The sequence below is a fragment of the Diospyros lotus genome, chromosome 12 (genome assembly GCF_014633365.1).
Source record: "Diospyros lotus cultivar Yz01 chromosome 12, ASM1463336v1, whole genome shotgun sequence".
Classification (NCBI taxonomy): Eukaryota; Viridiplantae; Streptophyta; class Magnoliopsida; order Ericales; family Ebenaceae; genus Diospyros; species Diospyros lotus.
The window spans coordinates 16,670,388-16,742,476 of NC_068349.1; the positions used below are offsets into that span (position 1 = coordinate 16,670,388).

General features: G+C 38.5%; 3 protein-coding genes and 1 long non-coding RNA gene across 8 annotated transcripts in view; 1 reads left to right on the forward strand and 3 right to left on the reverse strand.

The window, feature by feature from the left end:
- Positions 1-13,279: 13,279 nt before the first annotated feature.
- Positions 13,280-44,640, reverse strand: LOC127814277 (uncharacterized). Of its 3 annotated transcripts, XM_052355691.1 has the most exons (7): positions 44,467-44,640; positions 23,803-23,943; positions 23,637-23,720; positions 14,679-14,993; positions 14,033-14,167; positions 13,849-13,944; positions 13,280-13,646 (listed from the first exon to the last, which is right to left on the reverse strand). In XM_052355691.1, exons 1-7 carry the CDS (start codon positions 44,545-44,547, stop codon positions 13,515-13,517), a joined length of 984 nt encoding a protein of 327 aa, XP_052211651.1. In that variant the 5' UTR covers positions 44,548-44,640; the 3' UTR covers positions 13,280-13,514. The 3 variants fall into 3 exon arrangements, with proteins under 3 accessions (XP_052211651.1, XP_052211650.1, XP_052211649.1); XM_052355690.1 differs by lacking the exons at positions 13,280-13,646; positions 13,849-13,944; positions 14,033-14,167; ... (1 more) ...; positions 23,637-23,720; positions 23,803-23,943 and adding exons at positions 25,725-26,366; positions 26,463-26,581; positions 26,662-27,465; positions 27,580-28,544; positions 28,699-31,870 and having other exon boundaries at positions 44,467-44,612; XM_052355689.1 differs by lacking the exons at positions 13,280-13,646; positions 13,849-13,944; positions 14,033-14,167; ... (1 more) ...; positions 23,637-23,720; positions 23,803-23,943 and adding exons at positions 25,725-26,366; positions 26,463-26,581; positions 26,662-27,465; positions 27,580-31,870 and having other exon boundaries at positions 44,467-44,612.
- Positions 44,641-45,245: 605 nt separating this feature from the next.
- Positions 45,246-59,794, forward strand: LOC127787216 (uncharacterized). The gene is made up of 5 exons (XM_052315145.1): positions 45,246-45,410; positions 46,722-46,991; positions 58,222-58,353; positions 58,515-58,631; positions 59,043-59,794. The coding sequence occupies exons 2-5, from the start codon at positions 46,722-46,724 to the stop codon at positions 59,388-59,390; spliced, it is 867 nt and encodes a 288-aa protein (XP_052171105.1). The 5' UTR covers positions 45,246-45,410; the 3' UTR covers positions 59,391-59,794.
- LOC127787217 (uncharacterized) lies at positions 47,682-56,220 on the reverse strand. The gene is made up of 3 exons (XR_008020123.1): positions 56,062-56,220; positions 55,688-55,740; positions 47,682-47,823 (listed from the first exon to the last, which is right to left on the reverse strand). It is a non-coding gene; the product is annotated as an uncharacterized LOC127787217 (long non-coding RNA).
- An 8,358-nt stretch (positions 59,795-68,152) lies between the features above and the next one.
- Positions 68,153-72,089, reverse strand: part of LOC127787275 (probable DEAD-box ATP-dependent RNA helicase 48) — a 10,077-nt gene continuing 6,140 nt past the window's right edge. The window contains exons 8-11 of one of the 3 annotated variants that reach the window (XR_008020134.1): positions 71,862-72,077; positions 71,132-71,314; positions 70,632-70,978; positions 68,153-68,658 (exon numbers count right to left, since the gene is read on the reverse strand). Coding sequence is in view for 1 of the 3 variants with exons in the window: in XM_052315239.1 (XP_052171199.1) it covers positions 70,748-70,978; positions 71,132-71,314; positions 71,862-72,077 (630 nt within the window). In the remaining 2 variants the exon portion in view is untranslated. Of the gene's footprint in view, positions 68,659-70,185; positions 70,979-71,131; positions 71,315-71,861; positions 72,078-72,089 lie in introns of those variants that run through there. The other 2 variants (XR_008020133.1, XM_052315239.1) reach the window with 2 other exon arrangements.

The following is a 72,089-nucleotide window of genomic DNA, read 5'->3' on the forward strand; positions in this document are numbered from 1 at the left end:
ATTTTTTCTCCTACCAATTTTCATGGCACAACAATTACCCCCCACTATTCTGATTTGTCTTTAGACAAAATTGAAGAGTAAAATATCAGTCAAGGAGTCGGGTCTTACACCTAGACTCAATCAAGGGCTCCAGAATACCCGAAGATCTTACGCAGGCCGAGGTCTTAGGTACCAAATCATCTTTGGGAAACCAAGCCCTCAAGGATAGGTTCCACTACGGGATCCCTATATGGAGTGTAGCACCGAACTCAATCAAGAGATCCCGGTGAGCCTGCAGGCATAGGCTTTAGTGCACCTGGTGATCTTGGGACGGATCATAGCACACTGGCTATTGGGTCCTTCACGTTCGTCTTTCGGGGCTAGTCTTCCTTAGGGAATCTGGGTTTGGCCAGTGGTCTAGCATGGGATTCCTACCAGATATCCGAATTGGTCGGGAGACCTAGGCGCCTGATCAACCAAGGAGTTAGGTCTAGCTTGGGAACGTAGTACTGGACTCCATCAAGAGATCCCAATGAGCCAGAAGGCATAGGCTTCGGTGCACCCGGTGATCTAGAAACGAATCATAGCACACTGACTATTGGGTCCTCCACGTCCGTCTTTCAGGGATGGTCTTCCTCAGGGAATCTGGGTTTGGCCAGTGGTCCGGCGAGGGATTCTTACTAGATATTCGAGTTTGCCAGGAGACCTAAGCTCCAGATCGACCAAGGAGTTGGGTCTAGCCAAAAAGGCATAGTGCCTAACTCAAATAAGGGATCTGGGTGAGTTTGCGGGCATAGGCATCGGATCTTCTGGTGATCCTGGGCCAGCTCGTGGTCATCGGCACCAGATTGCAACTAGGTGACTTAACTCTGATAAGCAAAATCATGGCAGAACCATCACGTGGTTGTTTCATCTCTCTTTATGCCTTCCTTGGGCCAGTCTACCTTAGGGGATCTGGGTTTGGCTAGTGGTCCAATGCAGGATTCCTACTAGACATCCGATTTTACCGGGAGACCTAGGCGTTAGATCAACCAAGGAGTTGGGTCTAGCCAAAAAAGGCATAGCACCAAACTCAAACGAGGGATCTGGATGAGTCTACAGGCATAGGCATAAGATGTTCTGGTGATCCTGGGCCAGTTCGTGGTTATCGACACCAGATTGCCACTAGGCCACTTAACCTTCGGGAACGAGCTCATGTTAGAGCTGTCATGTGATCGCTTCACCTCTTTTTTGCCTTTTTAGGGCCAGTCTACCTTAGGGAATCTGGGTTTAGCCAATGGTCCGATGCGAGATTCCTACCACACATCCGAGTTTATCGGGAGACCTACGCGCCAGATCAATCAAGGAGTTAGGTCTAACCGAAAAGGCATAGCATCAAACTCAAAAAGGATCTGGGTAAGTCTGTGGGCATAGGCGTCAGATGTTCTGGTGATCCCGGGCCAACTCGTGGTCATCGGCACCAGATTGCCACTAGGCGACTTGACCTTCGAGAATAGGCTGTGCTTGAGCCACTGTACCAGCATCATATTCTATGACACATACAAATAATATGGGCCTATGTAGATTTTACGTGGTTTGACTTATAGTTTTCCCTACGTCATGGGAATACAGGGGGTACATTCTTTTATTTATTGGGGGATTTTCTTACAATGGAAAATTAAAGACAATCCTGACCCCCAACCAGATCGAGTAATGCTTCTGGTGACAAGCTCGGCTCTGCGTCTCGCACTTTGTCCCCTTTCCTGGGGTTAATGATTGGTAAAGCTAGAAGTACCTCTTGAGGTGCACGGTGTTCCAAGTTTTTCCTCTTGCCTCGCCTTGTAGAGTCTGCAGTATGCACATGTTATGGCCCAACATCTTTTGAATTCTGTAAAGTCCTTTGAGATTCGGGCTGGGCTTCCCTTCCTCTTCTATTATCTTCCCCTGCGTCCAAAATTTTCATTTGGACGATAAACTATTCTACTCGGTCAAATAATTCAGTCATGGAATCTGGCTCGGAGAAGACTAGGGATCTTCTAAGCGAGGTTGTGCAATTCCGTTAAGCAGGGCTGACGCCTTCAATTCGACTAGGAGATCCCTTACTTCCTGCATTGCGGCTCTAAATCACTCGACATATTGCTTCAGGGATTCATTCGGCTTATGCTGCAAGCTCATTAGATATATAACACTTTTTTTCTTCGGGCGATAAACGAAAAATGCATTTAAGAATTCTTTCTTTAACTGTTCAAATGATCGTATATGTTCTGTTAATAATTCAGTGAACCACTACTAGGCCTGTCCTGCCAGGGAGAGCGGGAAAGCCTTGCACCTAGTGACCTCATTCCATCCATGTAATACGACCACTACGACAAAGTGTTGTAGGTGCTTCTCTGGGTCCTCCCTTCTCGAGTTTACCGAAAGTTGTGACAGTTAGAACTCCAGTTGCACTGGTTGCCTTTGGAGTTCCTCAAATAGAGGAAACCCCTTCTGGGGAGTTTCCCTTGGCCCCATCACTACCCATTTCTACTCTAGTACCTCTTTTATGAGGCATTTGATATCAGACGCTTTGAGTGTTTCTTGTTCTACTTCATTTTTGCAAGGAGATGGGTCATAAGGAACTCTTGAGTAGGTGTTTTCTGCTATCTCTTTATACATGGGAGCCTTTCTTTCCCTCATGTCATATTTCCTTCTCGAGTTTGTTATTTCTGGGACATGGTTATTCAGCCCTAGAGTTCCAATTCTTATCCCTTGTCGTGTGGTCCTTAGAGGGTTGTCTTGGGATCTCTGGTGTTCTCCCCCCTTATCAGCTTATCCCATGTGAGGAATGTAAACATCCAACATCAGTTCATGTAGCAAAGCAGTAATTCCCTGTAGTCTTTTCGTATTCTCATCATTGTTCATCCTAAGTTCATTATTCTGTTGTTTCAGCTCCTCAAAATCCTTCTGCAATTGTTCATAATCTGAGAGTAGGATTCTGGATGGAGCTATCCCTAAAGTCACCACAATGTTTCTATTCGGAGTTGAAGACTGCCTAAAGGAGTGTTATTCCTGACTAGCAGGCGCTACGTGTGGGAGTTGTTTTCGTCGCCCTGTCGTATGTCTCCTCAATCCAACCACGTGTACTTCTCCCTGCTATGAATGCTCCATGCCCCAGTTTGGCCGTCTGGTCGCCTTCAAGCATAGGAGAGTTCCCTGAACGCACTTCATTGTTAGGGTGATTTTCTACAAATTTTGGTACCGTAGGGTGCACTTAACTAGGCCTTCTTGTGGCTCTCGTCCTAGTACGAATGCCCCTTTGGGTAGGGCTAGGCGGGTTTGCCAAAATGGCTGATCTTGTCCCTCTCAGCATCTTGTGTTAAGATTGGCTTTTTGTTGTGTTTCCCACAGACGGTGCCAAATTATTGTTTCTAAAAATACAATTAAAATTTATGAAGTGGGGTCCACTCGAGCTCGGTGTCGGGTGAAGTTAGGTTGCCGTAAGAGAAGTTGCCTCAAGGGAGTTCGTTACTAGGATGCTTACCGCAAGCTCCTTTGCCATAAGGTCTTCGCCACAAGGCTTCGTCACAAGCTCTTTTGCCACAAGGTCTTCGCCACAAGGTCTTCACCACTAGCTCTTTCACCACAAGGCTTCGCTGCTAGCTCTTTCACCGCAAGGCTTCGTCGCTGCCTCTTTCGCCACAAGGCTTCGTCACTAGCTCTTTCACCACAAGGTTTTTGCCCTCGCCGCAAGGATTTTGCCACAAGCTTCTTCACCATAAGGGTTTGGTTTCGCCGCAAGGATTCGGCCCTATTGATGCTCAGAAAATGGGTTAGAAGGCTCGTGGGACTCTTCCCCTGCGAAGACCCTCCGATGCCCAATTCAGTGCCAAATTCAAACAACTATTCACCAAAACAATAAAAATGCAATCAATAGGTCGAGAATTTATCGAAATCAAAAAGTCCTCTTTAATATCCTGTAGCTAGGTATTTATAGGGCACGATTCTCAAGGATGGCTAGTGCCGTCAATATTGATTACTGAATGAGGTCAAATTTAACAAAGGGGGGGATTTCCACGAAGCCGCCGCGAGGTAGCTCGCGGCTAGCCTTACTGCGAGGCTGGCCCTCACAAACAGCACAGCCTCATTGCAGGCTGCCGCCAGGCTGGCCCTTGCTACCTGCTCGCGGCTAGCCTTACCGCAAGGCTGGCACTCTCGGCCAGCCCTGCCACGAGGCTTTCCCTCGCGGCTAAACTTTCCTTCATATATATTTTTATTTTAGAAAAAATTCCTCCTTTTTTCTCCAACCAATTTTCATGGCACAACAATCCTCAAAGGCCATGAAACATACTCTTGTCTCTTCTTTTTCGGATTGGGAAGATTCACTTGATTCACTTCCATCCCATGCATTGAAAGCATGCATTTTTGGATATTTTAAATGCTTCTTCTTCTTCTTATATTTCTTTTCCTACTCTTTCTTTGGATACTCATTTTTATAATGCCTAACTTCTTGACAATTATAGCAAATAGAAAGTAATTTCTTGCTATCCTTACCTTGCTTTTTCATTAAACTCTTTAAAGTCTTTTCTAGGGGAATTACATCTTTATCATTTTCACTAAAAGACTCATTTTCACTTTTAGTTAAAAAATTAGCTTTTAAAGCTATATTCTTCGTCTTTTTTATGGGTTCTTTCATTTGATTAAGAACTAACTCATGGGTTAAGAGATTCCCAATGAGCTCTTCCATTTTTAAAATGACAAGATCTTTGGCTTGAGTGATAGCGATAACCATAGGATGCCAATCTATACTAAGTGACATAAGTATTTTCTTTACTTGATCACTTTCGGGGATAACCTTGCCAAGCAATTTTAGAGAGTTAACCAATTTTTGAAACTTAGCATTCATATCACTAATGGTCTCATTGGCTAACAATTTGAACCTTTCATATTTGGGACATCAAAAGATTTATCCTAGTATCCTTAACTTGATCAGTCCCTTCATACATAACTTCTAATTTTTTCCATATTTCATGAGATGTGGAGCATGGAGAGATTTGTTCATACTCACTAGGCAATATAGAACAAAACAAGATATATTTGACTCTATGGTCCATTTCAAGATTATTTATATCATCTTCACTCCAACCTTTTTCCTCTTCCTTAGATAAGGTAAAACCATCCCTAACAAGTTTCCATAACATATAGCTAATTGAAAAGATATAGGATTCCATTCTCATTTTTCAATAGCCATAATTAGTTCCATCAAAGAATGGGGGACGAGAGCGAGAAGTTACCTTAACTATACCATGAGGTAGATGTGAAGCCATTTTATGATATTTTCCTAAGATTTGAGATTTGAAACACAAATATTTTAGGACCTGCTCTGATACCAATTATTTTCTAGAAAAATACCCAAGAGGGGGAGTGAATTGGGTTTTTAAAAATTAATTAATAATTTTTAACTCATTTAAAAACTCTTAAATTTGTAATTTTAATATGTGGTGATTGCAGTAGGATTAATAACAATAAAATCACACAATCACGAGAAACAAGAGAAATTTATAGAGGTTCAACTCTAAAGAACCTAATCCTCTCTCTCATGACTTAGCTTGAGATTCCACTAAAGAGAATCAACACTAGCTTTTAATTGGAGTTAGAACCAACATACAATCCCTTACCTAAGCAAGAACCACTAGCATACTACTAGCAAATATAATCCATTCACACAACAAGTGAGTAAAATAATTCCCTTACACAACAAGTGAGTAAAAATAACAAACTTACAATAAGAGGCAATTACAAACAAGTCACCAACGGTTGAGAATTCCACCAGTTAATACACTTTCAGCACTTCGAACCTTCTCACTTTTGTTTGAATGCTCTATCAAGTTTGTTCTCAACCTTGAGCCTCCATACTTACCCTATATATATATATATATATACATCTTCCAAACACACTAGTCATTAAAGAAAATGTTAATATGAAGTTTGAAATTCAAAAAATGTTTAGGCTTTCTCAAACAATAAGAAAACATGTGTCACCTTTAATTTAAAATAAATTTACTTTTTACATGAGTAAGAGAAAACATGTCTAAAAATAATTATCCTTTAATTTAAGATTTGAAAATTCAAATATGAACTTTTGAGACATAAATGATTAAAACAAGAAAACATATCTAAAAGCAATTCTTCTTTAATTCAAAATAAATTTACTTTTTACATGAGTAAGAGAAAACATGAATCAAAATAATTCTCCTTTAATTAAAAATAAATTTACTTTATACATGAGTAAGAAATGCATTTATCAAGATATGAAAATTTAAACATAAACTTTTGAGACATAAATGATCAAAACAAGAAAACATGTCTAAAGATAATCCACTTTTAATTCAAAATAAATTTACATTTTGTATAAATAAAAAATACTTTTATATCATAAAAATATTTTATTATCATCAAAATCATATTTACTTATGCTTGAGCTTAAAATCCCCCTTGAGGGATCCCAAAACGATTTTGAACTAGACTTAGGTTAACATCGATCGACAGGTGCATAAGCATCGATTGACAAATGAAAGCCATTCTCTAGAACACGCACACTGCCAGTCGACAGATACATAAGTACCGGTCAACAGATAAAGGTCATACCTTGAGCAAGCATTCTGTTAGTCGACAGCCCAATGGTAATATGTTGCTAGCTTGGCCAAAATTTGAGAAACGATCGACATGTCACTTTGACCAATCGACAAATGACCTTATAACCTTTGAAAAAAATTGCCTCATTTTGAAACCATTTTACTAATGGTTCATACCATCTTTTTAAATATAAGTCTTCATAACTATACGTATAAAGATTGATTTGATCATGATGGCTAGTTTTACAAGGATGTTTGTTTATATAGATGACAAATTGTTTTCGATAAAGGATTTGAAAAAAACCAAAAAACATTTTTCATCATCAAAACTAAAAACTCATATTTGAACATAGAACCAATCATGTGATTCATCATAAAAGAGAATAATTATGAATAATTACATATTTGAATTTTATGCAAGGTGGAGTTTGTGATAGTTGCGACCTAAAATTCAAATTTGATTGTGATTGGGATTTAATATTTACAATTAAAAATTTATCTTCATGCCTCATTTTCTGATCAAAATATAGATTTATATAAATCATTTTTTGTATATATTTTTAGATGAGTATTAGATCTATTAATAGGTACTCAATACCTTGAAATTGTACTAATATCATCATAATGTTATTTTTGCTCTATGCCCGCTGTTTATCCCAATTTGGTTTTTTTCACATAAAATTTGTGTGTTCTTTTGTGTGTTTGATAATTTGATCATAGTTTCTTTTCCATCCTAAATCTGTACATGCACACACATGCATGTGCACATAGTGAAAAAGAAGAAAAGAAAAAAAGAGTGGGAAAAATAAGGAAGACAATGTACTATATCCTCGCTTAGTAGGCATTCACTTATTTGGGAAAGGAAAAGAAGAATGAGAAAAGACAAAAATGAAAGAGATGATCTGCCATAAAAAAATAGTAGGCATTCAATTCCATAGGCAATATTGGGAAGAACATCATTTTCAAAAAAAAAAAAATCTTTTCTTCATTTTCCAATTTTCTTATTTTTCCTTTTTATGATTTTTTGTAAAAATAAAGAATTTAGTTTTTAGATGCAAAGTTGTTTTGTTAGTTTGATTTTGATGGTGTTATACAATTGTTATAACTAGGGTTGCAAATAACCTAAGCCATTTGGGCTCGGCTCGATATTCAACTAAAAAAAAAACTCGTTCAAGTTCGTTAGTTAAGATAAATGAGTCATACTTAAGCCTAATTTTGAAACTTAATTTGTAAATGAGTCGAGCTTGAACTCAGTAAATCTTGGCTCGTTGGCTCAATTAGACGCTTGTGAGCATGTCCAATTAGAAGTTTGCAATTAGATATAATAATATATATATATGTATAATATAAATATGTTATTTAACATACATACATATTATTAATACATACATATCATATCATCACTTTTCCCCTCTCTCTCCCTCCCCCCCCCCCCCAAGAAACTCATTTTCTTTGCTCTATCTCTCTCCCCAAGAAACCCTTTTCCTCTTATTCTCTTTCCTCTCTTTTTCCCTTTCCTTCCCATTGCTTTTCTTCTCTACCAATCTATTTTCTGGTCCTTCTTCCCTTCGCCGCCTTTCTTTCGTCACTGCCTCAACTCTCGCTGCTGCATCCTCTATCACGGCCTGCCTCCCGGAGTACCTGCTAGCATAGGCAATCCTTGAGAAGGTCACTAAGAAATGGAAACAAAGCATCCCAATAGCACATTTATCACAATTCACAATAAAAAAAATAACACCTGTCTCTTCATACAATAACATCTGATATGATATAAATCTTGGGCTTAACCACCCATACATTACAAAATCAAAGTGGCTTGAATTAGAATTACATCAACTATCTATTTCCCCATACCCTGCTCAAAAGAAGATAAAACACTCCCCAAGATCCTCTGTCTGTGGAGACTCTGTACACACTACGCATCCCCAAAAATCATGTATGGCTAGACTCACCGCCTACAGTAGCCTTACCCTTATATATCTAGATTGACACAGAATAAACGAAATGAGCCACAAGGCTCAGCAAGTATATAATATGAATGAAATTAAGTATCGAGACTTGACAAAGTTGGAAGAACAATACTGTTAGTTCCAAATGATGGCAAATATATCCCAATAAGATGGGTGAACTAGATTAGGGTAAATTCTTCGGTAGTTTAAAGACTTATTGTTTGCAGAACACTATGTTTCGAAATATCAAAGAGTTTGTTTCAAAATATAAATGAGTATGTTTCGAAATCAACCTTTCTGTTATGTATGTTTCGAAACCTTTCTCCCTGTTTTGCTTATTTTGAAACTTTTAGCTTTTGAAAACGATTCTTTTGAAAGCATGAACAATGAGAATAGGCAAGTAAAATAGTAAAGCATGTGCACACGAGATTTATAGTGGTTTGGCACCTCGCCTAGTCCACTACCTTCAAGTTTACCCACTTGAAGGATTTTCAAACACAATCACTTTCACTAGTGATCAACCATAACAAGAGTTTTACCACGGTTCACCCTAAAACCTTGTACACAATGAGTTTTTATGGCTTAACTCAAACCTTGCACCATAATGAGTTTTAAGGTTAAACTCAAACCTTACAACCAATAACAAGATAAATAAAACTTATCTTTTATAGCCCAATAGATTTAATGAAATGAAATACCTTACCAAATGGTTATACAAAACTCTTGGTTTGAGGTGAAGAGAGTTTAGAAGAATGAGACGTCGGATTTCAGCTTGCTTCTCATTTTCACACCATAATGCACATCAAAGATTGTATATATGGATCTTCTTTGAGAGCTTGTCAAAAAGATTTCGTTCACAAGTGCATGAGTATGTATCTTGTGTCTCTTGTACGTGTGTTCTCGTGTATGTGCCTGTAAGTAATGTTCTTATCTTCAAAGAATTGATATATATATATATATACTAAGAAATAGAGTTTTGGCTAATTATAACCTTTAGAGACAAGATATTAAAGTAGGTTTCAAAACACACCTTATTGGTTTTGAAACAACACACTTTTACACTAAGGTTTCGAAACATTCATCACATATTTCGAAACATCCAACCTTTACAACTGGTTATGCACTTAGAGACAGAATGAGTAGGAGACAATACTTTATGCCTACTTATGATTTTGTTTTATTCTCCACTTACACAATTTGAAATTGAAATTATGGAGATAAAACAAAAGGTAAGCTTTTCGAAAAAAAATTGAATATAAAGAGAATGAAAAGCAAAAGCATCTAGTTTATGGGGTCTAAGAGGCAAGTAGTGGGAAATAAAATGTTTGGGTTCATTGCATATGAGTGAATTAATGTATATGTGTTATAAAGTGGGCTTGGACCAAGAGTTTGAAGTTCAATGGAAGTGGTGGGTTTAAAATAATCCCATGGGCCTAAAATGAATTGGGCTTTTAAATGGATTTGGGCCATGAATAAAGATGGCTTTGTTTAATGAGATGTATGTGTGTGTGTGTATATATATATATTGTGAAAAATGAATGGATAAGAAAATTGGAAATGAAATGAAAATGTAAAATGTCCAAAGAGGGTTTATATGCTATGGGGGTGTGGGAAAAGTTAAGGGTAAAATGGGAACTTGCAAATTAGAGTGAATATAGAAAAGATAAAAGAAAAGGAAAATAGAAGCAAGAGTCCATTTGGGGTATGAGTAAGTTCGGTGTGTGTGTTATGTGTGAGGGGTAAAGATGGAATTTGGGGTGGGGTGGTTGGAGAATGGACATGCAACCCATTCTCCCCCATACCTCTCTTTTCTCTTCTCTTCCTCTTCAATTCTTGCTCTCTCTCGACAGTTTCCTTTTTTTTCATCTTCTTTTTCTCTTCTTTTTCCAGTAATTGTGGTAGAATCAAGTTCTTAAAGTGAAGAGATTTGGAGATTTTGGAGTGCTTCTTCTTCTCTTTGGATTTTTCATCAAAAAGACAAGCATCCATTTTCATTTCTCTTATTTTTTTAATGCAAGTTATATCCTTATGTGTAATCCAAGTTCATATTTCCCATACCTTCAATAGTGTTTTTAAGAACTTGAGTTAGATGAGTCATTTTTCATGTTTTTCTAAAAATTTGTGGCTCTCATTCAATGGCTTCATTGAGTCTTGTATTTGATCTCTAAGAGGCTTGTTTCCCCCCATCTTTTCTTCAAGGAATGACAACTTGGGGGTTAGGGGTTTAGCCATGGGTGATTTGTGTCCATTTCGTGTATTTCAGGTTGCGTCGAGTCGACTTGTGGTGGGTTAAGTCGACTCGGCCGAGGACAGTTCTTATGGTCGTTTTTGTCTGTTCTCAGCCAAGTTGACTCGTCCAGGAGGTTAAGTCGACTTAGTTTCTGGCAAGTCGACTTGGCCTAAGTCAACTTAAATTCTCCTTAAGTTGACTTGGCAGAGCTCTTGACAGCAATGCGTATGCTACACTCTTTTGACCATAACTTTTGATGTAGAAGTCCAAATTGAGATCCATTTTTTCTTTTGTTATAACCCTAACTCGATAAGCTTCAATTTGGTATATTATGGCAAAAAATTTGGATAACATTTGACCCTGTCAGTGTCTTGTCAACATGTCTCTAATATTATAATGAGATGTTAAATTCATGAACAAGCCATAGATAGATGTGAATAAAGTCATATGCATGATTATGATGTGATGTGGCCTAGAATCCTAGTGGGTTAGTGTAGGCATGTTATTGTGAAGTTGTGAAGATGCTTGAATGTGTATGCACATGTGTATATATATATATATATATATTATCTTAACACACCTATTATTTTGCGTGGAAAAAAGTAAGTGGATATCCCCAAGGCATGCCACGACAAAAATGGCAGTTAGTTCGCAAATAAAGAAATGTTAAAAAATGGGGGTGTTCGCAAAGAAAGAAAAAAGAAATGGGGATATTCCACGAAGGCGACGTGTCTGCAATGGTGGTGTGTTCGCAAAGGCGCTGTGTCCGCATTTTTTATGTGTAATATATATATATATATATATATTTGTACCATAAGCTATGTTGATAAAAAGGGAATTGTGCTATGGTCTAAGTGTGTGAATGTTATCTTCCATGGTGAAATGTGTGATTTGATATAAGAAAAGAAAGTATGATATATATATATATATATTGAAGCATGGTTCAATGAAGAAGTCCTGATTTTAATGGTCTCTATATATGTGGGTAGTGGTTCTTTCCTTAACTCTTATATTATGCATGTTTTCGTATATCGAGCTCTTTACTATTTCTCCTTGTTATATGCTTATTGAGCCTTGTACCTCATTTGTTTGTTTTTTGTCATTCTAAATAAAGGCAAATATGTAGTAGAAGGGGGGTCTAGTGGGGCTCGAAGTTAATTTTAGATGTGTAAAGAGATATCCTTGACCTAAAGATTTTGAGATTTGTGTAGAAGGTCAATATCAAAGGTTATTTCTTTTTGTATGTTATTGGTGCCCTTTGTTTATTTTGAGAAACGTATGACTTTTGAAGCCTTAAGAAATAATGTAAGAATGGTTATCGCTTATATTAGAAGCGAGTCCATATATTATATAAAGTTCTTGTTATGTTTGTTAATATATCCATTTGGAAGGACCTTCATTTGAATGTTCCTATGCTAGCGGACATATCTGGAAGTGAGCCTAACCAATGTATTTGTGAAATAGTAAGTAAAAAAAAAAAATTCACCTAAGGAATTTTAGATATCTAAAATTACCCTTCTAACTTTTTGATATTTAAAACCCTTTAAATAGTTTCTTTAAACTTACAACTTAATCAATATTTTTATTAACCTTTAAAAGTGTATTAACTACTTTTACAAAAAAAATTCTTCATAAAATTCAGACCTTTAATATGTTTTTATTAAAATAAAAAAAATCAGGTATATTTTTTTAAGATTAATATTGAAATTAATGAAAAATGTATATAATAACAAATTTCAATTATATTTATATAATTATCCCTCCCCTCTCTCTATATAAGTATCTGATCCAAACTCATAATCCATTCATCCAATAAAATAGCCCCATGTCATAAATACGATTCCAAATAAAATTCATTAATCTAATTGTTTAAATAAATAAAATAAAAAATTATATAAACACTATTCAATTTCAACATTCATTTAGTCTATCCGTTTCTCTCCTCACCAGTAAAAATCTATCCTAATAATTGTTCTTATAATTTGTTATATGGTATTGTTTATTTTTGTTAAAAAGATTCAATATAATTTTTTTTAATTATTATTATTTGAAGAATGATGAATTCCCAACTCATTTCCCATTAGAGTGGAAATGAGGCTTGCCCTGCTAGTTAGAGCATGGCAAGATATGAGGAGGCAAACTCGAACCCACCCTATCTTTTTACCATCTCTAAAATTTAAATTCTAAACCTTAAATCCTGTTATTATCTCTAATTAACCAATTATTTTTATCCATCACAATCCCTCAAATAACAAACCATAGAAGAAAGCAAGCAGTCATTTATAGGATAAGATGTTTCCTTTGCAGCAGATGAAATATGTGGGACACTTGAAAACATGAAGAGGAATTTGTATGCCCCTCTTCTGAAATGTGAGGTCAATAAACAGTTAAGCAAACTTCTAATCAAGTCAGGAAAATTTCCTAATCTTGATCTTAATAGCAACATGATTGCAATTACATGCCATAAAGTGCTTATAATGGCATGTTAGAGCTTTATTTGTTATACTAACAGCTAATTATGATTCAAGAGGTAATCGCAAGCTCCTTCATATTGTAGTAGTCCTTATATTAACACTAGTACTTCAACAAAGGTGTTACACAGCGCTCGAAACAACAACCACTGGTAATAACCTAACCAGAGAACTAAGAGGCGAAGTACTGAGAATATTTTTGTCATGAAATACAGAGAATGTTTTGACAAACACACCAAACAACAAAACAATTGTGAACCAGGCATCAAGCAATGCTTACACTACCAGAAGCCAGTTAATCTAAAAATTTCAGTTCACCCCTCTTCTTCGGTTTAATAGCACACTTACTGAAGTCTCCACTTTCCAGATAGCGCAAAGCATCTTTCTTGGAGCGGAATACATATCCATTAACAGGATCCGTGTAGTACTGCAATGTTAGAACTCCATCAAGATTCCAAGTGGTTTCAGATTCTGGGAGGACTAAGTACAGATCTTAAAAGTCCAATTAATTGACAATGCAACCCAAGCAAGATTTACGAGTATTAACAAATATGATGGAACATTTATTGGGGTGGCAGAGAGAGAAAGAGATGAAACTGGATAAAAGTACGGAAGAAAAGTTTCAGTACCGGATCTTTTCTGCTCGCATTTCCCTTCCCTCGAGTTCTGATTTCTTTTTTCCAGCCTGGAGGCAATCCATCAGGTGCTGCCATCTCAACTTTAAACTACATATCATTTGAAAAATTTAGAGGTTGATCCACAACTGAGAAACTTAACACTACAGTCTATCAAAACTATCTTTGTATCTTTAACCTTTTTCGCAGACTCCTTTCTCAAGCCTTTTTTCTTCCTTTTGGCTGTGCGACTTGTGACCTTGCTTGTTTTTACATTCTTAGAACCCTCTAGCTTCGAAGGGGTTTTACCTCCAGATAATTCACCCAAGTCAGCCTGAAATTAGAATATATTCAGTAAAAAAAAACTGTAAAGCGTGTTGTACCTTGTAACCAGAATATAGAGCAATTATGATTTATGAATTTCCAGGAATGTTATGAAGGGCTAATTCCCTAATTGTCACGACCTGTTATGTTTTCCATCCTAGCTTCTTCAACAATACATTTTAGTACATAAGATGGCGGGTTTCATCCAGGTAACATAAAAAATTAGGCTTTCTCTTGTTCCCAGTTTCCACTGCAGGCAGGCAAGTATAAATGAAGCTTCTGGTGGACTCTACACATATGGGATGCAAATTGGATGAATCTCACTAATTATAGAACTTAAATTTCTACTTAAGATGTTACAATATCATTTAACACTTACTGTAAATTATTCATATTGAATATGTCACACATATTGAATCTCATATGAGAATATGCAATTGCTTGTAAAATGAATCGTGTGCGGAAGCATGACAACAGAAAATTATAACTTCAAGATAATACTGCATTCAAACATTACTTACAGTGCTGGCATCCATATCCTTCCGCTTCCGTTTTGCTGCACGGCTGGCATCCATATCCTTCTGTTTTGCTGCACGTCTGGCATCCATATCCTTCCGTTTTGCTGCACGTCTGGCATCCATATCCTTCCGTTTTGCTGCACGGCTGGCATCCATATCCTTCCGCTTCCGTTTTGCTGCACGGCTGGCATCCATATCCTTCCGCTTCCGTTTTGCTACATTGCTTACAGAGCTGGCATTCAAACATTGCTTACTGAGATAGCCTAACACGTCAGGCTTTGAATAGAACTTCCTTGAACTCAATGGATCAACATAACACTGCATTGAACCAGAAACAATGACATTACCAGCATTAATAACTAGTATGACATTCATCCAAGAAATACTGAGGATTGTAATTATATTTTGCTACAAGATTTTTTTTTTTAGCTAGGTACTATAAGTTTGTCAATTTTCAGATAGATTCATGATGAGGATTTTTCCAGATTGCAGTGCCTCAGGTTATTTCAATCATTGCAACCTCTTTATTCCATTTGGTTAATAAGAAGTAAAAGTTCTTGTTCAGAAAGGGACTCTCATAAAGCCCAAGATGAACTGCAAGTTGTTCCTCTCACACAATATTCAGAGAATATGAGTTGCATATTATGCTTCCAAATGGGAGTCTTTGTGGAAACAAAAAAGATAAATCTTAGCCAAATGCTGAAGGGAAGAAAAAAAAAAAATGAGAATGAAAACAAAAAAGAATAAGCTAGCCAAAAAAACACAGAAAAGAATAAAGGGAGTGGGATTCAGACGCTGCCTCTCTAAGAGTCTTTTGAGACCAACTGAAAAGTAAGTAAATGAATCTAAGAGTCTCTTGAGACCAACTGAAAAAAGAAAGTAAATGAACTAATCCCACCAAACTATGCCCCAGGCTCCAAAGGTCCAAAACAATTGGGAGTACCTAGTTAAGATATCAACCAGTCAACACAGTTTATCCAATGCCCCTACAACCAGATTTCTAGCAAATCGTGGACTTTTGATAAACTCCCAGAATAAGAGGGATCAGCATCCTAAATTATCATATTTGTCTACAAATTAATTCAGTCGACAACTTTACAATACTGATTTAACACCACTTTTATTCTGGATATAGTGGTTTAAGGTGTAGCTCAGATTAAGACGTCACTACTAATCTGCATATTAAATATAATTTGAATAAAAGATCCATATTATAGTAAAAATAATAGGAGTCCTCCAAAGGCAAAACAATTAAAGGCGTGTGCTCATAGGACTGTAGGTGCCCTTGCATTGGTACCATCAAGTTACCATGAAACACATATATGATTGTTCACAGATAGAAGAACAATGAATGCTATAGCCCAATATCAATATTGCTGCTACAAGTCTACAAGAGATGGCTTGCTTCAAATAGTGCATACTGATAAATAAAAGCTCCTTTGTTTTTTTTCCTCGTGTGTGCATGCTGGGGTTGAATGTGAGTGTGTTTTTTTTTTTTTTTTTGGGGGGGGGGGGGGGGGGGGGGGGGGTTGAAAAAAGTTACTGTGAAAGCTTTGGACCTATGACCTTGAGATGTGCAAGTTAAGGTGCAGAAAAGTCTCCCCTAGGATGGAGTGGCTCTACCCAGGCAAGTGTATGAGTTTCTCCAATAGATGTATGATAGGCCCCCGATTTACTTGACTTATCAAAGAAGGTCCAAGGGGTTGGGGGCAGGGGAAAGGGTGTAAATTGGCTAGCTGGCATAACAGCCAGCCATGTGCGTAGGGGTAGAGAAGGGAAATTGCTGGGTTGTGTAACAACCCAGAAAATGCGTAATAGATTTCTGTTGAGGAGGGGGAGAAAATGTCGGGGGGGGGGGGAAGTTGGGAGGGGGGAGAGTAATTTTTGTGTTGAGTCTTAGGGAGATAAGGGCCTCTCGAATGCCCAGATTTTTCTGGAAATCAGATTGAAGTTGGAAATTTGAATTCAGTTTCAGTATAATTTCCTTGGGTTCTCATCATTTTTGGTAACAAAGCATCACTGATCCTAATGGTTAACTTGACGGACCGAGTAGGAGAATTAGAAGGGAGGATGGAAGGCATACAACTGGGAGTTGATGCCATGAGGGGTGAGATGCAATTGGTGGAGAAGAATGTCGCGAACTTGCTGGAGCAGTTTGCATGGATGAGAACGAGGTGGGAAGAGCAGGAACGGGAACGGAAGAACAAGGAGAAGATGGGAGACCAGCCTACAGAATTCATTCAGGATTCTGAGGCGACCTCGGATGTGGAGATGCCCCTCTTCGAAGGCGACGAACTGGACGGCTGGATATTCAGAGTCGAACGTTATTTTGGGGTGACCGGGATGACTGATAAGGAGAAGCTAGATGCAACAGCCTTGTGTTTGGAGGGAGTTGCTCTGTCGTGATTCCAATGGGAGGAAAAGCAGGGAAGGGTGAGGGGCTGGGAGGATTTCAAGTTTCTGTTGAGAAGTCGCTTTCGACCCACCCAAGAAGGCTCCGTTGAGGAGAGGTTTTTAGCCCTCCGACATAAGGGAACTGTCATGGAGTACCGCCAATGCTTCGACACATTAGCATCGCCTCTTGAAAACTTGTCGAAAGCCATGCTAGAAGGGCATTTCATAAATGGGTTAAAACCTGAAATCAAGGCCGAGTTGAGGGTGTTGAGGCCAAGGGGTTTGGAGCAGATGATGGACTTAGCTCAATGTATAGAGGAGTGGAATCAGGTGGTTTGGGGAGGGGCGGTTGGAGCAGGTTCGAACAAAGGACCGGTCATGCCAAACCCAATTTCAACTTACCAATGAGGGGGAATTCTACCACCCTCACAACAACCCCCAAAACTAACAATAGTCAGTCCTCCTATCCCAAATCGACCACAGACCAGTGGGAGAGGGAGTAACCCACCCTTCAAACACCTTAGTGATGATATATGATGAAACAAAGAGCTACAAGTAATGATGATATATGATGAAGAGGTAGAAGAGGAGGTGGAGGGGGAAGAAAAGTTGGAAGAGTTAGTAGGAGAGCCAGGACAAGATAGGGAGGTCATTGAGCTCTCCATGAATTCTATGGTTGGATTGACTACACCACAAACTATGAAACTCAAAGGGGACATAGAGGGGCAGTCAGTGGTGGTGCTTATAGATGGCGGGGCAGCTCATAACTTCATAGCAACCGAGCTGGTGTAGCAGTTGGCTTTACCAAGGGAGGAGACAACAGGATATGGGGTAGTTATGGGGACTAGAATAGCAGTGCAAGGGGCTGGAATTTGCAAGGGAGTGAAGCTTAATCTCCAAAATTTGCAAATCATAGAGGATTTTTTACCTCTGGACTTAGGAAGCTTTGATGTGATTTTAGGAATGAAGTGGCAAGCAACAATTGGAAAAATGAATGTGGATTGGAAGGCCCTCACAATGAAATTTCAAATAGGAGGCATAACAGTAACCTTGCAAGGGGATGCTAGCTTGAGTAAGACCTTGGTGTCCTTAAAGGTGATGGTGAAGGCCTTTAGGGAAAATGGGGAAGGAATGCTGTTAGAGTTGGGAACCATGGCGGCAAAGATCAAAGAAGCTCAAAAGGAAGCTCCAGTGATGCAGAGGGGGTTGTTAGCTGAGTTTGAGAGGGTTTTTTCTACACCAGAGGGGCTGCCACCTTGCAAAAGGAAGGATCACATCATCAATCTGGTTTCAGGAACCACACTAGTTAATGTAAGGCCCTATCGATACCCCTATTTGCAAAAAAATGAAATTGAGAAGCTAGAGGGGGAGATGTTGCCTGCTGGAATTATATAGCCTAGTTCCAGCCCATTCTCGAGTCCGATTTTGTTGGTTAAAAAGAAGGATGGAGGGTGACGTTTTTGTGTGGACTATAGGGCCTTAAACAAGGTCACTATATCGAATAAATTTTCTATACCTGTGATAGAGGAGTTACTTGATGAGTTGCATGGTGCCAGGGTCTTCTCCAAGCTCAATTTGAAATCTAGCTACCATCAAATTAGAGTCAAGTCGAAGGATGTTCCCAAGACAGCTTTCAGGACTCATGAAAGGCATTACGAGTTCCTAGTAATGCCATTCGAGATGACGAATGCGCCAGCCACCTTCCAATCTTTGATGAATGATGTTTTTAGAGAATATTTACGGCATTTTGTGTTGGTGTTCTTCAATGACATATTGGTGTATAGCAGGGATTTTGAACAGCACGCACAACATCTACGTTGTGTCTTAAAGGTACAAGCGGACAACCAGCTCTTTGCCAACAGGAAGAAATGCGTGTTTGGACAGTTGGAAATCGAATATTTAAGCCACATTATATCTCATCGTGGGGTTTCAGCGGATCGAAGTAAGATACAAGCCATGCTAGAGTGGCCTACTCCTACATCGGTGAAGGAATTGAGGGGGGTTCCTTGGCCTCACGGGGTATTATAGACGCTTTGTGAGGGATTATGGCAGGTTAGCAAGGCCACTAATGGAGAGGTTAAGGAAGAATAACTTCTTTTGGGATGAGACAGCCGAGCAGGCCTTCCAACAACTTAAGGCCAAAATGGTATCCCTACCCATTTTAGCCTTATCGGACTTTGGGAAGCCCTTCATTATTGAGGCCGATGCATCGGGACAAGGTATGGGGGCTGCATTAATGCAAGAGCAAAGGCCTATTGCTTATTTCAGTCATGTTTTCAGTCAGTTAGGGAGAAAAAAATCTGTTTATGAGAGGGAACTATTGGCCATAGTGTTTGTTGTGCAAAAATGGAGACATTACTTATTAGGCAGGAAGTTTGTGGTTCAAACAGATCAAAGGAGTCTCAAATACTTGATGGAACAGCGGGTGGCGAGTCCGGAATACTTGAAATGGATGGTGAAATTGTTGGGGTTTCAATTTGAGATACAATATCGCCGGGTTTGGAAAACAAAGCTGCTAATGTGTTGTCTCGGATCTGCCACAAAGCAACAATAATGGCCTTAACAGTGCCTAAAGTGGTTCAAATGGATAAGTTAGCCAAAGAGTTGAAGGCAAATGCAAGATTGCAAAAAATTATTCGAGAGCTCTAGGCTGATCTTACTTCATACCCCAACTTCCAGCTAGTGGACAACTTTCTCCTTTACAAGGGCAGGTTGTACTTATCCAAGGGCTCCACTCTCATTCCCTAGTTACTTCATGAAGGGCATGATGGGAGCATAGGGGGACACTCAGGAATCTTAAAAATCTACAAGAGGGTGGCAGCAAATGTTTGTTGGCATGGAATGAAGAAGGATATATACAAGTATGTAAGTGATTGCTCAGTTTGCCAACGAAATAAATATATGGCTTTAGAACCAGGGGGACTCTTGCAGCCTCTTCCGATCCCAACTCAAATTCAGGACGACATTGCTATGGACTTCATTGAGGGATTGCCAAAGTCAGGCAAGATGGATTCAATTTTGGTGGTGGTGGACAGACTTAGTAAGTACGGGCATTTCATTAGACTTAAACACCCATTTACAGCTGGGGAGGTGGCTGGAATTTTTATTAAGGAAGTGGTGAGACTTCATGGAATTCCAAGGTCCATCGTATCGGATAGAGACAAAATTTTCATGAGAAAATTGGGAGGAGATGTTCCGACTACAAGGTACCAAACTCAACAGAAGCACAGCCTATCACCCTCAAATGGATGGGCAAACTAAGGTACTTAACCGAACTTTCGAAACCTACCTTTGCTGTTTTGCTTCCTCAAAACCGAAGGCATGGTACATATGGCTACCTTGGGCTGAATTATGGTGTAATACCTCCTACCACGTTGTTGCCAAGGTGACTCCATTTCAAGCAGTGTATGGGTGAGAACCACCACCCTTATTGAGGTTTGAGAAGGGAACTACCCCTATTTCAATGGTGGAGTAGCAGCTGGTTGAGAGAGCTTAATCCTTGAGGAATTGAAGGCCCAACTGATGAGAGCACAAGTAGTGATGAAGAAGAGAGCAGATCTAAAAAGAAGAGATGTGAAGTACAATGAAGGAGACTGAGTTTATTTGAAGTTAAGGCCATATCAGCAAACAACATTGGCTGCCCGTGCAAATAAAAAGTTGGTTGCCCGCTATTATGGTCCATTTCAAATTGAGAAGGAAGTAGGTCTGGTAGCTTATAAGCTGATACTGCCATCTCATTGTCCAATCCATCCATAGTTCTGAAAGGCGTGAGGCGTAGCGAGACGCAAAGGGTCCTGGAGCCTGAGGCGCGAGGCGCACATCGAAACAAGGCGCACCTTTTAGAAAAAAAACTCAAAATCTTGTAAAATCATAAAAAACTATCAAATTATCAATAATAACACATGCATATCATTAATGATTCATTATCTTCAAATTCTAAACTAATATCATCAAAGTTGATTCATTCATCATGCAAATTCTAAACTAGAAACATCATCAAAGTTCAAACTTAAAGTTTCAAACTCAAACAAGTACTAATCATCATGCAAAGTTCTAAACAAACATATAAACACTACAAGTCCACAATCAATAAAGAAGTTTTAATCAATCATCATCAAGAAGATCATCAACATCAAAGTCAATATCTTCATCATCCCCTTCAATCAAGAAAATGTTTTCATTTTGAAAAATGTTACTTTTCTAAGTCTGAAAGATTAACGCATTATAAGGAGACATATAAAAAAATGTTTTCATTTTGAAAAACTATTTCCCGGTATTTTGATAGCTAATATTCATTATTGTTAAAATTATTTTTAATGAATTTTTCAAGAAATAGTAGGTATGTATTTTGGGGGTGGTAAAATCGCTAAATTCTGAGTTTGTACTAAAATCAAAATTCTATTTTCTTATTCTTATGAATTTTGGTTTTTTAGATATTTTTATTGAATCCAAATGGGGGGTACTTTCTTATTTACATTTATGTATTAAAGTAAATGGAAGGTAAAATATAAATAAAAGAAAATGTAGACATTTGCTTAAACTAAAGAAATGTAAATATGTTGTAATGTATACATGTTAGAACTGAGAAAAGGGGAGGAATTGGGTTGCCTAGATTTTAATTAAAACCTAGGTTTCATAAGGCGCGCCTCTCGCCTCGGCGCCTCACCGTGCAAGGCGCGCGCCTCACTAAAATCGCCTCGCCTCGACGCCTCACCGTGCAAGGCGCGCGCCTCACTAAAATCGCCTCGCCTCGGCCCAGGCAAGGCGCTAAACTAGCGCCTTAAGGCGCCTTGGCGAGCACCTAGGCGCGCCTTTAACAATTATGAATCCATCCAGTATTTCATGTGTCCCAGCTACGGGAGGCAAGAGGGGCATTGGAGGCTAATGTGGAGCTTCCTCGATAGCTAAATGAAGATCTTGAGATGCTGGTGGAACCGGAGGCAGTGCTGAGAGTTCGACCAGGGACCGGAAAGAACTCACAGGGCTAAGAAGTGCTCATACAATGGAAGGGGCTACCCCCATTAGAAGCTACTTGGGAACCTTACCACTTGATCCAGCAACAGTTTCCATTTTCCACTTTGAAGACAAGGTGAAAGTTTGGGGGGGGGGGGGGGGGGGAGTAATGATAGGCCCCCGATTTACTTGATTTATCAAAGAAGGTCCAAGGGGCTAGGGGCTAGGGGCAGGGGCAAGGGTGTAAATTGGCTGGCTGGCATAACAGCCAGCCATTTGCGTAGGGGTAGAGCCAAGTGCGTAACAGATTTCTATTGAGGAGTTGGGGGGGGGGGGGGGGGAAGTTGGGAGGGGGGAGAGTAATTTTGTATTGAGTCTTAGGGAGAGTTAAGGGCCTCTCGAATGCCCAGATTTTTCTTGTAATCGGATTGAAGTTGGAAATTTGAATTCAGTTTCAGTGTAATTTCCTTGGGTTCTCATCAATGTACTGGCTATAACCTTGAGCTGCGCAAGCTAAGGTGCGCAAAAGTCTCTCCTAGGATGAAGTGGCTCTGGCCTTCTGCCTGAGGGATACCTGAGTGATGAGGTGAAAATGATTTTGTGCATTGTGAGATGGCTTGTGTTTGCATGCATGTGATCTTGTTGAATTTTTGTAGCTCAACCTTGCATGTTGGAGACAATCATGTAGAAATGAAAGACATCATTGGTATATTATTTTCTGGCTTTCTCCCAAACATCATAACCAGTTTTGTATGCCCGGTATTGGACTGCAAGTGAGCGGTCAATAGAGTGCCAAAGAGCTCCACATAATTGAGCATCATTCTTCTTCCATTTTGGACACTCTGCACCAGGAAATATCTTCAGCTTGCTTACTCAAGTGATCTTCATGTCCCTGGCCTATGAACCACAACTCAACAGCAGCAGCCCAAGATAGATAATTAGCAGCACCCAATAATTTTTCAGAGGTAATGACAGGGGTTCCAGTAAAAACAGAGGTAAAGGTGGGAGAATTCATTGCCATGTCAAAAGTAACCTTTGTGGATGTCACAATCACAGAACAGACTGGAAGGTTTGGTATTGTTTGATGGACGCAATGGCGTGTGGAGCACGTGAAATGTTCTCTGGATGCAAAATTTCAAGAATAGGCCGATTGGAATTGTCTAATGCACACCGGAACTAAGATTCTCAAGTGGGGGAACACCGCTGGTGGAGCACAACTAGAAAGAGAAGAAAGGCACCGCTAGGATAGCACAATGGGAAAGAGATGAAAGATGCCACCAGAGGGATAACATAACGGGAACAGGAAAGGGAAAGAATTTTCTCACACTCGTTCTGATACCATGTGAGGAGAAAATTGGCTGAATGCCTAAGAGCAAGGGTCTCAGTTTTAATCTACATTTATAATAACGTGGAACATATGTACTGCAGAAAATTAGGCAAAGAATTATGCACGAAATACAGCCTGTCAAATCAACCTATAAATCAATCTATCAACTATAAATCAGTCTATCAAATCAGCTATACATCAGCCTTCAGCTAATCTGCTGGGTCAACTATGCCATAAATACAGCATTCAACAGTATCCATAAAGATTAAAATAATTTCTTTTGGTACCTTGTATTTTCTTCCACTCTTCTGAATTTTCAACTCCACAGTCCATCCCTCAGGTAACCATTCTGGTTTTTCTTCCATTGCCAGCTGTCAATGATATACCAATCAAATAAAATATAACAGATAAAAAAAGCCCAAGCAATAAATAATATTCAAATCTAAAACTCACTGGCACTTGTTTGTGCTCTGAACTCTCATCATGCTTGCTTCTTCCTTCAGGATTGTCCAAGCTAATATTTGCATTTTCAACATTGTGAATGATGTCATTAATAGAATATGACTTCTCTCCACTTTCCATGTTGAAGTAACACTACAGAACCAGTTACAAATATGAGGGTAACAGAAGATTAACAAGCATTACTTGTTAGCACAATTAATCAACAACTATCACTTCAGTTCAGAAATGCTTTACTTCAAATTTGATTCCTAGTATTAGGATCACATTAGAATTTGACTACGGCATTATGTTCAATAACGCAGAGGAAGGGGCAAGCAGTTTAACAATAATCTTATTAAAAAAAGGATTTGTGAGTTCATATATTTTACATGTTTATTTTCTACTTGTAAAAGAAATAAGAAAAGACAACTCCCAGTTTTATCTCTAGTTCTACATATTTTTGTAATAAATAAAATATGATGCAGCACATGCAACAAAACTTCAAAAGATGCATTAAGAGTCAAAAGTGTTTCCAGAAGAATTTTATAGACTTATTGAGTGATGTCTAAACACCATCATTGTCATCCTCATTACAAGCCTCCCGTTAGGTGGAGTAGTCCACCAATAATCTTGTTTTTGGTTGTCTTTTTCTGAAGGGATGCACATTCACCATAACATCTTCATATATGCCACCTCATAGTTTGCATATGTTGGACTCAATTTCACTCTAAGCAATACAACAAAGATGGTCCTATAGCCATTCAATAAATCTTCTCTTTTGACTATAAAGGAATTTACAATTGCATAAAATACTGGATGCACTCCTTCACATAGTGGGATAAAGGCTGGATATGTTGTTGTTGTTGTTGTTTATCCTCAATCTTCTTTTCTGTTTGAACAATTGATTTAAAATATCTAAATTAATCTTTCTAAGACTAATTTCATCTTTAAGTCTCTCTATTGTGAATAGTGGGATTATATGAGCTGGTATATTCGTGATATATGGGGATCTATGTGTGCATGTGCAGGACTATAGTATTAATATTGTTGGAAAGATCCCACAATCTATGGGATTAATTATCAATCCCAATTATCCCACTATTATATGTATAAAATAAACTGTATGTATTATCCCACAAGTGTACAGTACAAGCATATATATATACATACATGTACTTAAAAATAAATACACTAATACCCCCTTACTTATCTTATTTAACACTCTCCCTCAAGCTGGAGCATATATATTGAGCATGCCCAACTTGGTACAAATATAATTTACATAAGACTCTTTAAGCGACTTGGTGAGTAAATCAGTCAGTTGATCGTTGGAATCCACATATGTTGTAACTATATCCCCAGAGAACACATTTTCTCTAACAAAATGACAATCAATTTCAATATGCTTGATTCTCTCATGAAATACAGGATTAGAAGCAATATGCATTGCAGCCTGGTTGTCACAAACCAATTGCATAGACTTAACCTACGTAACTCCTAACTCCTCAATTAATTGTTTCAACCACACTAGCTCACATGTTGTTATGGCCATTGCCCTGTATTTAGCCTCTGCACTGGATCTAGCAACAACAGTTTGCTTCTTACTTTTCCAAAAGACTAGGTACCCACAAATATACAGTATTCAGATGTGAATCTCCTGTCACTAGGTGATCCTGCCCAATCAGCATCCGTATATCGCCATAGTTCTGAAAGGCGCGAGGCGCAAAAGGTCCTGGAGCCTGAGGCGCGAGGCGCACGAGGCGAGGCGCGCCTTTGCGAAACGAGGCGCACCTTTTAGGAAAAAAACTCAAAATCTTGTAAAATCATAAACAATTATCAAATTATCAATAATAACACATTCATATCATTCATGATTCATTATCTTCAAATTCTATAAACTAACAACATCAAAGTTAATTCATTCATCATGCAAATTCTAAACTAGAAACATCATCAAAGTTCAAACTTAAAGTCTTAAACTTTACCAAGTAGTAAGTACCAATTATAATGCAAAGTTTTAAACAAACACATAAACATTACAAGTCCACAATCAATATAAAAAAGTTTTTTAATCAATCATCATCAAGGAGATCATCAACATCAAGGTCAATATCTTCATCATCCCCTTCAATCACCCCTTCATCTTCTTCTTCATCTCTCAATTCTTCTCCCTCTTCCAAGCCTTCATCATCTTCGATCCCTGCCTCACTTTCCTCCTCTTCAATCTCTTGAGTTACTCGCCGCTTTGAAGTCGAAGCCGAAGTTGATCCCAATTGTGATCGAGTTTGTTTAGTTCTAAATTGATAACTAGGCTCTCCAACTCCTGCAGCCGCAGCAACATTACTCCATGTCAACCCATCCCCAATGTCATCTGGAAAAACAGTTTCATCATCTTTATCATTCTCCTCATCAAGTTTTCCAGTCAACCATTCATTGCTTTCATCAATGTCGGTCAATATGATAGGGTCAATGGTATCACGCATTTGATATCGACGCCTCAATGCTCTATTGTATTTCACAAACACCAAGTCGTTTAAACGAAGTTGATCAAGCCTGTTTCTCCGTTTAGTATGAAGCTGCAACAATTTATGCAAAAACATACTAAGAATAAGTTACATGAAACAAACCAACTACTAATAAAAATTGTAAGTGTATATGTACAATGCACTTACATTTTCAAACACACTCCAATTACGTTCACACCCAGATGAACTACAAGTCAAGCTAAGAATTTTAATTGCAAATTTTTGCAACGTGGGTGTTGACATTCCATATGAAGCCCACCATTCAGCTGTCCAATAAAATTCATGGGTTAGTTATTATCTATTATCTAGAATGATTATATATATAATGTAATATATATATATGTACCTGGTGATTTCTCAGCTCTCTTTCTAATAGCCATATAGTTTCCAAAGAACCCATCTGCATTGTTATACATCGAAAGCTCAGCATCAATTTGGTCTTGAACCTTTATATCTGGATTTAACTTTCTAATGCATTCATATAAGCCATTCATGATCTCTGTATCTATATGTTCAGCCTTGTAGAAATATTCTGGGTTCAAGTACCAACCAGCTGCGTGCAAGGGGCGATGAAGCTGAACATCCCATCGATTATCAATAATCTGAAAAATGGGTGCATACTTCTTTTCATCCCCATTAAAAGAGTTAGCAATCGCTTCTTTGGCCCTATCCATGGCCCCATATATGTATCCCATAGCAGGCTTCTTCTCACCATCCACTAAGCGCAATACACGCACCAATGGACCAGCCACCTTTAAAGCAAATACAACATTGTTCCAAAATGAAGGCATCAAAATCACTTCTACAACCTTTTTAGCCCCCGCTTCTTTTACCCACTTGCTTGTCATCCACTCCTCGGAGGTAAACATCCTTCTAAGGTTGCTTTTCAAACTATGCATCCTGCCCAAAGTGATAAAGGCAGTTGCAAACCGTGTTTTTGCAGGCCTCAACAACTCTTTCTTGTCAGTAAACCTTCTAAGCATGTTTACTAGACCCGAACGAGTATAGATATAGCTATTCACCATAACAGCTCTCTCAAATGTCTTCTTCATATTAGGCAACTTGAAAATATCTTCCAACATTAAATCCAAACAGTGCGCTGCACATGGTGTCCAAAACAACGTAGGATATTTTGCCTCCAAAAATCTTCCTGTTATTATTTAGAGTGAAATTAACAAGATATTAGTAAATAATAAATATCTAATGAATATTCAAATTGTTTTATTTATAAACATAATACAAATTACAAAAATGAATTTCATACCTGCTAAAACATTGTTTGAAGCACTATCGGTGACCACTTGCACCACATTTCTTACTCCAATCTTTTCCACACATTTACTTAATAATTGAAACATCTTTTCCCCAGTCTTTGAATAGCTAGAACCATCAACAGACTCCAAGAACATACTTCCTTTAGGAGAATTGACTAAAAAGTTAATCAATGTCCTTTCCCTCGTCTTTCCAGCCATCTGACAAAATGGAACATCCATATTTGGCCCACGCCTCTTCATGATCTTTCATCATTTCACGAGTGGCTTCCACCTCTTGTTTGAGAAGAGGAACCATGACTTCATGGTAACTAGGCGGCTTCACACCCGGACCATACTGACCAATTGCTTCTATAAATACTTTAAAACTGTCATATGTCACTGCATTGAATGGAATGCCTGCATCATACATCCATCGTGCAAAGCTTCTACAAACTCGAGCTCTTAACTCTTTTTTTGCAAAATCATGCTCACCCAACCTTGTTTGCTTTCCTTTGCCCTTGCTTTTCAACACATTAACTTCTGGGTCTTTAAGAAAAACATCAAGTGGACCTTTTTGTGTTGGCCCTTTTAACACTACCAATACTACCAGTACCGCTTCCACTTCCGGTAGATACATTGGGTCTTTTTCTACTTTGAGGCAGCGGCTCATCATCATCATCATCATACCCTTCACCAAATTGAATATCATCATCTAACGATGCTATATTTCGCTCATCCCTGTTATTTTTCTTCTTTTGCATGTACTCTCCAATCTCTTCTTTTACTGATGGAGGACATTTTGGACAAGCTTTAGTATTCCTAAAACCACCCACAAGATGTTGTTTCGCCCGAAATATACCACCTTTTGTTACTTTACGACAAAATTTACATGTGGTGGTATTTCTATCATTAGGATCAGCTTCAAAATAATTCCATGCCGGGTCCGTTTTGGAAGTGGTTGACGACATTTATTGGGCTGTTGCAACACAGTTCCAATTTCATCAAAATTCTCCTAATTATAGAAATAAATTATAAAGACTTAAAAACAAATTTCAGCAACCAGCAGCCAGCAAAATAAATTAAGCAAAAATGCAAGAAATAAACAAATAAAATACAACTAAAGAACTTACAATATGAAATTATGAATATAGGAGAAGATGTGGGCAGCGGCGGCGGCAGCTTTAGGCCCTTAGCAGCTTCAACTTGAAGAGCTCAAGAGCAGATGAGAAGAGGCGAGGAAGAGAGGAGAAGACCGTGGCGTGGGCAGACTCAGTAGAGGAGAATAGAAGAAAGGGTGCGGCTGGAGACTGGAGAGGAAGATTGAGCAAGCAGCGAGCTGGAGAGGAGAGGAAGAGAGGAGGCAGGCGCGGCAGAGAGGAAGAGGAGGATCGGGCTGGGGCTGGAGAGAAAGAGAGGAGGGGGTCGCAGCTGGAGAGGAGAGGAAGAAGAAGATCGGGCGAGGGCGAGCTGGAGAGAAGAGGAAGAGAGGAGGCAGGCGAGGCCGCGCGGCTAGGGCTAGAGAGGAAGAGGAAGAATGGAAGATCGGGCGAGGGCGAGCGAGCAGCGAGGGCCAGCGAGCAGCGAGTTGGGAGGAGAGGCAAGCACGGTAGATGCTATAGTCGGGAGGAGTGAGGAGCGAGCAGCGAGCTGGAGAGGAGAGGCAAGCGCGGCTGGATGCAGTCGGGAGGAGAGGCAAGCGCGATTGGGCTGCAAGATTTAAGTAGAAAACCTCAGTTTCATGAGGCACGCCTAGGCGCGCCTCACGCCCCAGCGCCTAGGCGCGCAAGACGAGGGCCTCGCCAAAACCGCCTCGCCTTGGCCAAGGCGAGGCGCCAAACTGGCGCCTTAAGGCGCCTCGCGCCTAGGCGCGCCTTTGATAACTATGTATATCGCATAATCTGACTATACCCATGATTTTGATACAATACACCCTGACCAGGGGTAGCCCTAATATATCGAAGAATACGGATCACTGCATCTCAGTGACTGTCACAAAGTGAATCCAAGAACTGACTTACCACACTCACAGCAAATGAAATATTATGACGAGTGACTGTGAGGTAATTAAGTTTCCTAACTAGTCGATGGTAGTGTCCAGGATCAAAAAAAGGCTCCCCCTATCTTAGTAACAGCCTAATATTTGGATCCATAGGGGTATCTGTAGGCTTACATCCAAGCAATCATGTCTCCTCTAGCATATTTTCTCTAAGAAATATAGATGCCCTGCTTTGACCGAGCTACCTCAATACCAAAAAAATATCTCAAAGGACCCAAATCTTTAGTCTGAAACTGTTGGTGAAGATGTGTCTTCAATTCAGTGATACCAACATCATCATCCCCTGTAAGTATTATATCATCAACATACACCACTAGAAGAATGTGGCAGTCAGATTGGGAACGATAAAAAATAAAATGATCAGCTTCACTCCGAGTTAACCCAAACTTAAGAACAGCTGAACTAAATCGATCAAACCAAGCTTGAGGAGACTGTTTTAAACCGTATAAAGATTTTCGAAAGCGACACACCAACCCAGACTCCCCCTAAGCAACAAAGCCAAGAGGTCGCTCCATATACACCTTCTCCTGTAAATCGCCATAGAGAAAGGCATTTTTTATGTCCAGTTGATGAAGAGGCCAGTGAAACGTAGCAACAAGGGACAGGAAAAGGCGAACAGAGGAGATATTAGCAACAGGAGAAAATGTATCGCCATAATCAAGACCAAAAACTTGAGTGTATCCTTTGGCAACAAGGCGAGCCTTAAGACGATCAATCCGGCCATCAGGGCCAACTTTAACAGTGTAAACTCATCGACAACCAACAATAGACTTACCCTTGGGAAGAGGTACCAAGTCCCAAGTCCCAGTGGAATGTAAAGTAGACATTTCTTCGACCATAGCAGCCCGTCACCCTAGATGGGAAAGAGCTTCGGGAACAGATTTAGGAGGAGAAACAGAAGATAAAGAAGAAACAAAAGCAGAATATCCAAGGGACAAAGAATCATAGCTAACAAAATGGGAAATAGGATGGCCAGTACCTTTACGAAGAGCAATAGGAAGTCAAGATCAAAAGTCAAAGGTGACAGACTAGAGGAGGAAGAACGAATCAGCACAGAGGATGAGTCAGAAGACGACTCTCGCTGACTAGCGACGACAGTCAGTGCTGGTTGGGCCACTAGTTGTGGACGCTGTTGATAGACCTGAAGATCGGGGCGATCAAGGCGAGAGGCAAAGGATGGTGGAGACGGTGAAGACGTTGGAGATGGAAATGATGTAAGGTCAAGAAAAGGGATAGGCAAAGGTAACCCAGCAGACACAAAATCGGAGATCGCAAACGAAGAAGGGAAATAAGAAGATGACTCAAAGAAGGTAACATTCGCTAAAACAAAATATCGAGTTAATTGAGGAGAGTAGCAACGATACCCCTTCTGAAGACGGGAATAACCCAGAAAAATACATTTGACGGAACGAGCAGATAACTTATCATGACTTGGGGCAAGATGGTGAACAAAGCATGTACTCCCAAAGATACGAGGAGGAAGAGAATATAAGTCAACCCGAGGAAAAAGAATGGAAAGAGGAATCTGGTCATTAAGGACAGATTATGGCATGCGGTTAATTAAGTAACATGCAGTTAAGACAGCATCACTCCAGTATTGAAGCGAAACATGCATATGAAGAAGAAACATGCGGGCTGTCTCAATTAAATGACGATTCTTGCGTTCAGCTACCCTATTTTATTGTGGGGTTCCAGGACACAGTCTAGTGAAGAATCCCATTGGATGCCACATAAGACTTAAATGGGAGAGACAAATATTCAAGAGCATTACCACTACGAAGAACACGGATAGGCAAATTAAACTGTGTTCTAATTTCAGCACAAAATGTAGTGAAGACTAAAAATAACTCTAAACGCGTTTTCATTAGATATAACCATGTAGTCCGAGAGAAATCATCAATAAATGTTACAAAATAACAAAAACCATCTTGTGAACTGACACGACTGGGACCCCATACATCCGAATGGACTACTGAAAAAAGAGAACTAGCACGTTTATTGACTCTACTTGGGAAAAAACTACGACTATGTTTCCCAAGTTGACAAGACTCACACTCTAAGGAAGAAATACTAGAGAGACTGGGAACCATCTTCTTGAGATTGGGAAGAGATGGGTGCCCCAGCCGACAATGGACTTGTAGTGGGGAAGTTGTCGCCGTGCACACCACTAAAGAAACAGAGAGAGACAGATAGTAGAGACCGTGAGACTCAAGCCCCGTGCCAATCATCCGTCCGATCCTCCGATCCTGCACAAGAACAGAATCAGACAAAAAAGTTATAGAGCAATAAAGACTACGAGTGAGTTGACTGACAGAGAGCAAATTAAATGTACATTGTGGTAAATGTAAAACAGATGATAATGGTAAAGTAGGAATAGGTAATGCAGTACCAATACCCGTGATTGAGGCTTGAGAGCCATCAGCCAATATAACAAGAGGTAGAGAATGCGAAGTTTAAACATGAGATAGGAGAGAACGATTACCAGACATGTGATTGGTGGCACCGGAGTCAAAGATACATGGGTCAAGAGAAGATGAAGACTTAGTAAAGCAAGCAGTAGGGTTACCAATGTCAGCAAAGAATGTGATAGGTGAAGTAGCCTGTTGTGCTGCCCGGAACTGAAGAAACTGAGCATACTCCCCCTCGAAGATAGTCACTGGTGAGGAATCACTAGGTGTGATAGGTGTTTGACCCTCTAAAGCGCCCACAACCATGTTAGCAATACTGGTTGCATGAGGTGGACGACCATGTAGGCGATAGCAAGTCTTTTTAGTGTGACCAAGACGATTACAATAGGAACACTGGGGCTGAGGACGACGACCACAATCAATCGAGGTCGTAACAAGGGCGGAGTGATCTCCAGGTATGGATATGCCACGATTAGCAATAATAGAAGAGGCTCTAAGTAACCTGGCAAATACCTCTGTCAGAGGAGGGAAAGAAGCACTGACGAGAATCTATGTCTTAACTGAGTCAAGCTCCGATCGAATTCCATGAAGACAGAGAATATTAAATATTTGATCACGTTGTTGCTGTTGTTTCTTGATATCAGTATCAAAGGGCATCAACTCGTTAAAGTCAGTAATAGAAACTTGAAGCTTACCCAAATATGTGGTCATATCCAAATCAGCCTGTCGTAAATTGAACAAAGCACCAATCACATCATAAATACAAGTGATGTCACTAGTATACAGCTCACGAGCCTGAGTCCATAGGGCACTACACTCCCGAGGAGGTCGAAATATCGGTATCAAGGTCGGCTCAATGGTTTGCCACAATAAACTCAATAACTAAACATCCACTTTCCGCCAAAGAGGTTGATTGCTCTCAGGAACAGTTAAAATAGTCTTTGATAAATAATCCTCAAGGCCATGGCCAAGAAACCAAATTTCAACTGCAGATGACCGAGCGGAATAATTTTATCCACTCAACTTCTTTGTGGTAATAACTGGTGTGCTCGAAAAATGGGGAATGGTCATAGGTGTGGACATGGTGGAGAGGCTTGTGGATGAAGAGTGAGCTAAAGATGAAGCCATGATGCGGAAAGAAGAGCAATCTGGAGCAGATTATATCTGGAGTAGGTTGGATTACACAACCAAAGAGAAGGAGCAACAGATCTGGACGCACAAAAGCTAAAGCTGAGTCACCAGAGAAGACTAATGGCCAGAGCTAGAGTCACCTGAGGATGGTTGGATCTGGACAGGCGCAGCAACGGCGACGGAGAGATGGTCGGATCTGGACAGAGGCGGCGACAGTAAGGGCGAGATCTGGGGGTGGCCGGAAAAAGATGGTCGGATCTCAGCAGGAGCGACGACGGTGAGGGCGAGATCTGGGTGCGGCCGGAAGAAAATGGTCGGATCTGGAGAAGAAGAGTCGCGATAGCCAGATCTAGAGAAAGAGAGTCGCGATGGCCGCGTGACCAGTGAAACCAGCAGCCAATGAAGAGACCGACAGTGAGCGAAGCGACCGACGGTGATGGCGTCGGTTGACGGCGGCGACGACGGCTAGGGTTAGGGTTTGTGCTCTGATACCATGTTATATGTATAAAATAAATTGAATGTATTATCCTACAAGTGTACACTACAAGCATATATATATATATATACATGTACTAAAAAATAAATACACTAATACCCCCTTACTTATCTTATTTAACACCCACAATCTATGAGATTGATTATAATCAACCTTAATTATTGGGATTAATTGATTTATGTAAATTAGTAATTGATGTAATTAGAATTCTTTCATTTTTTCCTTAGTTATAGGGATTTGATTGTTTTCTTTCTCCTATATATATTGTAATCAATCCTAGTGAAGTTAATGAGAAAGAGATACCAAGTTTTTCAGTCTTGTTCTACATTTTTGAGTTTTGTTCTACATGGTATCAGAGCATTTGATCTCAGCCTGATACACCTAAAACCCTAGTACCTTTATTGCACGGCCCCTTCATTGTTCTATCTAAAGCTCCCCTCCTTTCATCAAAGCCTTTATTGCTTCTTTCAACTTGTCTGGAGATCATGTCTGAAACCTCCGAAGTTGTTGCCCCTACCATAAGATCTGGAGATATAATTTCAATTGATCAATACAATGTAGCTGGAGAATTACGTAGTGTTCATCAGTCCTATCGGTTAGACGGTAGGAATTATCTTCAATGGGCTCAACTTGTCAAAACGTTTCCCAAAGGTTGCGGGAAAGGCAACCACCTAACAGGACTTCCACCAAAGGAGGCAAATCCAGCCTTCACATCTTGGGATGTGGAAGATTCCCGCATCATGTCTTGGCTGTGGAGTGCTATGCAGCTAGAAATCAGCAAGAATTTATGTTCTTAAGCACGACAAGGGAGATATGGGAGACAGTTCAGTAAACATACTCCAAGGTCAATGATGCTTTGGTGATTTTTGAGGTAAAAACCAAGATAAGCTCTACTAAACAAGGTCAATCCACAATCACTGAGTACTACAATAAGATGAAAGGGTTATGGTTGGAGCTTGATCACTATCAAGCTATAAAGATGGTGTGCAGTGAGGATGCTACCACCCTCAATCAAATCTTCAAAAGAGACTGAATTGTTGAGTTTCTAGCAGGTCTAAATCCTGAGTTTGATCAAGTAAGGATTCAAGTTCTCAGTAGGGACAAACTTCCTAATTTAAATGAAGTTTTTGCTATCATTAGGAGTAAGGAAAACCGAAGTTGTGCCATGCTTACAAAGAATAGCTCTGAAGGTTCAACACTGATTATTAGCAACAAAAGAAGAAGGGGGAGTCAAATCTGGAAAACCATCAGTCTAAAATCGTAGTTCTAATCGTGAGGGGCAATGGTGCACTTATTGCAAGAAGCCACGACATACTAGGGAAACATGCTTCAAATTGCATGGGAGAGAAGCAGTCTTGAGCAGGATTGGAGGCATCAAAAACATGAAGCATCAAAGCTATCTCTCCAATAAGGATCTAGAGGAAGTAGCTGATAAAGGAGACCCAACTGAGGCTAATCCTACTCAATTAAATCCAGAGGAGCTAGGCAAGCTAAAGGCCTTTCTTCGGACATTCCAAGATGGAGCATCCTGCTCACTGGTGCAGCAAGGTAAAACCCTAATCTATGAGACTTTTTCAGCTCCTAAATCTAATAGGAAGTGTTGAGTTATATGGTTATATTTATATAGTACACCTAAGGTTAATCTTATATTAGAGCCTGTGGCCCATGGCCCGTTGTATTTTGTGTATATATATATAGGTGCATAGTTTATGAGCTTAATTAAATAGTATATACATATTAACAGTTAGGGTTCTCTTTCTAAGCTTCACATGGTATCAAAGCCAAAATACAAACCCTAGTCACCACCATACAAACCCTAGCCATTGCCGCTGCCGCTGCCGCCGCCCACCATCGGTCGGGTCACCACCGACTGCCGTAGCCTGTCGTGCCACCGCCGTCGTTGCCCACTGCGTTCACGTTGCTCGCACTATTGGTCTACAGTGGCTCTTCACCATTCAGCCACTAATCACGCGCACAGCCGCCGCCGTTGTGTTCGCCGGCCTCCGATCTATCGACCCCTGGAGGCCCATCGTCGTTGTCGCCGCCACACGCCGTCTCTCTCGCACTATTCACAAAGATGTTTTTGCTCCGATCTCTCTCTCTCTAGTGCTCCAATCGCAACGCTGTCTTCACCATTAGACTCGCCTCCTTCAGTCCATCCCAGTCCCGGTGGTTTCGCCGCCATCCGCTGCTGACGAGTGTCAACCCATTTCTGAGGTAATCCCTCTTCCCTCGAGTCCTCCTGCTCTTATTCTCCCAATTCCTTCTTCTACCCCATTGCAGGTTTATCATCGGCATCATCATCCTCGGTCTCCTCCCGATGGAGATGTTGTTCCAGCGCCTTCTCCAGTGTCTCCTACTACTTCAGCGACTCCTGCTACCTCACATCCTGCTCCAGTCTCTCCACCTGCTGCGGTCCTACCTTTTGAGGATCTGCTTTCTATTGCCCTTTGGAATGGTACTCGTTCTTCTCACAATCCTCACCCCATTTATAATTTTCTTAATTATAACAGTCTCTCGTCTTCTTTTTGTGCTTTTGTGTCTTCCTTATCCTTTGTTTCAGTGCTTAAGACTGTTAGTGAGGCACTTTCTAATCCAGGGTGGCGAAAAGCAATGGTGGATGAGATGACTGCTTTGCATTCCAATGGTACTTGGGATTTGGTTCCTTTACCCCTAGGGAAATCTCTGGTCGGCTGTTAGTGGATCTATACTGTCAAGGTGGGTCTTGATGGGCAAGTTGATCGCCTTAAGACCCGTTTGGGTGCTAAGGGGTATACTTAGGTTTATGGTCTTGACTGTGGTGACACTTTTTCCCCTGTTGCTAAGATGTCCTCTGTGCGTTTTTTTCTCTCTATAGCAACTATGCACCACTGGCCGTTGTATCAACTAGACATTAAGAATGTCTTCTTATATGGTGAGCTTCATGAGGAGATTTATATGGAGCAACTTCTTGGGTTTATTGCTCAGGGGGAGTCTGGGCTGGTTTGTAAACTTCGCCACTCACTATATGGGTTGAAGCAATCTCCTCGAGTCTGGTTTGGTCACTTTAGTGTTGTCATTCAAGACTTTGGTATGACTCGTAGTGAGTCTGATCATTCGATTTTTTATAAACACACATCACAAGGGAGGTGTATATACTTGGTTGTCTACGTGGATAATATTGTTATTACAGGTGATGATCAAGATGGTATTGTTCAGTTGAAGAAGCATCTTTTCCATCACTTTTAGACTAATGGCTTGGGGTTACTTAAATACTTTCTTGGCATAAAAGTTGCTCAGTCCAGTTCAGGTATTGTTATCTCTCAACGAAAATATGTGTTAGACATTTTGGAAGAAACTGAGATGCTTGATTGTAAACTTATAGATTCTCCTATGAACCCTAATGTAAAGCTCTTACCAGGACAAGGGGAGCCTCTTGTTGATCTTGGGAGATACCGCAGGCTAGTCGGAAAACTTAATTATCTCACTATCGCTCGCCCAGAGATTTCTTTCTCAGTCAATGTTGTCAGTCTTTTTTTACAGTCTCCTTGCGATAGCCACTAGGATGCGGTAGTCCGAATTCTCAAGTATATTAAAGGAGCTCCAGGTAAAGGACTATAGTATGAAGACAGAGGTCATACTCAAGTAGTCGGATATTCTGATGTTGATTGGGCAAGTTCTCCCTTTGATAGATGGTCTACTTCAGAATATTGTGTTCTGCTTGGAGAAAACCTAGTATCTTGAAAAAGTGATAAGCAAGAGGTTATTGTTAGGTCGAGTGCAGAAGCAGAATATCGTACTATGGCCTTGGCAATCTGTGAATTTATCTGGTTAAAACAATTGCTTCAAGAGCTCAAGTTTGGGGAGATATCACAGATGAAATTAATTTCCGACAATCAAGCTGCATTACATATTGCTTCCAATCCAGTCTTTCATAAGAGGACCAAACATATCGAGATAGATTGTCACTTCATCCGAGAGAAGATTTTATCTGGCTGTATTACCATAGATTTTGTCAATTCCAATGACCAATTAACAGATGTCTTCAATAGGTCTCTCAGAGGTCCTCGAATTGAGTATATTTGTAACAAGCTTGGTGCATATGATATATATGCTCCAACTTGAGGGGGAGTGTTGAGTTATATGGTTATATTTATATAGTACACCTAGGGTTAATCTTATGTTAGAGCTCGTGGCCTATGGCCTATTATATTTTGTATATATATATAGGTGTATAGTCTATGAATTTAATTAAATGGTATATACATATTAACAGTTAGGGTTCTCTTTCTAAGCTTCACAGGAAGCAACAAGGTAAAACCCTAGCCTATGAGACTTTTTCAGCTTCTAAATCTGATGAGAACATCATGTGGATCCTTAATTCAGGAGCCGCTGATCATATGACCCCTTATCTCCAAGTTTTTTAAAACCTATGAAACCTTTGAAACCACTAAACAAATTACCATTGCAAACAGAGCCTCTGTTCTTATTTTTGGAAAAGGCAACGTTCTTTTTAACCCTTAGCTACCACTTAATCAAGTCCTTCATGTTCCACTTAATCAAGTCCTTTATTTTTCTTAAACTCTGTAATATTCTCCAATGGCAAACCCAAATTGTTCGTGTTTTGGAAAATAACCACTTTAAAGATTGGCTAATTGATTACAAGAGTTGCAATCAGGTGGCAAAAAATTGCAAGCGTTGAAATCAATTTGTAAGAGCAAACAAAGGAAAGTGTTTCCATTGCCAACGGGGCAGGCATTAGAAGAGGAACTATCCAAAATATCTTCAAAGCTTGAAAGTCAAGCAGATGGAGTCTTAGGGCCATAGTACTTTTTTTGTGTTTAGATATTGATCAATGTGATTAGTCATCGCTTTGCTTCTTGGATACTTGATTAGTGTGCTACATCTCACATATGTGTTTGCACATAGAATCTTGAGAGAAGTAAGTCACTTGAGAAGCGAGGAGTTGTCCTTACAATGGAAAATGGACCAAGAGTTGATCCATTAGTTATAGGGATTACTTTTGTACTTTTCATATTCGAGCATGTAAAGAATTTTAAGGATTATTTGAACTTACCTAATGTCGTTTGGAATGAAATGTTCATTTTGAATTTTGTAAAAGATAATATAAATTTCTTTTGCAAAAGATATGTGTAATATTCATTAAAGTAATGAATGTGTTGGCATTGGTGTACTTGTAAATGGTCTTTATGTTTTGGAATTACATGAATAAATGCGAGATAGAAATGTAAGTGTTATAGCCACTGTGAGTGAGAAGCATTCTCGTGATAACAGTATTAATTCGAAATAATTGTGGCACTCAAGACTAGGTCATATTACAGAGACGAGGATAAGTGAGTTGGCATTTCGTGGGTTTGTTGAACTAGTAGGTTTTAAACCTGGGCTAACTTGCAAGTCCTACTTTCTCGAGAATATAACCAGGTACCCATTGTTAGACAAAGTGGAAGAGACATTAGGATTTATCCACATAGATATACGTGGGCCGTTTAGTGTTATGGCACGAGGCAGTTATAACTATTCCATAACCTTTATCAATCTCTTACCGAGGTATGGTTATATCTACTTCATGAAGTACAAGTTTAAAACTCTTGAAAAGTTCATAAGTTTAAGGTTGAAGTAGTAAACAAGACAAGAAAGAGTATTGAGATCATTCGATTAGATCAAGGTGATAAATACTTGAATACTGAGTTTGATGACTACCTTATCTTAGGCATAGTGGCACAATATCTCAGTCTTCTCCCGTTTCACCACAGTTAAATGGAGTTTCTAGCATAAAAAACCATACCTTGTTGAATATGGTACACTCCATGATTGTGTCATGTACCGAGGCTGTGACGCTATGACCTTCTATTTTGTTGTTATCTTTTGCTTTGTTGCTATTCATAGCTATTATTGTAATTCTTGGAGGGAATTAGCCTACTGGTATAAGGTTCCAAGCAGTGCAAGTTGTAAGTAGATAGTTAGGCAACTTGGCTGCTTCTAGAAGGGACTTGGCAACCGTTTTGGCGCCAATCCCAAGTTGAAGCCGTATAAGAGATTGGCCCAACTCATTGAGAAGGCATGATTTGAGAAATTGAAATCTGAATTCTCCTTCCAACACTTCTCGTTCATTCTCTCTCTTTCTATTTCTCTCTCCCTATTCTACAAATCTTCCCTTATTCCCATGAATTCCCTCTCAAATCAGAGAGAAATAGATCTGCCCACGAATTCCCCCTATCAGATCAAGGATCTGATAGATTGGTTATACCAATCTGCCCAATTCATTGTGAGTTATGCTCTTTCTACTACTATAGGACACTAACCAAATTTATTGAGACGACGCCATATGAGATGTGGGTTAGGCAATAACCTAATCTTAAATACGTTATGATTTGGGGTCATGCCACTTTTGTCAAAAAGCTAAAAACAAATAAGTTGGACTCCATATAAGGTAAAAAGTGGAATTATGAGGAGGTATCCTCATAATCACAGATCGAATTTAGTCAAGAAGCCGATCCTAATTCAGTTGGTCCAAATAATGTCATCTTACAAGGACCTCGTAGATCAGGTAGAGTGTCTCGTTCTCTAAAACGATATGGATTTTTTATGGAGGAGATACAAGAAATGTTCTTATATGGAGATGGTAATCAATTAGATTGATCCTGTGAACTATGAGGAGGCAATATCTAGTTTGATAGTGAGATCAAAGAGTTTGATTCTGTTAGAAATTAGGATGAGCCTTGCATTCAAAAGGATAAGTGGGAGTGCATGAGCATTTCTTATCCTACATATAGGTGACATTATCCTTATGGGAACGATGTTGACATGACAATGTCAATTGGATTGTGGCTGTCAACAAAATCAGGATGAGCCTTGCATTCAAAAGGACAAGTGGGAGTGTGTGAGCATTTCTTATCCTACATATAGGTGACATTATCCATATAGGAACGATGTTGACATGACGATGTGAATTGGATTGTGGTTGTCTAATAAATTCTCCATAAAAGATTTGGGAGAAGTGATCTATATCTTGGAAATTCGTGTCTATAGAGATAGAGCGAAGAAATTGATAAGTTTTTCCTAAAGCATGTACATAGAGAAGATGCTGAAGGTGTTTAGCATGAGAATTCCAATAATGGTCTCGTATCCGTTCAGTATGGAATTTCACTCTCTGAAGGGATGTCTCTTCGTACTCCAAGAAAGAGTGTGCTATGTACTTGGCCTGATATCGTCAATGTTGTAAATGCTATGAGCAGATATCAATCTAATTCAAGTTTAAAACAATGGATAGTCGTGAAGTATGTCCTAAAGTCCTTGCGAAGCACTAAGGATGTGATTTTGGCATGTGGAGAAGGTGAACTTTGTAATGATGGATTCACAGATGCAGACTTTCAGTCTGATATAGATGATAGAGAGTCTATATCTAGGTTTGTATTTATTTGCTATGGTGGTGCAGTTAGTTGGCATAGTTCCATGTAGGATATGACTGTAGAATCCATTACGAAAGTCGTATGTGTTGCAGCATTCGATGCTACAAAGGAAGTTGTTTGGTAAAGTTTATCATTGAACTAGAAGTGGTTCTATCCATTAAGTTGCTGATACTTAAGTATTGCAACTACTCTGGGCTATTGCACAAGTCAAGGAACCCAAGTCTCACCAAAGATCCAAACACTCCATGCGACGTTGCAATTTTATCTAAGAGATAATAGCACGTAGAGACGTACAAACACAAAGAGTTGCATCATATAAGAACATTGCAAACCCGCTGACTAAGCTATAACATAGTTACAACTATATTGTCATCTTGAGAAAATGGGTATGAGATACCAGGCGACGATACAGTAGTGTGTTGTAAAATAACATTAGTGCAAGTGGGAGATTCACATATTTCAAGCAATTGGAGAACCATTCTCCCGCTCATGTCCATTTTCTCTTCTCTTGCAAGCGCAATTAATGTGCCTGCACAAAGCTTCCCATTTTGTCTCTTCCAATTTTTCCTTTTTCTCTCTCCAAGTGTAGAGAATGGCTTTTCATAAAAGCTAATTGCATGAAACCCACATGCCATTCTTCCAATTGACTTTTTCAATTTTGACTTTTCAAAAGGCAATCAAATCCCCTTTTTGTATTACCCCGTTAAAATTACCATTAACTATTAATGATAATTTAATTAATCATTAACTCTTAATGGTAATTTAATTCCCATTAATTGTTAATGGTGGATAAGAACACTGTACCAGCTCAAATTCACTACTTCGATGCTATGCCCACTTTTGGGTGTGAGTTTCCAAGTTCACAACTGAGTAGCAATCGAGACACGTCAAACTCTTTGACACCGATCTAACATTTCGATCTACAATGAGAATCTCTACATCTCTCCAAAGAATCTCAAAAGGTCATGAGTAACAACTAGCATTATGTCAGGACGATCCTATCAGCAATTAAGTTAATACTTCTAGTAAACCTATTTGGGCTTTCGATTACCATGCATTACAATTATTCCATCAACTAACATCTCAATTAAGTGAGAGCCATGGACTGATCAAGCTCACAGGACTCAATAACTATGCCAAGATCTAGTATGGTGTGATCAAGATGATACATTGGAACTCTTTCCAACATCAAAAACTCATTTCCGATCGTGCGTATCTTGGCCAAGGTTTTTCCAATCACTAACCAACTAAGATTGCATAAGATGTTCACCTCACGTCAGAGGTCAATAGATCCCATCAGCGATCACCTGCCTCCATACGCTATTGAATAAAGACCACATAGAAAACATTCCCACCTCATATTCGGGTGACTCCGCGCAACGGTAAATCTCTGACACTAGCATATAAGACAACTTTGTCACCTCCGATCTGGGGACCAATTACACAATCGAATGGAGTAACAGATCATTAATCCTCTCAGTCATGTGATCTGTTACATGACTCACATTCGATAGATGTTCAACCAAGATCTACCCATATGTCTACTATCTGCATCTCATACAATATGGCATGTGAGTCACCATCAATTATCATTAGCATCTCATACTGATCAATGATAGTAGCCCATGTGTCAGTCTGTAATCGATTAATCATATTCCCCTTTCGAGAAATCTAAGGACTAAGAATTACTTTAAGAAATAATGTATCATAAATCTTTATCACATATTCTTAACAGTTTAAAAATAAGATCATCAGAACATCTAGAGACTCATTCATATATAATTGGAGAGGTATAAATGAAGATATAACTATTTATTAATATGTAAAATTATATTATTAGGCCTAACACACACACTAGATATTATCTAAATCTAGCATTAGGACACTAACACCAAAAGAAATTTCTTCAACCACAGCATCTCTCCATCTCGAATGAAAAAGGGATTCTATAACAATCTTAAAAATAGATAAATAAATTAAAAAGGATACAAAAGCAGCATATTCAGGGGACATAGAGCCATAACTAACAACATTCAAAATAGGATGAGCAGTACATCGATTAGTACCTTTATGAAGAGCTGTAGGCAAATCAAGATCACAAATTGAGGCATTTCAATCTTAAGCAAGCCCTACCTTCATTTAACGAACATTGGGGTTCGATCGGTGAACCCTAGCAATGTTGGGCTTCTTTGGTCGAACCCCAATAGCTTTAGGGTTCTTTTTCAACCACCACTAGTTCCCTCCCCCCTCCCCCCCCAACTTCATCGCCCAATCAGCCATTCTTCAATGCCACTAAGGTAACAGTGTTCCACAATTGGAACTAAAATTTAAGGTATACTATTGAAAAAAATTAAAAGTTGGTTCTAAAATAATTTTGGGTGATTTACCCTAAAAAGTAAAAACTATCTAGATTGAAGCAAAGACTTGTATTACAAAACAATTAGTATCCTAACCAACTTCACAAACATAATTTTGGCAATGACCATCTAGTAGTGGCATGCCAGCTGTAACAAGAACATTGAGATAAACAAAAATACCTTATTAAATGTCTAAGAAACTATTTGAGTTAAGTTAATCAGTGAACTTCGGCTAGCATTATGATTGCCTAAATAGTTTCACAATAATAAATCTGATTAAAAACCAACTGTGTTACCAAACCTCCCACTTACTAAAAAGAAAACAGAAAAGCCATACAAAACAAAAAGTGTAGCACATAGTTGACAACACTGTCAGATATGTGAACAAAAAAGCCAAATGCGCTGCGCATTTGAATTGATAGCTTCTCATTCCTTCATGGGTGGGACCATTGCCATTCATTAATACAAGAAATGTCCAGCAGAAATGAGAGAAGAGTTTCCATTTTCCAATCAAATAAAGTTAATGAAATTCCAATTTTATCCAAATCGGAAAGAAAATTAACTTTCTGAGACAAACATACTTGAACTGTTGGTCAACCATAACATTCTACTAAGCAACCGTATGAAATAAAGCCCCGCCCAAGCTAATTAAGACCAGGAACTTGGATCCTCGAAACCTACCAGAGATAATTATTTGTCTGTCTTACCAATAATCACGAACTGAATGTAATCCAAACTTCTCCAAATTGTACATACAATTGACAATTACTCATCCCTATCTTCTCCCAGCAAGAAATGCTGTGTGTGTCTGCTCCAAAACATCTAAAAAATACACACTGATGCGATCAAGCAGCAAACCAAGAAATTAAATCAAACTGGCCTAACTCCTAAACCATCAATTCACTAAGAAGTTTATCCAAAGCGTTAATAGTAAATAAACAGCGAGAATTCATAGAATTTCAGAATGAATAGTGTGAGCTAGAACCAGAAACCCTAAGGTACAAGAAATTCCAGGGAAATGAGGTGAAGAGGTAGGAATACCCTGATTTCATCGCCGTCCTTGATCTCGATTTGCTCGGTCCAACCGGCGGGAAGAATTCCCGGCGACCCTCCTTCGGCCATCTCGGAGTTCCGGCACTCAAATTGGTGTCGCTGTGGGTTGGCTCGGGCTTTTGCTTTTCTAGGAGTGGCACCGAAAACGGCGTTGAATTTGGTTTTTTGACTCATTCGGTTAAATTAAAGCCGAGCTTAAATAATAAATGTTTTTTTGTCCAAAAATAAAAAATCAAAGCTGTCTGTCAAAACGTACGTTTCAAACTTGAAGCAGCCAATAAATACAATACTAAAAATGGATAATCTTTTTTTTTTTTTTTTTTTTTTTTGGGGGGGGGGGGGGGGGGGTGTTCTCACAGTCTCACTCACTCCGTAACTTTTGGACCAACCCAGGTTTAGTCACTTGTTATTATATATATATATATATATATATGTTTCTTGGACCTAAAATGCCTTCCTCTCTCTCTCTCTCTCTCTCTCTCTCTCTCTCTCTTTCCTATCCATCTTAAGGATTCAACTAAAATTTAAGAGATGTCGGGATTAATTTCAAAATATTTAAAAACTAAATAAATGTATTTTAAAATTAAAAAAAATCCTCAATAAATAACTAAAGTTAAGAAAGTATAAAGATTATTTACCTTAAAAAAAATAATTAAAAACTGACCCATTATGTTTGGTAAGAGGCCCAAAGTAGTTGGGCTGGGCTGGCCAAAAATTGGACGGCCCAGCCCATCACTCTTCTGCGTTGTAGAGATGCAAAAAGACCAAGTCTCAATCGATCTACTTCGCAGTTCTCTCTCTCTCTCTCTCTCTCTCTCTCTCTCGGATTCTCCCTCTCTGATCCGGCGAACCGCGACAGGCCGACAACCTTCCTCACTGCTCGCTGACGTTCGCAATTTAGACTTATTCGCACTTGGCAGCCCGCTGGTCAGGTAGATTTGTCGTTTTGATTTAGGGTTTCTTGAGTTGAAGTCTAAAGATGTTAATTTTGGGGTTTTGATTAGCCAGATTCTTGAATCTTTGATATACGTTTTTGTTGTGAATCTGAGATTGTTTTTATAATATGTATTTTTGTTTTTTCTGTGAATCTGGCCGAATATGTGGTTTGGGGTTTTACATATGTGCTTGGTTCTTCTCTTTGTTTTCCTGTTCTTCTCTTTGCTTGTTTTGGTACTGGCAATGGAGGCTGCATTCTCAAAAACTAGGCGTCATTGTCAGCAGTGAAATGTGGATGCAAAAGTTTGCTCTGCTTCTGAGCTTGCAAAAACTGAAACTGAATACAGCTTTTATCTTTATTTCTGCTTCAATTAGAGCTCTTCATCTTTACAATACGTTTGCTTTTTTTTGCGTCTATTGCTCTTGGTTGATAGATATTTCGTGTTTTAGTACACGTTCAGTTTTGTATATGCCTATTTGTTCTTTTTCTTGAACTTGTACTTGTGGTGCGGTAAACGTTGATTGTCCCTCTGAATTGGATTATGAACTTGTGGTTCAGTTTTGTATGTCCTTGAATCGGATTGCTTGTTAAACCATTACCATTTGTTGTTTCTCTTAGTTACTGAAATCATGAAGTGATTGTAATAAGCCTTAATGAGATGAAACAAAAATAAGGAATACTTGAATTGGAAAGGGTCTGTTTCATTCTTTTAATGAGTTAGAAATTTCACTTTCATTCTTTTTGATTTTTCATTAATCTAGAAATTCTATATGAGAGAGTTAGGAATGACCCAAATGGTGCACCTAATTTTAAGGATGCATATTGGCAAGAAACAGATGGTGCGATGCAATTTTGTGATTCTGCATAGAAATCATTTAGATGAATTAGTTTTCATACAAATTTCTTTTATTTATCTCCATCCTTAATTCATCCACTGAATGGCCATATGTTCAACTTGTCCCATGCCTTCACCTTCCCTTGTTGCATGATGGAAATAGACTGTTGGCCAGATGATTGTTTGGTTAATATGGAAGTAGATTTTCATAGAATGATATGCTTTATATTTAACGGTTTTATTCCTCTAAATTTGTAATTAGGTCGTAAGTCATAGTTAAGTGTACTGTCAAGTCTTTCTTGATTCATATAAATGCATGATCTATATATGTGCATTTGTATGTGTATATTTGTCTAATTATTAGGTTAGACCTAATTTACTATTGCTGCTCAGCTTTCTCAACTGGAAGTTGGGCTCTTTTAACTTGGTTTATCATTCTATGTTAATTCTGTTTGGCGTTGCATTGTACAGATGGCGTCTTTGCAAGAAAGTTTAAGTAAATTCAAGAAGCAGCAAGAGAAGTGCCAGTCAACTCTTACAAGCATTGCATCGAAAGCTGGATCTTCTAGGTCTGTGGCAAACCTGAAGGCCACACCTGTAGGTACATCTTCAATCAATGCAAAATCCCCAGCTCCAGCAGTTAAATTCTCAAATGATACAGAGAGACTACAACACATCAACAGTATCCGGAAAGCCCCTGTAGGAGCTCAGATCAAGCGTGTAATAGACTTGCTGTTAGAGGTATGAATCTCCCTCACCTCTTTCTTACCCATCTGCTTTGTTGCATGGTTTTCTTTTCTTGGGAGCAAGTCACTTTTGTCTTCCATATTTTTTTCTATCCTTCCGATGACTGATATCTAAGGCTATTTGACTGTCAGGATTTGTTGCTGGCTGCTTAATTTCTTCTGTTGAAAATAAATTTTGAATCGAAGTTCAGTTAGCAAAAAAAAAAAAAATGGAGGAAAGAAAGAAAGAAAACAGAAGTTAATAGAAATCTCATTGCCACATTCTCACTGTGGTACGCCAATTGTTATGTCCACATTTCTTGTGCTTGCTGATCCTGGGGCTGTGAATTTTTGTACTTTTTTGAAAAATAAATAAATAAAACATACTTGTTATATGTTAGGAACTAACCATCTGTTATTCCTAATGTGCATTTGTTTCTTTTGTCAGATATGAATAATATTGAACACTAGAAAAGGGAACTTGCAAGGAAGATAGGAAAAACAGAATTCCTGTTTTCGTGAGGAAATGAAGAAAAGAAACAAGACTAAAAGGAATATTCTCCTTAACCACAAAAAGTGAAGTACAGAATTACAGATAGTTCCCTTTAATCAATAAATTGAATGCTCCATGCTTTCAAACACTCTGCTATTACGTTTGCGCTGCAAGCTTCGTCGTCAGGGGGGAACCTCTGATCTGTGATTGAGCAGCACGTTCTCTATGTGAATTTGAAGTCCGACATGAAGCATGGCATGGCCCATTGTGGACTAGAAGTTGACAAAAATAGACTCCACTCCTTGGGCTGTCAGATAATGGAGATGTAAAATAATCCACAAATTCACCACCTCACCTGCACATGAACACCAATCTACTATCACCTATTCCCGTTTTCCAAATTATAAATAATAAGGATAGAACCATGGGTTAGTCCAAACATAAAAGGCCTATCATTGGAAAGGGACCTGGAGACATTATCTTGCTAATTCAACATAGCAAGATAGAATGGGCAAACATAGAAAGTTTCCCTACTAGATGGACACCAAATCAACCTACTGTCCTCCTAGCCCGACCTTTTTTTATCTTAAACCCTGGCATCAAAAGTTATCAAATCTATCTTGCTATCCATGGGGATTAAATCTGAACATGCAGACTAAGTGGTGCTGTCCTTGAAAAGGTAAAAGGATAAACCAAAAGGAAACTACGCAAGGACTTACAACACCCCATCATAACTTGCAACCATATGATTTCTTGACTCGCTTTTAGTCCACTTTCACTTTGAGGAGCCATACTTAAAGCCTTAAAGCCACTTATCTGAAGGGAGTTTGTTGGAAGGTCAAGCTTACGAATGTAGAAATGGATGGGGATCTAAAATTCATGTTAATAACCCTACCTAGTGAGATTAAGTTGTGTGACTATTGTTGTTAAGCTTACAAATAGCTGGGCCCCAAGGCATACAAGTTAATAAACCTTTTCCTAAATCATCAAATGGATCTTTACTTATCCTTAATAGTACTCATAAAGAATATCTTCTCATAATACTCCTAATGAAATCTCTTGGGAGCTTCCCCTGTCTATTTGCCACAAACACAAGAATGTTGGATAGAGAGGTCATTTAATTGGGAAAATGGGAGACTGTGCTTCTAATAACGATGAGCCTACCCCCTTTAGATAGGTATTGCTTTTAAAACAGGCCAACTCTATCCCAAGCAACCTTAGCTTTGGACAAAAAGAAAAACCCCTAAAGGCTACTTCAAATTGGATAAAAGCATCAAACCAACTCTACAACCTTGCAAGAAGCTAAAAACTCACTACCATCATCCCAACGTTAAGGTAATTTCACTTTTTGTCAAGATTGGTGTCCAAATCTGAAATCAGTTCAAAAGAGCAATCTCATGAGTCTCATCTACAAAAGGAAAGTGAGAAACTAAAATCTCAATTTCTTCTCATTCCTACCACAAAATCTCTGCCTTGACCTTAGCCAATATTAAACTGCAGACCTCTATAACTATGATAAAGCGGAAGGGAGACCAATGGTTCCCTTGCTAGAACCAGTGTTCTAAAAGATGCTAGGCGCTAGTCGGGCGCCAGGCTGGGGCCTAGCTCCTAGGCCGCCTAGGCAGTGCATAAAAAAATTAAACAACAACAACATATCCAGCTTTTATCCCACTATGTGGGGTCGGCTACATGAATTCTAGATTTTCATGTATTTCTGTCTTTTATCATATCTTCATTTAGGCCCATATACTTCATATTAAACTTTAATGTCTCTCCCAAAGCCTTCTTGGGTCTGCCTCTACCTCTTTTTTTGACTAATTGCTCCATTTCATCAACTCTCTTCACAGGAGCGTCTCTTGGTCTCCTTTTCACATGATCAAACCATCTTAGTCTAATCTCTCTCATTTTCTCCTCGATTGGCACTATTCCTATCTTATTACAAATAACCTCATTTCTAATTTTATCTTTTCTTGTATAGCTACACATCCATCTTAGCATTCTCATCTCCGCTATGCTCATCTTTTACTCATGTTGGTGTTTGACTGCCCAACATTCTGAGCCATACAACAAGGTTGGTCTTATGGCTGTCCTATAGAATTTTCCTTTTAGTTTTAATGGGATTTTACTATCACATAACACCATCGATGCATTTCTCCATTTTAGCCAACCTACCTTAATTCTATGCGTGATATCCTTGTGAATTTCTCCATTTTTTTGAATCACTAATCCCAAATATCGAAAATGGTCTTTTCTTTGTAAGATTTGGTCTTCCAATTTTATTATAATATCCTCCACTCTTGCATTCTTACTAAATTTACATTCCATATATTCTGTTTTCCTTCTACTTAATTTAAATCCCTTAGATTCTAAATTGTTTCTCCACAACTCAAGCTTAGTATTTACTCCCTCTTTTGTTTCATTCACCAACACTATGTCATCTGCAAATAGCATACACCATGGCACCTCTGTCTGAATGTGTTTAGTTAGTTCATCCATTACTAAAGCAAATAAGTATGGACTTAGTGCAGAACCTTGATGTAATCCCATTGTAATTTGAATTGGTTCAGTATCCCCTCCGCATGTTCTGACTCTTGTCTCTACACCATGATACATGTCCTTAAGGGCTTGTATATAGGCTATTCGGACTCCTTTCTTCTCTAAAACCCTCCATAATACTTCTCTAGAGACCCTATTATAAGCCTTTTCTAGATCTATAAATACCATATGCAGGTCCTTCTACTGATCCTGATACCTTTCTATTAGGCGCCTCAGTAGGTATATAGCTTCCATTGTTGACCTACCAGGCATGAAACCAAACTAATTTTTCGAGACATTTGTTTCTTTTCTAAGTCTTTGCTCTATTACTCTCTCACAGAGTTTCATGGTATGACTTATTAACTTAATTCCTTTGTAATTTTCATAGTTTTGTACATCTCCTTTGTTCTTGTATATAGGAACCAAAGTACTCTTCCTCCACTCATCTGACATCTTTTTTGATTTAAGGATCGCATTAAATAATTTCATTAGCTAGGAGATGTCCTCTTTTTCCATGCATTTCCATGCTTCTATTAGTATATTATCTGGTCCCTTCGCCTTATGATTTTTCATCTTTTTTAATGCTTGCCTTATTTCATTTGAACTTATGCGTTGATAAAATGTATAACTCACGTTCCCTTCGGAGTTACTAAGATGTCCCAACCTAACTCTTGCGTCCCCATCATCATTGAATAATTTTGTGAAATACTCCTTCCATCTCTCCTTAATTGCTGTCTCATACATACATATATAAATTTATAATATCTCAAATACACATACATACATATATGTTCATATGTATATAAACAAATTATATATAGGCTATTTATATAAATTTATCTCTATTTATATGTATATAAAGTTATAAATAGATATTATATGTATATTATTATGCATATATATATATATATAAAGTTATTAGCAAATCCTCGGCTCTCATCAGAGCCTAGCAGTAGCAGGGTGATCTCTACCATCGTCCAGACCACTACAGTGCGACCACAACCCAAGTCGACCCATGCCAATTAGCCATCGTCGCCACTGCTTCGCCGTTGTTCCATCATCGTCTCCTTCCTGTAGCACCGCCAGATCCAGCTGTCGAATGTTAGATCCATCCATTTGATCTGGGATGGAGATGGAGTCGAGCGACCGACAAGCCCAAACCACGGTCACGAGAGGATAGGGTATAAAAGGGAGGGAAAATCAGGCACAAAAAACACATCTGGGAGGCATCACCTTGGCCGCATCGGTCACCTTGGCGCCGCCCGAGCCTAATTAATCAGGCCCAACACTTAAGGTGACAATTTGAAGGAAATCGTGGCAGCCAGGGGCCGCCTAGCGCCTAGGTGGCCGCCTTTTAGAACACTGGCTAGAACCATAAAGAATCCCTTCAAGTCATATTGACTAACATAAAGAATGTGACATCAAAAATTCAAAATTCAATCCACTTCCTTTATTCAATCTTTAGTCCTGTATTATTTGACTTGTGTGAGAGGAAGCCCCAACAGAATTGATTATAAGTCCTCTTCAAGTCTAATTTACCAGTAAGACTTGGTGTACTACTATCAATCTGAGCTGGTGCATCAATCAAGAATTTGAGATCCTTTATAGTAAAAGGATTGGGAAGTCAACAACAGACACTTAAAGCATGTTCCAATCTCATTGACAAGATTTTTTTTTGCAGTATTATCATTTAACACTGCCAACAAGATTGTGCAATTTTTTAGATACTGAACACCACTCTTTTTTCATAGGAACAAGAGCAATAAAAGAAGCATTTCACATTTTGTCGAACTCACTAGAACTAGAGAAAGCATTGATAGGATCCCTGTTACCCTCCAACAATATTCAGGAAAAAGGCCAGTCATGAGGACCTGAAGGCTTATCTCATGTCACGTCATTCAACACTCAACATCTCTTCCGTAAACAATTGTTCCAAGTAATTCTTTTGATCCTTGAAGATGGGCAAAAAAGTCCAACCTAGGTAACATAAGCCTTTGTACTACCCTTTCTTTTGAAGACCCATTGTATAACTCCATGACACCATTTGGATTATCCTCTTCCATAGATACTCCTCATCGATGATGAATCTACATCATACAAAAAACGTGGTAATCCTATTTCCCTATCTATGTCAATTTCAGCTTTCTTCTTCAACTCATTTCCTACAGGACTATGAGTCTCTGCTTTTAACTTAGTTTAGAGCAACAGCTCTTCCTTTGAGAGTTACTCTCTACTCTTATTGTCCAAAACCTTTTGTTAGAGTTTGTCTAGAGTATTGATGGCAGTGGTAGCAGTATTTTGCATAGGTTAGGTTATTATGCAGTTTTTAGAGGTTTTAGAGGGTAGAGATGTTAGAAATCGGCCAACCGTGTAGCTTCGATTCTGCCTTCTTTGATCGTAGAGTTGCAAGCGCAAACTCTTCCAAGTCGGTCCACACGATCGACCATTTTCACGACGCCTCGAGTAGTGCTAGCAAACCCTAGGCGCCTCCAATGAGAGATCCGAATTTTTCCCTTTTTTTTTTTTTATATTTTCCAACTTCATAAGTGGCATATTTATAGAGTTAAAAAACCCTAGTTGTGCCTTGGAAATCCCCTAAACAATTTAGACCCAACCCTTAATCATATTGGGCCGAATCTCTCTTTTAAATTGTGGAACGGGCTCGACCTAAGTGTGTGACCCCTTAGGTCCACCATTGGGCTAGATATAGAGCCAATTCTATTGGGCTATATGAAGGCCCAACTGAATTAAACTCTTTAATTAAACTTATGGGCTTCATAATTAACTCATCTCATGGGCTTCATAATTAAACTCTTTAATTAATAGTTTTAGAATTAATCATATTAATTCTAAAACCCTACATATCATGGTTAACGTCTAGCAACATGCCATGAATGCCTAGCCAACGATGAAAAACACGGACCTTTTCAATTGCAATTACCATACAGTAAAATCCTTTCATCAATCTATGTCTCGATTGAATTTAGGGTATGGTTTTATGACGAAACTCTAGTCATTCAATAACTATGTATCCATTCCAGATTTATGACTTAATAAGTGAAATCAAAACACCTTTGGATTTCCACCTCACCTTGGCCAAGGATTTCCTCAGTCATGAAATCATCGGAATACATAGGACATCTTCTCATCTTATCGATAAGTGATGAATCATATTTCGATATTTACAAGCCTTCATATGTGATAAGGTTATGCCCAGTGATAATTTGTTAATGACTCCATTGGAATCCAAAAAAGAACCAAAACGTAACCAGTCAAATATAAGACTACCATGATATCTCAAGTCTAAGGATCAATCTGCACTATTGCAACACAGAAATTCCAATTTGACAATAAACAATTACCATTAAGAATTCTGTAGCAGGTCAGTTCAGTGTACTTATTCTTATAATAAGCACCCACATATATGCACTAGTGTCCACACACCAATGTCCATGAAACAAGACGTTCTCCTAATTGAGCATGCACCATATATGCTAGTCTATCCGAGTTATTAGTGTCCAGTCCTAATAACTCTATGACTAGGAACATTTAAGATCAAGGCTTATAAGGAATATGTTTCATAATCATCATCTCTATACACGACCATATTCCATGAGCCTATTTGATTTATGGACTTTGTCAAGTATGGAAATAATAAAGACAACGATCAATGACAAATAAAAATATAATGTCTTGCAATAATAATTGATTGAAGATAAAGAGTCACAATGTAAAATATGATCAATTACATGTAAATATAATTGGCTCATGGGGCATATCTCTAACAAGAGATAGGCGGTAGCCTCACTTTTATTAGCTATTAAATTGGGGGGTAAACCGATAATATCCATACCAGTTTTGTAATAGCCTATGAATTATCGCCCTAATATTCTATAAATATGGAAGGGGGGGCTAGGCATCATTAGCAGATGATGCTATTGTCTCACAAGAAAGCTTTGAGAGAGGAAAGGCTGTGATTTTAGAATAGTTTTTGTAATTTTGAGAGAAGGCTTGTAATCATGGGGTGTAACCAGTTGTACCAATTGTTCTTTCTGAATCAAAGAAGGCTGCTCTTGGAGGGTTCTTAGGCTGGATGTATGGTTGTCCTAAAAGACAATCTGAAGCAGGATAATTCTTGCACCTCTTGTCTCATGTGGTTTGTTTTACTTTCTGTTTTGTTTATCTTTTCAGTTTGATTCTTTAATTTGTTCTATCAATCTTGTCCGTGTGTGTGTTCGGTTGAGAGTGGCATAATTTCTGTCTAAGAAATCTGATCCAGTGACCCTAGGTGTAACACCTTTGTCTCTTCTATAGCCTATCAACGCCAACCCTAACTTGCCAAAGGCTTTCTTCTTCCACTTCTTAAGTCTATCCTTGAATAACTTTATCTTCCTAGCTATACGAAAAGAAAGAAACTGCCCATAATGTAACATTCCTGACCTTAACCAACTTTAGAAAATCCTCCTCTTTGAGCCACATATTCTAAAACCAAAAGGGAAAATTTTCTACAATAAGGCTTGCATTATCCAACAGATGAGGTAGATGATACAGAGTTGCATTGGGGAAGGCAAGTTCAGTAAACATCCTAAAAATGCTCATCTTAATCAGTCAAAGAAAGGACTCTATCCATGTAGGAGCCTGAAAAGCATTCTCCCCTGAACTAAACCAAGTAAAATAGATCCTGTAACACCCCAAATTTCTTGAGCGTGTTATAACTTAGGATTTCGGGAATATAAAATTTTTCATATCTCAATAGCTATTATACATCACACATCATCCAAAAAACCCTAATTTTCACCTTCTCAGCTTAACAAACCCAATTATTGAATAGCTAAGACAGGCATTAAAATTTCAAATGCGGAAGCTAGATCGAACCTGATATGGTTCACAACCATAATGCTTTATTTATCATAAAATTGTTCAAGACGTTTACAAAATGAATTACATGGACATCATCTCTCGCAACATATAACTGAACGTCTTAAACATATCCAAGACATACATAGGTTCGCATATAAATGAAAATATTCTAAACATGCTATAGACAGCGAATTAAACTTATTCTTCAGCTACCTCCTTTCCCTTAGAGCCGCTCGTCGAACTTGGAACGTTTGAATATTCCAAAGACATAATCCAATTATAAGATGAATCTTCTAGTGAGAAACTCCAAAAACAGTTTATATCGATGCATGATCAAGTATAAAATGTATGAGAAGACAATGAGAACTACTCCGAAGTGCCTTGTGAACACGTTAGCCTCCTCCAACGAGAGTTTTCTCAATGGCGCACACATAGCGCCTCTCGGAAGGTCCCTAACCATGTCACTTTGGCCCAACCTCATAGAACTCATGCAAGCACCACATCCGTTGTTCCTTAGACTCACGGTCTTCCTCACGAGAGCTTTCTCGATGGCGCACGCATAGCGCCTCTCAGGGGATATCCGACTTTTGCCCTCGGCCAACAACAAATAGGTACAACAGTATGGCCACACAAATTTTATAAATGCAACAGTTAAAAAGCCAACAACATATATTTTTCAGAAAAAATACAGTTCATATATGCAGCATGATTTCACGTAAGAGAATAACAAGAGTTTATATACAGGAACTTCACAAAACACGTCTCATGCAATAGAAGTCTCTCATAAGAAAATAAAAATAGTATTTGGAGTATAGGAGTCTCACCTTGTTGGTTTATCTCTTCGACGGTATAATTTTACAGCAAACGGCCTAGGTTTCTGCAAAGAACACGCGTTTCGGTAAACCTAAACCCAAATATTTTTCTATAGGGATGAAGGGTATTAAAGTAGGGGCATAACTGGAAAATTTGAAGGAAAATGGACCCCTCACGTGCCACAAGAAGGTGGCTCACGCGCCTTCACGCGCAGCCACTTTCGGCACGTGTATCTCACGCGCTGCTTCCAGATTTCGGACAGCATTGCGTCGTTTTCGTATTTCGGCCATATCTCCCTCGTTTTAACTCCGATTCGACCCCCGTTTGAACCTACGCGACCCTCTCTTCCCCCTCTACATGATTATCAAAAAAAAATTGGACTTACCTCGCTTTTTTGCTGATTGATTTTGGCTAACTCCGGCGAAGACCCGCAACTCCGACGAGGCCCATTCTCCGCCGCTTCTTCGCCGCTTTCTTCCCGCCTTCTTGCCGAACTTCCTACTCTCTCTCTAGAGCAAGCTCCTCCTCTTAGAGTGCTTCAACTCTCAAGCTTGCTTGGAATGATTTGAGAACAACCCATGGTGCCTTTTTATAGATTTCTCCAACCAATCACATTATGCCACTTGTCAAAATCTTAGTCATGGACTCCAAAGACTCAAAGTCATAATTGAGTGGCTTTTGAAATCCAAAACTAGAATGAATTGATCTTTTGAAATCCAAACTAAAACCCCAAACTTCTTTCAAATAACACTTTTGCCCTTATTTCAAGTCTTCAACTTCAATATTTTATCACATAAGCTCTTAATTTTATCCTTATTTCATTTGGATAATTCTCTAATTATAATTACACCCTCAAACATCAAATTTATCGAGATACTTAAAATTCCAAAATTAATAACTCAAAATTACTCAATATATACGATTTTTCGGAAGCCCCTTACCATCATTCGGTCTTTTTAGGCTACAACTTAGCTTAACCGAAAACTATTTCTAATTTGATTTCTTTCAGCGTCATAAATCTCGTCTCGAGACGCTCGTCAAAAGTATACCTTTAACCTTAAGTATTTAAGCTCTAGGGTACTCCCTACGACTGATTCGGTCACTTGTTTCTATTTCAAGCATATTTTTCGGTATTTTAAACTCACTTAAAATACGTGGCAACTTCACGAAAATATGGGGTATTATAGATCCCTTCTGTGAAGTCTGAGAAACTTCTCATGCATAGCTTGCCCCCAACAACTGGCCCTCTCATTACAAAATCCGATGCACCAAGGGCTAATTACTGTGCTTCTTCCCTAAAAGCTTAGCCTATAACTCTTTCCTCCCCACTTTACCATGCTGGCTATAGATGTGACAAAAAATTCCCAGAGGAAAATCATCAATCCTATTTTGAACTGGTAAAAAATTGAAAAAACCCATAACAACCTCTGTCTGAGTTAACAACCTGGATGCCTCTGCTGATTTCCTTTGCCTTGGCTTCCAAATTTTTGTCCTAAGGTTAATTTTCGCAAACAAACTCATGTCACTTTTGGTCAAAAATGTCCCTGAACTTGATTAACTTCCTAATTCTCCTCAATCACCACTTGAAGGCTTCATATTCTTTGCCAGTAAGAAAAGATTGTTGGGATGATTATCATCCTCTCTCCCCACAAATCTACCATCACCACCAAAGGGCATACTTGAAAGGACCCAACCTGACATTTTGGAAGAAAGCAATGCATGGCCTTTGTCACTGTCATCTCTAGATATGTTGAACTCTCCTTTTAACACCTGAACATTTCTCCCACCCACAACTTACCTGCAATCTCCAACATCCCATTCCTTAGAACTAGCTGAAAAGGATAGGATGAGTACCACCACCACCACCATCATCCATGTCAATTGAGTCCTTCCCTGAAAATTTCATGGTTCAAGGAATTCCAACGGGCTCACTAACCCACCACCATCAACTTCAAAACTGTGCAAGGAACACCAGCCACCACCCTCCTCAAAGAAAGATAGAACAATCTTGACCATCATGTCCTGCCTTGAAATGGAGATCTGAAATTGGTTACTGATAAGAGCCCATATCTGGGTTCACTTCCTACCTCAAATGGTGCACAATGGACTTCATGGCCTCACCCTCACTTCTAGAAAGGTCGTTTGGGAAGGGCCAACCCAGTGTACTAAGTAAGCCCTTTCCTTGGGCTGTATTGATCACTTTAGTAGATCTACAGCCTTGAGAAATACAATTTTGCAGAACATGGTACCGATATGATTTTTCCTGTGAGTGCCTGTATTGATCTGAAACCTAGAAATTTTTTCTGCCACCGTTAACTAAAGATGCCTGCTAGGGTGCCAATATTGATTTCAAACCTAGAAATTGCTTCTGCTGGTGATGCATAAAGATGCCTGCTGGACAACTGACCCACACCTGTTGGATGCCTGTGGCAGCTAAGGGTGTTTGGGAAGTCAATTTTGTTAATTTTGCCTCACAATTATTTGTGGAATCATTTGTTAAGATATTAAACACACCTTGATTATTTTTGTGTTCCTTGTTCTGCAGACAAGGCAAGCATTCACACCAGATCAAATAAATGAAGCATGTTATGTTGATGCGAACGCGAACAAGGCTGTCTTTGACAGTTTGAGGAATAACCCGAAAGTGAATTATGATGGGAGGTGTTTTTCTTACAAGGTGAATCCTTATCTTTTACCTGGAAACCTGGTGACAAGTGGATTTGTTTTACCCCTTCATTTATTGACTGCCTGTTTGTCCCTTCTCTCCTGTTCTGCAGTGAGAAAGAAAAAGTTTAATATGTTCAGGGAAAGTTACGTTTTATCTTTTATTTTTCACAGTCCAAACATGACGTGAAGGACAAGAATCAACTGCTAGTCTTAGTACGTAAATTTCCAGAGGGCATTGCTGTCATTGATCTCAAGGATGCCTACCCAACTGTCATGGAGGATCTACAGGTTCGCCCAATATTAAATTCCAGTTTTAATTCTTTGTTAGAAATCAATTTGTAGGAAAAAAAAAATAATTCAAAGGTCATTTTGCCCATTGGTTTGCCAATTACTTGAGAGATCTTTTTCGCAGTTAATAGTTATGAGAAGTAGAAACATGCCAAAGCATATAGCAGTTCCATTACGGACTTTGGTTGCAAAAGGAATTTCTTCAATTAGATGCATAAATTATGTGCCTAACCATAAGGACAAATGCTCTCTCGTATTTGCCCTGTGAAGCGACACGGAATGACTCAGTGTGTTAGCCGAGTACTTGAGAATTGTCTTCAAGTTAAAAGCCGCCTCAAATTTTTGATTTTCCTGTACTAGATAGATAGATAGATAGATAGAGACGAGCTGTGGTGTTTTGTGTTTGTGTAGGCTCTCAAGGCTGCTGGTCAAATCTGGCTGTTATCAAATTTTGATTCGCAAGAGGACATAGCGTATCCGAATGACCCCCGCGTGCCTATAAAGGTTGATGACGACCTGAAGCAGCTGTTCCGTGGAATCGAACTGCCGCGGGATATGATTGACATTGAGAAGGATCTGCAGAAGAACGGCATGAAGCCGGCCACGAACACAGCGAAGAGGAGGGCCATGGCGCAGGTTCATGGCATGGGTCCAAAGCCGAAGCCCAAGAAGAAGAAGCACGAAATCAGCAAGAGGACTAAACTTACCAATGCTCACCTGCCGGAGCTATTCCAGAATCTCAACGTTCCGGGTTCTTAGATGGGTTGGTTGGTTGGTTGGTTGGTTGGTTCGTCATCAACTCTCGCTCTCACATTATTATTATTATGTAGATAGAAAAGCCAATAGGGTTTCAACCAAACCAAACCCCTTTCTCTTTAGCGCCGCCCGCCCGCCCCCATCAACATAACACTAATAATTGTTGCAATTTGTCCTCGTTAATGGGGGTTGTAGGTAGCAGTTTAAATGTACTTACATTTAACTCTTGCCACCCGTGTTACTTAACCCCACCCCCAAGGTCCAAGTCTCAAAGTGTGCCCCCCCGCGTAGCGTACTGTATAAAATTGTGTGTAATCTTTGGTTAGCTCTTTTTATATTTCTTAATTATTATTCTTTAAATGTCGGAACTTGAAAAGGAAACTGATCTGCTCACTTTACTGCTTTAATTTTGTCATTACATTTTGTTAAAGTTGACCTGACATATATAATATTAATGGATACGAGGTTTTTAAGTTAATTTTAATATCGAGTGTTTATATATGAGGTTGGTTTATATATATTTAAAATGTACCGCGAAAATAAAAATCAAAAATTAAATATGGAAGGGTCAGTTTTTAGTTGAAATTAGGGTGTTCGGTTCTAAAGAATGGACATAACTGAAATTTTTAGATGACAGTTTAAAGAATTGATTAGATAAAGGCAATTGTCAGCATTTATGTCAGCCATGGTAAAACAAAACAAACCAAAAATATCACCATTGTACTACCTTTATATAAAAATCTTATTAAAAAATAGTCTGGTAGGCTGGAAAATATTTAAACATCTAATTATTTATTATAAAACTATAATATATATGTATAGACCATATATTCTAGTTTTATTATTATTACTATTATTAGTTGCTTGCTTGCACGAGTACGTCTTTTACAGATTTATCTCTTTCGGCTTTTGGACGCTTCCAAATGCAAATGGTTGTGTTACTACTGTTATGGACTTTTGGTTTAAGAGCATATATTTTATTTTATTTATAAAAATCATTAATAACCCACCCCCCCAACCACAACCACAACCACAGCCACAGCCACAAAGATTCCTAGTCTTATTAATATTGCATGCAAATGTAAACGAAAAATCAATCACCCAATATGACACGTGCTATATATATTTCACAATCACCTGCTCTACACTTCCACCTAACTCAACCAGGGAAGAAAGTGTTTTAAATTAACTTGGATCAAAATTAAAGCCACCATGCCTCTCATATATAATATATTATATTATATTATAATTAGTTAACTCCCCCGGAAGTCAAAGTCTTATCAACTTATTCCACGCTCTCTACCTTCATTGGTTTTTATTATTTCTTAGTCGGTGAATGAACCCAATTTTAATGGCCAGGGAGAGGGTGTGTTTGTAGGGTTGGAAGGCTATGGTCGTAGATGCTGTTTGGCACGAAGCAAAGTCCGCCCTCCCCTTTGTTTTCATCATCCTCGACCTCTCCCTCTCCCTCTCCTCTCTCTCTCTCTGACCTTTTTGCCTTTCTTAATCATATCCTCTTATTGTTTTTCTTACTACAAATTATCTCTGATGCACCCTCTTCAACCACTACTTCCCACGTCCACATTTACAACCTTTTATTCAAACTAATCTATCTATATACTTCCAAACAAATAAGAAAGTTTTATATATATATATATATGTGAATAAAAAATTGATTGATAAAATTAAGTTAAAAAAAATTATTTATAATTAAGGTATTTAATGTATCAACGTAAGAGAGTTTATTAACCGTCGTTATCTTATCCCGACTACTGTGTACATTTTGCTGGGTACAGAATTTCTTCAAAATATCTTGGCGACAATGACATGGCATGTCGAATTCCCATCCCTTGCTTGACCCAAATCCTTGAGATGACTTGGACGTACAAATCATCATTTCTATAGACCGATAATTATAGACTGTGAAAGCAATTAAGACAGTTGCTAAAGGTAGCTTATATGTAATTATAATATATAACTGTGAAAGTATAATATATATGTACAACTAACTAACTATATATATTCTGTTATAGCCATTACTACGGCTGCGCTCTAATTATACTTTTTTATAGAACAAAAGTTAGATTCTTGTTAATCATCGAACACCATTAATTAATATAATAATCTTTTATTTATATATGCAGTGTGTGTCTGATCATGCATTCATCTTAATTTCTCGTTCACACAGATGGCTTACTGTTCCCAGCAGCAGGATCCAAGTCAAAACTTTGTATCACGACCCTGGCTAGCTAATTATAAAGTTAACTATAAATGCTTGCCTACGAAGTTATACAAAGAAAAAAGAAGATATATATTTGCATTATTATTGAGTCTAAACAATAAAACCTGAAATTCTATAATCAACTGCATATATACATGATGCATCCATAACTGGCAAAGAGAAACAAAAGACGAAATTAGAAAACAAAATATGGGTAACAAAATTGAGACTCTGAATCAACTGCATGACTCTTTAATTATATATATATATGTATAAAGAGTCATGCAGTTGATTCAGAGTCTCAATTTTGTTACCCATGACTCTTTATACATATATATATATATGTATGTATGTATGTATAGCAAGAACTAACTAACTATCCTCTTCTGGAACGACCGGATCAATCAATTATGAAGAGGGTTTGGCCCTTCGGGAACCGTCCGGCGAGACACTGCAAAAAAAGGCGGGTCGTCGTCACTTGACTCCGGCAGTGGAGCCGCCGAAAAATGCCATGGAAACCGAGCGGAGAATTCCCTTGCGAGTCTCTCCGCAGCAGCTACTTCATTGGGGATGCGGCGGCCGCCGGAGAGCTGGGCGGTGGAGAGCAGAATTAGCAGCAGCAGCAGCGGCGTGATCGGGATGGGGACGCCAGCGGGACGTTGAGGTGGCATTGGTTTTGGGACGGAGAAGGAATGAAGTTGGATTGGGATTGGGATTGGGATTGCGTTTGTTTGCTTTGCTTTAGTAATATGTGAAGAGGAGGAGGGAGGCAGGTGGGGAGATGGCCTTAAATACGGGGCCGCCGCCCCCCCCAAGAGAAAGCGGTAACAATACTCAAACCTTAGCGTCCATATAATGACGGAAATACCCGTTACCCGTTTACCTTGATAATTGGGTCGACTCAATTAGCCACTAAAACGTCGGGTTGGTTTGAGAAAATTCAGCCATCTTAAGAGGCTGATCCACTCACTCGAGAGAGGTGAAATTACAAAATTATACCTATTGACTAATTAATTAATTAATTAATTCGTCTCTCATCTTAAATTATAATTCAAAAAACAAATTATAATTTCAGCCTTACTCAACTCACTTTGTGCCGTGCTCTCTCTATTGATGAAAAGAAAGCAAAGGTATGATAATAATTTAAACTGAGTGATTAGTGATTATCAGTTGGGTTCGCAAATGTTTTAAACTGTAGCTAGCTGCTAATTAAGCTATAATCTATATATATTTGAAGTACCGGAGAAGGTTTTGGGCGGGGGGCAAAACTGTCATTGCATTTGTCAACGCGAATGGATGGACGGCCGTGGGAGTTGACTGATTGGCATGGTTTTAACTAACTAGAAATTAAGATTGTATTGATAAATAAATAATAGAATCTATATCTATATATATATATATAGTGCAGATTATATTGAAGAGCATGAGAGGGGAGACACGTGGCAGACAGGAGGGAAGGACAAGTACAAGTAGAGAGTCAGATGACATGTAATTCATCGTCACCTTCCAAAGTGATTCATTCACCAACTTGTGCACAGCACAGGTGGGCAAATTCACATCTTAATTAGTGGGCTACAAGTTTCCGTTTACTTCCATGTTTGAAAAAAAAAATAAATAAATAATTGAATTAAATTAACCCATCATCTAAGTTTTACTTGTTTTTTTTTTTAAATATATATATACATATATATATATCTCGACTTCTTAACTAATTAAACTCACGTGCGTGCACGAGCACTCTTAATTAATATATATTTTTTTAATTTATATATTATCACGAATATCTCATATTGTTCGAACTCACAATATCAGTAGTTAAGTTTTGATTCTAGGCACATTCGCTAACACGAGGATAAAATTTTTATTTTTGAGTTGTCTCTTGACCACTAGGTTATGTCTTGAGTGCGTTTTAAGAATTACGACAACATCTCATACATATATATATATATATGATGAGGACAAAAAAAAAGAAAAAAAACAGCTTGAATGGAGCAACTTGGCAAGTATGGACCAACTTGACCTTGGGGTATGTATGTTGTGGGTTTTTCATGTTTAAGAAGTTTGAACCAACCACCTTGAATTCCGTGAGCCATTATTGACCTACCTTGGAGTGCAATGGGGGGGGGGGGGGGGGGGGGGTGGGGTCCAGCATCGACCTTCTGTTTCCAATGGCATCTTGCACAGGACTTCGAGTTGAATCTCCCACAAATACATATATTGATGATGATCAATTATATATATATGAATATATATATATTTTTATAATAATGATGGTTAGATAATTAATTGAAATTGTATGGTATATCAAGTCTTGAGATAGATCTGACATTAACTTCATGTGTTTATTCTTTGTACATTATCCTTTTAACTCAAAAAAGCAAAGATTAATTAAAGATTATTATTTTCTTTTTCATATATGATATATACCATCTCAAATAACTCACATGATATATCTCCCCAAGAGATGGAGAGGGGTCTAGTTTCATAGCCCTTCATTTCTCACTTATCAAGAATGCAACCAAAGAAAAAAAAAAAAAAAAATCCCTCCTATAGCTAGGATTAGAATTTTTATAAGAAATCATAAAGAATATATCAAAACGAAATATGAATGATTTGACACCATAATAATGATATATATATAGCATGCATGTAAGTAATCTAAAATCTTTTTTTATATTGCCCCGGCCCTTATATATATATATATATATATGCAACAAACAATTCAAGAGCTAGCTAGCTAGCTAGCTAGGCTTTTGTTAATTGCTAATTGAGTTAGATATTAGAAATTAAGCCCATCGATCCCAATTAAAACCCACCCGAAGCCGAAGCAAATATCTCCATTCGTTTTTTTGTTAGCTAGCTAGCTAGCTTGAGAAGATATATCTAGCTAGGCAGGAGCATTATCAACTCACTATCTTACTTGATATATATATATATAGCTATAGTAACTACTTCAATTCATCATGCCCATATATATATATATATATATATTAATTGTCCGAGTTAATAATTTCTTTTCTTGAGAGAGTGTCTGTGCTGTGCATCATCAAGGTGATGCCCCATACATTAATACAATGGTTGAGAGAGACAAATTAATTAAGCACAGTACTACACTGCACTGCCTTCCTTAATTTTGGTAATTATTAATTAATTAATCAATCAATTAAGATGATCTTTGGGACTTTATTAGGGGGTTGCGTGCATGTTTGGGCAGCAGGAAAATGTCATTTTTTCTCTGGGGGTGGGGGGATTTCGTTCTTCAGATGAGGTTGGCCTGCCTGCATCTGCATGGACCCATTAGCCCAAGCAGCTGGACTGCAGCAGCAGCTGTACTGTCACTAATAATAATAACTAATAATAATAATATGGCTCCAAAATGGGATGGGCAGGCAGCTACCTAGCTAGCTAGCTATATATATATATATATATATAGCGTGCCCTCGCAAGCTATACATATATATAAAATTAATATGTCCAAAATGATGGATGCTGTTTTTGACTCTAAATATTGAGCTCAATTACGCAACCAAATCATATTGGTTTGTTTTCCCTAACAATACTACTACTGCATGCCTTTTGTTTTTTTCCATATATATATATTAATTAATTATATATGCCTCTTATTCAAAAACCCTAATATATCCCTCTTCAAATCTCCTAATTAATTAACCACAGCTACTAATTGTCCAATACATAATTATTATTACATTTCAAAATCATGCGATCCAACTTCCAATGACGACTCCAATAAATTAAAGATAGTACAGATGATGATATATATATATATGTATATTACATGCATGCGTGAAGTTAATTAAACTATATATATATATATATATAATCCAATCAGTACTGCATGAGCTAGCTAACTTAGATGGATGGGTCAAGACATATTTAATTATGTTCTAAGACGGTGGAAGAAAGTCTAAATGATGGCGATGTATATTTATTTTGGTGAGTAATATGTAGAATAATATTTTTTTTAAAAAAAAAAAAAATCTTGTAGTGGTTCATTGATTAATTAATAATATATATGTATTAAGTCGTTAAGTCATTTTCTGTGTGAGCAGCCCTAATTGACAATTCTATTTAACATTATTTAATATATATGGGTCAATGGAGGAATACCTGTGTTAATTAGAGACTTAAATTAAGATAGATAATTATATACCCAGTTGAAGTGTAGAATTTAATTTTGAATGTCAAGTGAAGACTGAATTAGATGATCATGTTGACTAAACTATTTGTCCAAGAAAAAACAATTAATTAATAGATGTGGATCGAATTGATTTTGTTAATTAATTAGATACCACATACAATCAATGATGGAGCTTAAATAATATTGCATTAGGCAGGCATTATGGGTTATGAGTTTTTTTTTTTTTTTTTTTTGTGTCAAATTTGAAATAAGAAAATTAATTACTGATTATTATATAAAGAGTATATAATATTCTTAATTTCATATACTAATTAAATTGAACCATATGCATGATGCTTGGACTGTACTAGCCAATCAGGCCTAGTCCAATGGAGGCCCGAGACCCCTATCAGCCTTCTAGTCCGATCTCAACTCCATATCTACTATTAACAGTGATCATCATCACCCTTATACTTATAATATTTCCATGCTCACTATAAGTTCCATCGACATTTAATAAAAGTCCCCTCAGCACCACACATCTATTAGAAAGTTTGGTTGGTGTCGAATATTTTCATCCCATCCTACTACAACATTCACGACCAACTTGCATGTTAGAGAATCTCTTTTTTCTCTCTATATAAGTCGATCTGTTCACATATCAAAATAAGTTCTTTTGAGTTGCCAACTAAATCTCTTCCTGACTTCACTGTCGGAGTCTGTGCCGCCACCCCCCTCCCCACTCTATTCATCGAAATCAATTCTAATGTTACTAGAATTTTCTCGTTTGATAAACCTTTGGATTGGCAGCAATAATATATATATATATATATATACATTGCATGATATACTTGTATATGAAAGTGTCGTAGCCCACCAATTAAATTTGAGCTTTCACTTTAAATTTTCTAATTTTATTTGATGTAGCCTGATAAGTGTCTTTTATACACTTATTTTGATCTATAAACTTAGCATTTATACATTCAATGAGCATGATTTCTACTTGATTTAGTTCTATATATGGTTATGTAGATGTGGAGCATGTGTTGAATACACTTAGAGCAAAAAGAGTGATTTTGGTGCATGATAGGAGTGAAATAAAGCTTAGAGACAAGGTCGGGTATCAATGCAAAAGAAAGCAAAAGATTATCAAGAGTCAAAAAGTGGAAGATGATAAAGCAAGAGTCCAAAGAAGAAGTCTAGCGGGTTTATAGCGGTATGCATACCGCTGTAGGACTGCTTTAAGGTTTAGTTTCTAGAGCTCACGGTCCTACAGCAGAATGCATACCGCTGTAGGACCGCTTTAGGAATTGCTATCTGGAGTTCACGGACCTGCAGCAACAAGCATACCGCAGTAGGATCGCGGTAGCGTTCTAAATTTCAAATCAAAGCTCGATTTCGGCCCATCTCCGTCCAAATCAATGAAAAATGAGAGTTTTGACTATGCACGACTCTAATAACCCAAAAACCACTATATAAAGACTTATTCTTGAGGGTTTAGGAGTTTTTTTGGTATGGAAGAGAAGCGGACGGAAGATTAAAAACTACTTTTGGGTTGTATTTTTCTTTTCTTTTCTTTTCTTTCTCAATTCTTTGCTATGGATTCCAACTCTTTTCTTTTTCTTTTGATTGAGAGCATGCAGAGCTAAGTTTTTATAGCTAGGGTGAATGATGAAATCTCGACTTCTAATGGTTTGATTTAAAGTTATTTGGTTTGCTATTTCTTATCTATCCAGATTGTTTGTTTGTTATGTTTATAATGTTGTTTTGATGCTTGATCTCCATTGAAACATATTTATGATTTGTATTGATTTCGAGAGATTCGATACGGATTAGACATGGTAGCAAACAATGTAGGGTCCGATAATAGGTAGAGATACCGTTATGCCTTATGAAATCATTTTGTGATGATCTCCGTGATTAAATGCATGTTTATATGTTCAAAGGTTGACTAGAGATAGTTAATCTCATATATATATATAGAACTGAATGACCATCGAGAGAGGCTTTTGGTTGTAATTAGATTATCGATTTTCAACCTAAGATAAGGAATAACAACACCCGAGTAATGAATAATTGAATCATAGAAAGCCGACAATGAATTCACAAACCCTAGTATCTTAACTTTGAGAGTTTTTGAATCAAAGAAATTGTTTTGTTTGTATCTTTTATTCGTAAATTAGTTTTCATTGCAATTAAAGTCATTGTTAATGTGTGTGTTAGGTTAAGATTAGGTCAATTAGAGTAACCGTCAAAAGTTAGTCCTCATGGATACGACACTCTATTTATCACTATATTACTTATCACAATCCGCTCACTTACGAGATAGAATACGCAGGATATGGCCACTTTCCTATGTAAGTTAAATTAAAGATAAACATAACAGATATCTTTAAATATAATGCGCATATATATATATATATCACACACGATTACATATATATGTGCCGCAAAGATGTGCAGCTATCATTTTGTATGGTTTGCATTTCTATACCAACTGTATATATCATGCAGCCATATATAGCTGTATATATACATATATATGTTTTGAGTATATAACACTGCAAGTATATATATATATATATATATCTAGCAAGATCTTACATCACCTAAAAAAGGAGCTGATCAATTGTGAAGTGGGTCGGGTCCGCCGGGAACCGTCCGGCGAGACACTTTATAAACTGGGTCGTCGTCGATACTTGATTTCGCAAGATGATCAGCTGCAGGAAAATGCCCTAGAAACAGAGCGGAGAATTCCCTTGTGAGTCTTTCGGCAGCCGCTGCTTCGTTCGTGATGATGCGGCCGCCTGAGGGCTGGGCGGCGGCGAGCACCAGCAGCATGATCAGGAGGGGGACGCCGGTGGTGGGATGCTTTAGTGCCATTGAATCCGGCGGCGAGAATGGCCCGAAGACTGCAAGTTGGAAGGAGAGTTTGTTTAGTGATATGATGATATAATTGCTGGCACGTGGGGCGAGCCTTAAATATGGCGCCGGCCGACCGCTAAATGACGGAAATGCCTATCTGGTCACCGGTTTAAGAAAATTTCAGGTGTACTAAATGGTAGCAGTGTTATTACTAGTAGCTACCTATATTTGGGATGTGGATCCCCCAAGCTTTGATCCACTGTAGATATTTCGAGACAGATCAAACAGACATCATCGTCATCCTAAGCCTTCAACATAGGGATGTGAAACCAATGGTGCCGCCGCCGCAACCCCCCCGGTCCTCATCCTCCCTCGTTCACCCTTTCTATATATATATATATATATATATTAAAAAAATTAAAAAAAAAATAAGGCCCAATAGAATTTCCTGGTCTAATAAAAAAAAAAATTAACAAGTAAACTGTGATTATCAAATCAAATGCCACCCAATCAACTCTGATTTAAATATCGTATTTTTTTGGACACATGCCTAATGCGAATACGACCACCTCTCTACTCTACTAGTACATACTAAATAAAGGCATAGATAGACTCAAATCTGATTCATTGGGAGGTTTTATACCTTGTTTGTGGAAGAAGTAATTTTTCATCCATGTTAAATAGTTTTAGTAAATACATGAGCTTATGCGTTGCTTTGGGGTTGAATAAATGAACACTCATGTGATATATATATATATTATTAGTCCAGTCCATTAAAAGAAGTTAGCTAAGTGGTTAAAGTGAATTATATATGTTAATGTTAGTGCAAGCAGAATAGTTATTAAATTTCATAACCAAAGAGTTGAAGAAAACACTAAGGAAGTACCTTAGAGAAAGGAAAACTTTTAATACAAGACAGACCCTCCCTGCATTCATATTCTAATGTGGAGATGATTATGTATCAATGATAACACTCACAAGTATTGCACGAAATCCAGTCCTTCCCATTAAATTTTACTTCAAATTCTTGTACGAAACATAATTTCTCCAAATGCGTCCAGCCCAGCCCAGCCGAGATCCCATTTTGGCAAGAGTTACTTCAAGTTGTGTGTTTGGCCAGCGGGAAAATCCCAGAAAACTGTCGATTATTTCCCCCCATTTTTTGGGATGAAGTTGGTAATTAGATTACAGCTGTCTGGGGTGTCAATATATTGTTCCAAATTTGGATGGCTGGCGTAGCCTGGACCAGCTAAAATTAATGCCAAATGCGCTAAATAGGCAACCAAATTAATCGCATTGGTTTGGTTTGGTTTGGTTTAAACAGTAAATAAATGAAGAGGCAGCTGGCTCCGTTTTCCCTATTATGAACCCTAATCCATCATCAGATACCCTGCTCTAGATGTCAAAAATGAGATTTATTCTAGACGTTAAAATTTTCCTAAAGAGATGCGATGCACTGGCCATGTATATGATGTATACTACTAATTAATGGAGGATGTATGGGGGAGGGTGCCAACCAGGAAAAATTCTCGTGTTGAACTTCAAACAACTAATTTATCAGCAGCAGCCCTAAATTGATAACTCACTTTGTAACATATTATATATATGGCATTCGATAATTGATACCATGACGACGGTTTGATGTGGCAAGCAAGCAATTCATTGTTGGGTATAGCTAATGGCTAATAGCTTAATAGCTATAGCTGAGCTGGAGAACAATTTTACCCCAAAAAAAACACACTAAAACTAAAGAAGTTGAGCGATTATTTAAAACAATTTTTATCACGTGAATGTAGCCACCATGCATGCTTGTCAAATTTGTTTTTGACTTTTTGGCCCTCCAACAAACAAAGACACATCTGAGCATCATTTGGATCGCTCTCGCTTTTTTACTCTTTTCACTGACCTGGCAGTGGCAGTGGCAAAAGGGACATAAATTTGAATAATATTATAGATCTAGATGACGGGATATGATTGATTCATATCCAAATCATTGACAGGCCTAAACTTAAAAGCTTACCTTGCAGATGTCGGCCTGTACATCCAAGATGACGGGACATATATATATGCTAGCTATGGTACCACCTTACCCTGAATCCTGATTCATCCATACGAGTGGAATTGAATGATGCTCTATTATTTCCGAATCCGAATTCCAGGGATATCTTTCAAGCCCATTTTGAGAGCTGTCTTCCTAAAGAGTGGTGGAGGTTTCTCCAAGCCAATTGATGCACAGAATTGGTTGGCTAGCTCCACTAGTGTAGTTTTGTCTCTCCCAATTTCTCTGATTGAGTTGTAGTATCCCAGCCATGCATGATAAGCCGCTTCCTTTATGCTAACATCAATCTTTGCCATTGAATTCTCCACCTGCAGCAGCACCTCAAACAAATTTCACATGTAAATTCAAACTTCAGCATGTCAACCACAACCCCCCCCTCACAATACTTTGTTATACATCTTTTTTTTTTCATTTTTTTCCCATAAAACAAATAAGATCCAGTAACTGAATTAGAATCAAACCTTTACTTTCACATCTGCATCTAAATGTTGCAAGGGATATTTTTCCATGGGCAGATCTTTTATTTCGTCCAGGAAATATTCTTCCCATGGAGACAGCAACAATATCCCCACTCCTTCCTTGCCTTCTCTTCCTGTTCTTCCAAGACGATGGATGTATTGTTCACGAACGGATGGGACACCCACCTGGGAAATAGGAATATTTAAGCAGTGAAATGCACAAGTTACTAAATGAACTTTAAACAAGTGAACTTCATCAACAAGCACTTGAGAATTTGAGATTTATTCTTGTGCCTATGGAAAGCACAAATGGTGTGTTTAAGGACTCCTCTTACACAAACACAACAGTACTTACCTACTATCTTAAATAAAGACAGTTCTCTATAAGACTTCACAAAGCACAATTTTTTCATTACTCAATTAACATAGAAATTTCAAAAGAAACCAATTTTTTGTTTGTATTCATGCTTCAAACATAATGTCCATGTGTTCTGTTTAAATGTACTTGTATATGCACATATATGCTGGCGGTAGGACTACATGCCCACCAAAATCCACCCGGGACCATATTATGCCAATGCCTCCATCACGAGGAAAAACAAGTTGTGACTAATATAAGAACACAATTATTCAAAAATAAAATACTTTGTTCAAGTGAGCTGCAAGTTCTCTACTGAGAGTTCAAGAATTTATAAACCTGACAGCAAAAATTCTCAACTGTTCAGCATGTTACCTGAATGACCAAAGTAACATCGGGATAATTCATCCCACGAGCTGATACATCTGATGTAATGAGAATCAGTCGTTTTGACTCCTTGAATTCATCTGAGACACGGGTACGGTAGAGTTGAGGTTTTCTCGAATGCATCTCCCTGACATTCAGTTTCATCTCCCGCAAAAGGAGAAACATAAGGGATGTTACCATTGCAGTTGTACAGAAAACAATAACCTAACCAGAAAT

What these genes read in the sequence shown, in the direction of transcription:
- LOC127814277 (XM_052355690.1), bottom strand. Translation starts at nt 27,829, where the DNA reads ATGAAGAGGCGTGGGCCAAATATGGATGTTCCATTTTGTCAGATGGCT. An exon ending in GAGAGCTGAGAAATCACCAG is followed by an intron (nt 26,582 to 26,661) that starts GTACATATATAT and finishes TTTATTGGACAG; the next exon opens with CTGAATGGTGGGCTTCATAT. An exon ending in ATTGGAGTGTGTTTGAAAAT is followed by an intron (nt 26,367 to 26,462) that starts GTAAGTGCATTG and finishes AAATTGTTGCAG; the next exon opens with CTTCATACTAAACGGAGAAA.
- LOC127787216 (XM_052315145.1), top strand. Translation starts at nt 46,722, where the DNA reads ATGGCGTCTTTGCAAGAAAGTTTAAGTAAATTCAAGAAGCAGCAAGAG. An exon ending in TAATAGACTTGCTGTTAGAG is followed by an intron (nt 46,992 to 58,221) that starts GTATGAATCTCC and finishes CTTGTTCTGCAG; the next exon opens with ACAAGGCAAGCATTCACACC. An exon ending in CTGTCATGGAGGATCTACAG is followed by an intron (nt 58,632 to 59,042) that starts GTTCGCCCAATA and finishes GTGTTTGTGTAG; the next exon opens with GCTCTCAAGGCTGCTGGTCA.